The sequence below is a fragment of the Marmota monax genome, unplaced genomic scaffold (genome assembly GCF_021218885.2).
Source record: "Marmota monax isolate L192 unplaced genomic scaffold, Marmota_monax_Labrador192_F-V1.1 WCK01_AAM20220418_F8-fsc00192, whole genome shotgun sequence".
NCBI lineage: Eukaryota > Metazoa > Chordata > Mammalia > Rodentia > Sciuridae > Marmota > Marmota monax.
Window position 1 is genome coordinate 3,257,183 of NW_026693786.1, and position 71,261 is coordinate 3,328,443.

At 48.1% G+C, this 71,261-nt stretch overlaps 1 protein-coding gene and 1 long non-coding RNA gene across 2 annotated transcripts; both read right to left on the reverse strand.

The window, feature by feature from the left end:
- Window positions 1-2,039: 2,039 nt before the first annotated feature.
- On the reverse strand, window positions 2,040-8,481 carry LOC124105049 (bone morphogenetic protein 15-like). Its single transcript, XM_046462138.2, has 2 exons — window positions 8,157-8,481; window positions 2,040-2,979 (listed from the first exon to the last, which is right to left on the reverse strand). Exons 1-2 carry the CDS (start codon window positions 8,479-8,481, stop codon window positions 2,114-2,116), a joined length of 1,191 nt encoding a protein of 396 aa, XP_046318094.1. The 3' UTR covers window positions 2,040-2,113.
- A 35,977-nt stretch (window positions 8,482-44,458) lies between these two features.
- On the reverse strand, window positions 44,459-62,890 carry LOC131424855 (uncharacterized). The gene is made up of 2 exons (XR_009228431.1): window positions 62,505-62,890; window positions 44,459-46,164 (listed from the first exon to the last, which is right to left on the reverse strand). It is a non-coding gene; the product is annotated as an uncharacterized LOC131424855 (long non-coding RNA).
- Between the last annotated feature and the right edge of the window lie 8,371 nt (window positions 62,891-71,261).

Below are 71,261 nucleotides of genomic sequence, written 5' to 3' on the forward strand. Positions count from 1 at the left end.
TTTATGTACAAAGTATGTGCATAAGTTACACTTATTCCACTGAAAAAAATTACTGAACTATGCAAATATTGAATTATTGTATTAGGAAGGATGCATCCCCCACAAAAACATCACTGTTGGGTGGGGTATAAAGTTCAGGGGTAGGCTACTTGTCTAGCAGGTATGAGGCCCTGGGTTGAATTTTCCACTCTGTAACAAGTATTGTTAGTGTTCTGTGTTTGTGTTAATGACTTACTAGGTACTGGGGTTTAGCAATAGAGAACAGGGGTATGACACGGTGAAACCCCTCAAAATGAGCTCCACCCTTTTTGCAATAAACAGTTACACTAGTGTATACTGAGGGAGAGCATGTAATGCTATGTGAACACAAAGTGGACACCTACCTGAGTCTGGAGGGGCATGGGAGCTACCGAGATTAAAAAAACAAAAAACAAAAACAAAACACCTTAGCTGATTCCTAAAGCTGCAGTAGGTAGATGGACAAAGCAATATTAAGGAACAATTCCTTAAAGGGAAGAATAGCATTTATGTATGCATAGACTTGTGAGATATTCACTTGCAGCATATTTAGTCTAGTTAGAATTAACTGTTGAGAAGGGAGTGGTAAAAATGAGTTAATTTATGATGGATAAGAAAGATAGGGATTAACATTTGCAAACACATGTACCCACCCTTAATCAATCCCATCCCACTAACTTATGGAGGAAGAGTTGGGCAGAGGGAAAGACTTACCAGGCTTCCTCAATAGGGTATGTTGGTGAGTCCTGTTCACCAGCAGTATGCCTTTAAGAAAGCAGAATTCCGAAGAGCCTGCAGACCTGCCCCATAGGGACTAGAGATGAGATCCTAATCATAGCTAAAAGCCAACAAAGGAAACAAATTCCTTCTACCTGTTCTCCCAATTCCCCAAATATTCATGATCTTCTTGAACAAAAAAGATTTTTAAATTATTATTAATGTATTATAATTCTACACTGTTATATTTCTACACATGCACAATATATTTTAACAATTTCATCTTCTCATATTTTACTTTTCCTTCAAGGTATCTGTAACACATCCCCATCCCATCACTTAAATACAACATAGGAATATAGAACAGAGTCACAACACAAGCATCAGTTAGCCCACAACTGAGTTCCATTTATCCCCATCTCCCTAAGTCTAATGTCCAGAGCCCAAATGGATACATGAAACAGGCAAGCCCAGAATGAAGGCAGTTCCAGGCCTCTGTATGGCTCACTCTCCTCTCCACCAAAACAGTCTTCTCCTCCCCCAAACAGGCCTCCCGATCTCTGAGCCACCAAGGAACTTTCTTTGGGTGTGATTACAGGACTTTAAATGTTATGTAGCATAATGAAACATCCTGTGAAAGTTTGAAATATCTCCCTCATCATAATCAGCAATGGCAGCTCTTCCCCTCTTTACCACAAATGCTGGTGGTGTTGAAGCAAACTGCCATCTCAGACAACTCGATGGTGATGCTTCCCTGTGGGCCTTTTCCCAGAAGCAGAGGCCGAGAGGAAAAGCCCTACACGTTTACATGAAGATTTTTATAAAGATGGTTACCTACAAAGTTCTCCAGTCCAAGAATTAGAAGGTGGAAGGAGCATAGAAGCAGGCAGTCTGGATAGGAGACATTAATTTACAAGAGACAGGAGGGGAGGAAGAGGATACAAAAATCTTAAGCTACTAATACCACTCCAAATCTTCCAGAGCCTTAGAAGCTGAACACTAGCAAAAATCCACCTTTCCCAGGCTTTGGTGGGATACTTTATAAACTTCTATCAGCTTCCAGTGACTTGAAAAAGTCACAATAAAAATATCAAAATAGAACATCTCCAAAGGACCATCTTACCCAAGCAGTAAGGGCTCTAACTGGTGATCAAATTGTGCTGACCAATAGTAGTGGTCAGATTTGTTCTAGTGACTAAATTTGACTAGGTCAAATGGGTATCAGCACAGTTCTCATCAACTGAGTAGATTATAAATGGGGGAAGAGACTAAAGAAACAATACTTAGGGCAAGGGCTAGGACTTATAGATTTAAGATCACGTACATCTTTCACATTCTCCAATTACATGGGCAACCTGAGCTAGCTGTTCCTGTGTCATTATCTACATGTACAAGACTGAGCAATCATACCCTCAAACTCCTTATACTGAATATTCCCAGTTTCCTCAATCAGAAGGATGCTCATGGGAGCATACTGATAAGGGACACAGGAGGGTTGGGGGACATTCTTGTCCACCAGCTCATTGACAAGGTTTTGAATGATGGCATGATTGGGGGAATTGAGACCATGGTGTAGTACCCGAGGACAGGATCCCTTACAGTAGTTTGGGGTGTAGTGATGAGGAGCAATGATCCAATGATCCCAGCCCAGCTGCTGGAAGGTGACTTTAAAAGAATGAAGGGAACATTGATTATTTGCAGACTGATTATTTGCAGACCCATATTTTTTCTGGGAAGAGTCAGAAACCCTAGGCAGGATGCTGCCTGCTTGCCGGACCCTCCTTAAAAGAGAAGATCCCCCTTCTAATATTTCCTCTAGTCCACTGGGAAGTTTAGCCTTCTGGCCACTTTTATGAGTGTCATTAAAATAGAGTAGCACAAAGGCAGTGTCCAAAGGTGAAGTGCCATTCCATTGGATCCCAGGAACCATGCTACCTTTTTGCTGCCGACACATAAAGTGAAGTCTTAGGACCCTGTGACGCTTGTGATTCCAGAGTGTCTGCAGAATGTGTTGTGTGATGTCCATCTCTGTCCAGGCTTTAGACATCAGAGAAGGCTTTGAGGAATTTCTTCCTGAAGGAAAGTGGTTGGTTGGGCTTTGTGGGGCCCAGGGCTCCACATGGCAGGATAAATTAAAGTGAGCTAGGTGGAGTTGTTGATGATAAACCACAGTGGCTCTGACTAGTTGGTATACTTCCTGCTTTGGTCCGAGAGGAAAGTCCAGGGTTTGCATATGCCAGGAACCTGAACACATAAGACAGAACAGGGTCAGGGGATTAGTGTCTTGCCTGGATATTGAGCCTGAAAATCCTTTACAAAACTGTTCAAGAGAAACACAGCTGTAATCAGCCCTGAAATTAACTCAAGGTAATAATATCTATCATTTGTTGAACACTTATGAATGTATAAGATGCTTTATATTTATCAAACTCTTGAATCCTCAATGGTCTTATGAGATACTTATTATTCCCATTTTGCAGACAAGGAAATTGAGGCTCACAGAAGCTATGTCAAAGGACACACACCCAAGTGCTGGATGTATCTAGGTGGTGAGAGCACTTTTGCTTAGCATATGTAAGGCCCTGGGTTCAATCCCAGCACCACAGAAACCAAAACCATGAAGGACACATAGCCAGTATATGGTAAAGTTAAAAATGTGAACTCAAGCTGGTTGCCATTAAGAAAAGAAACTGTACCAGTGGCCAAGAAGTTGGTCAGGGGAGGGAGGAGGTAAGGGAAAAGGAAGTACTGTGAATGAAATTGATCAAATTATGTCATGTCCATGTAAAATGTGTCATGATGAATCTATTATGTATAACTATAGTGCACCAATACAAATTAAAACACTAAAGAAAGTAATTTTGTCTCACTTTTAGATCACTTTACAGTTCTAGACTCAGGGGAAAAACAAGCATAGAAGAGTCAATTATATTATTGACTACTAAAGGTGACTAAAAGACATGTTGAAACATACGTGGATTAAGGGTCCTTATTTCAGAGAGAACATGTGGTCTTTCGTTTCTTGGGATTGGCTCTGATTGCTAACCCACGGGGAGGTTGGGGAGGGGAACAATAGAAATCCATTGGATTCAACAAAGGGGAAGGAAGGGAGGGCAGGATAGGAAAGACAGTAGAAACTTGGCCCTAACTTTCCTAGCCTTGTATTTGTACACATGACCAGGAAACTCCACACAAGAGTGGGATCCTAAATAGAATAAGTTATACTTCATGTATGTATATTCTGCCAAAACATAGTCTACTGTCATGTGTAACTAAAGATAATAAAAAAGTTTAAAATATTTTAAAAGGAGTCTTTATTTCACATCACTATACAGATGCAGGTTTGGGGCAACAATTCAATATTGGGTGCTATTCTGTCATTGTTTTAAATCCAGGACCAAGGCACCATAGAATAATTGTATCACTAGTGGGGACAGGTATTGTTGCTGTTTCTGTCTTTCAACAACTTCAAGAATTGTTTCTTGGGCTGGGGCTGTAGCTCAATGGCAGAGTGTTTGCCTAGCACGTGAGAGGCACTGGGTTTGAACCTCAGCACCACATAAAAATAAATAAGATAAAGGCATTCTGTCCATTTACAACGACAAGTAGTTTTTTTTAAATTGCTTAAGTATCTTTTGGCCATTTCTCCTTTAACGCCCCATCTCTCCCTTTCCCATTCCTTTATAGAAATGGCTCTCCATTTTCCCCATTCTTTTTACCCTCACTTCTCTAAATACCATCTCAACAAGGCCTTGATCACCAATATTTTGTTTGCTGGCAAATCTATTAAAAACTACATGCCCCTTAGCAATTGAGAGATTTAATCCAAACTGTTGTGCTGACACCCAGTGGCCAAAGGGTAGGAAGGCTGGGCCTGCAGAGTTCCCAACTTGTGCTCCTCCCCCTCCTGGTAAAGGTCAAGAGCAAAGACTACAAAACCAGTCATCTCAGGAAAAGGTCTTCTCTCTCCTTACAAACATCTTAGTATTTCCACATTAATTTATATATTATTCATCTAACCTTGCTCCTCCACTGAATCCACAAGCCTGGGATTGTAACAGTGCTGGGGATTAAAGAGAACTCTTTAATATTTTGATGTTCCAGAATACTTCTAAAAGTTTGTATTCTAACTCATGCTTAACACACCCTCAGGATTGGGGCACTCACTAGCCATCATGCACACAGGCCCAAGCCAGGCCTGTGTTTGCTTTCTTATGTTATTCCACACTCCCATCTTACAATAATCTTTCCTAGAGGCCCACCCTGCCTGAAAAGGAACTCAACCCAAACCTCTAGCAGGCTGTCTAGTGAGGAACTGCCCTTTCCTTTCAGACCTTGACCTCACCCGTTTCCTGAAGCAGGGTGGGGTTACTGAGGATCAGAGCCAGGAAGGGTCTGCTCAGAACTTTTCAGGGAAAGGAAGGACTCATACAGCCCATGTGACTGAATCTGTCATCTGCTTCTGGATCCTTTCCAGAGTCTCTAAGATACCAGTATGCTTCATAGTCGGCTGGAATATATGCCTAATTGTAGGCATCCTCCTTTTCAGCCTCACAGCATTAGTACAAACTTGACTTGATCTGCTTTGTGCTGCAGTTAGGAAAGGAATTTGGGGCCCTCCTCAGGGCCACTGAGACCCCACCTCTCACCAGCCTCATATCCTGCCATTCTCTGCAGTGCTCTCTAGACTCTAGCCAGAACCTCCTAGAAATCAGGGAAGTAGTTATTTGCCCACATATACTCAACCCAGATATAGTGCCTAGTGCTCAATTAAATTCTTTTGGGAATTCTTCCCTCTAGGCCTTTGCACATGTTGTTCCTTAAACCTAAGTCAGGTGTCTCTCCACTCTTCTCATGTCTCTCTTCTTAACAGACCTCAGCTCAAACGTTACCTCTTCAAAGATACCTTCACATAACCCCACGGAAAGAGATGACTTCATTGCTTTTCTCAATCATAACTTACTTCATCATTTGATAGCATTTGCCAGCATTTGCCACAAATTGCAACTTAACTGTTTGCATGTTTATCTCCCCACCAGAACACGTGCTCCAAGCCAGTAGCTTTGCCTGTCTTAATCACATTTGCATGCTTAGCCCTCAGTAGGTGCTGAATACAATATTTGTTGAATGAATTTCCACCCACACAGAGTTATTTTCTCTTTCCTAAATCAGGATGAACTTCTCTGAAAATGTAATCTTCTCCTTACTCCTCCTTTCCTAAGTTCCAGCTTAAATATTACCTTCTCAATGAGGCCTTCCAACATTCTCTCTGCTTCCCTTTCTCTGCTCCAAATAGTGAGCCATTTTTTTTTTTGTGTGTGTGTGTGATGTTAGGGATTGAATCCAGAGCCTTGTGCATGTGAGGCAAGCACTCTACCAACTGTGCTATATCCCCAGGCCTGAAGCATTTCTTCTCTGGAGTCCTGGGATCCCAATTGCTCATCCTCTTCTAAGCACTTATAACATTATGTGATTATTTATCTACCCATTCTATTATTCCAGAACCTCCTAGAAATCAAGAAAGTAGTTATTTGCCTGCATATACTCAACCCAGATATAGTGCCTAGTGCTCAATTAAAATCTCTTGGGAATTCAGCATATCATGTTGATTAAAAGCACAGGCTCTGGGACCTGAGAGCCTAGATTTGACTCCTGACTAACAATTACTAGCTGCGTGACATTGGTGAAGTTACTGAGCCTCAGTTTCTTCATCTATAAAATATTATGTTTATTAACCAACCTCATCTGGTAATGGCAAGGATTAAGGGTGGTAGTTTTGTACAGTATCTTCTGCAATGCCCGACACACAAAAAGCCCATGGTAAGAGATAGCTAGGAGAATATTGGTTGTTTTACTTGGAAGATGAGTGTGAATTCTGTCCATTGTCATTGGAGACTAGTGAAAAAAAAAAAAACCCAGATTAATCTCATCAGGTTCTCAAGAGTTCCTTGAAGTTGATGGCTGCCTACATTCCCTGGAGAACCCTGCACACCTGCTGCTGTCCTGGAAGAGTGTCTAATGCAGATGTTCGAAGCAGAATTGAGCAAGATGGGGACAAAGAAAATCTGAAAGCATATTTGTTTCCAAAATCTCAAGGTTGCAGCATGGCCCAAATAGGAGAACTTCTTGGCCTGTTGGGATACTGCCCTTAAAGGTTTAAAAAGTTATAGACAGATTTTAGAATCAGACTTGAGCTCAAACTCCATCTCTGCCACCCATTGTTTGACATTTGCCAGTTGCTTTCTCTCTCCATGCCATAGTTTTCTTGTCTCTAAAGTTGTCAATTGCCCCACAACTACAAGTGGTACTGGCTTTTATTAATTAAATACTGTCACAGATGCTCGCATATCCTCAGGTGTTAGCTTTTCTCATCCTTTCTGAGGGCTTATAAGTCTCCCCAACACGGCATCCTGTACTACTTGCCTTCTAAGAGCAAACCACCACATAAACAGCCCTCCAAAAATGCAGCTCAATTACAGTTTTCACAGATAACAAGGTATAAGATTTTTATGAAAGAAAGTGGCTAACACATTACTCAGTCGTTGTGGGGAATGGAAAAGATTTTTCAGCAGGCCCCGAGCTAATCTGTTCTTAAGCTGGGTCCCTAAAGGAAAATAGGCTTGGAGCCAAGTTTCCTGAGCTTGCTGTCCTTTCAAAACCAGGGCATGATGGTACATATCTGTAATCCCAGTGACTCAAGAGGCACAGGCAGGAGAATCACAAGTTTGAGGCCAGCCCCAGCCATTTAGCAAGACCCTCAGCAAATTAGTAAAACCCTTTCTCAAAATTTAAAAATCAGCCAGGTGTGGTAGTGCATGTCTGTCATTGTACAGCTCCACAGCCTGGGGCTGGAGGACTGCAAGTTCAAAGCCAGCTTCAGCAACTTAGCAAGGCCCTAAGCAACTCAGCAAGACCCTGTCTCTAAATAAAGCATGAAAAAGGGCTGGGGATGTGGCTCAGTGGTTAAGCACCCCTGGGTTCAATCCTCAGTACTAATAAATAAACAAATTAATTAATTGAAAAGGACTGGGGCCGGGCATGGTGGTGCACACTTGTAAACCCAGCAGTTAGGGAAGCTGAGGCAGGAGGATTGCAAGTTCAATGCCAGCAATGGCAAGGTGCTGAGAAACTGTGAGACCTTGTCTCTGAATAAAATACAAAATAGGGCTGGGGATGTGGCTCAGTGGTTGAGTGCCCCCGAGTTCATTTCCTAGTACCACCCCCCCCCCCAAATGGCTGGAGACTGATTTGGTTGTAGAGCACCCTGGGTTCAATCTCTAGCACCAAAAAGAAAAAGAAATGAAGCCATGCCTACATGCACCAGGCAGTGAGGCCTGACAGTAAACCCACAGATTCCTTGTTCTTTACACTCTTCTGCCCTTCTCCCAACTCTAGGGTAGAATGGGGACACCAGAACTCACCTCTTTTAGGCCTTGCTACATGGGCCAAAGGCCTCACCAGTCTCACCATGGTGGCTCTGATGGTGCGATTCTTCCTAGGACGTCCGTCGGGATCAACTGAACGCTGGTACAACTCCAGCATGTACTGTAGAGGATATACTCCAAGCTGTGGCTCCCTCTTCTGATTTTGTGGTTCTTCTACCAGCTCGTGATACTGTGGCAAGGTAGGGAATTCCATGGGCAGGGGGATGATAGAGGGATGGTCTAGCTTTTCCATTTGGACCCCATGTTTCAGGGAGAGCACCAGTCCCCAAAGAAGTATTCTAAGAGTGTTGGGAAAGACCATCTTGACAGGCTTAGTGTTCAGACCAAGAGTTCCAGACCAAGCCCCAAAAGTGTCACTCTTATCCCTTTGTTTCACTCAAGTAACCACATCCAGTCTCTAGGACCAAGGATGGGACAAGGAATGAAAGAAAGGCAGGCCCTATATTGCTTCCCAAGACGACCTCCTAGGCCAAAGTAGGTCTCCTATAACTTGAGCTCTCAGCATCAAAGGATCAGAAAGAGGAGGTGAGTAAGGCAGAATGCCCTTCCCACTCTCTTTTTAAGAGGCTGAAGTCAACGAGCAGGACCGCCTCTCTCACCTCATCCAGAAGGAGAAAGAAAAGAGTAGGGACCTGCTCTGCCTCACAGCTGTTGTAAATGCCATCCCTCAATCAGACCTTAAAGGGCCAGAGTCCTCTTGCTTCCATCTCACTCCCATGCCTCTAAAGACAGCATTTCCCAAATGTGGCCTACTGCTGACTCAAAGTGAAAATATCTGAGATGACTGTTAAGAATGCAGACTCCCAGGTCCAGACTCAAATATGGACTCTCTAGGGGTAGTAGGTTGAGTGAGTTTTTCTGAGGATTTTCTATGGCTACTCAAATGTGCAAATCACTGTGAGCATGGCTGCTGGAGCTTAAAGAAGATGATTTCCCAGGGTTTCTCAATCCTGACTGTAAAATGGAATCACCAGGGGAGCTTTAACTATTCTGGGTGTTTGGTATCATCCCCAGCCATCCTGACATAATGGGTCCAAGGTGTTACCAGTGATTTTGGATTGTTTTCTAAATTTGCAGGTGATTTGAGAACTCCAACTTTGAATTTTCTGGTTACCATGAGAAGTGTTGAATGGACTTCATCAGAGAAACCTGAGGGAGTGGATGATGAATCTGTGGGAGTTCTTCTACTCTAACCAATTTAATAGGATCCTCCAGGGCTGGGACTGTGGTTAAGGCTGCCCCAGGCCAAGATTCTGCAGATAGATGGTAGGAGTAGACTTGACATTGCCCAAGTTTGTTGGTGCTCTGGAGAAATGGTAGAATGGGAGGTCAAGACTGGGCATTAAGAGTTGATCAGTCTGGCCTGGATTTTGGGAGGCCTTTACCTCCAAACAAGAATATCTATGGACAGGCAACATGATTATAGAACAGCATAGACTTTGGTTTGGAGATTTTAAAATATTTTTTGATGGTGGAGGCTGGGTGGTCATTTGTTGTTGTTGTTTTGATACTGGGGATGAACCTGGGCCGCTTAACCACTGAGCCACATCCCCAGTCCTTTTTGACATTTTATTTTGAGACAGGGCCTCACTAGTTACTGAGGCTGGATCTAAACTTGAGATCCTCCTGCCTCAGCCTACTGAGCCACTGGAATTACAGGCATGTGCCACCAGGCATGGAGGTTTTGTTTTCTTTTTAAAGACCAGAGGTCTTATTTTTTTAAAACCTATTATGCCATGCTTCATAGGGATTAGGTTCCAGAAGTTCAGCCTCTTCCCATTATTTCTCCCAAAGTGTGCTACTGTGGGTGGAGCATGCTGGCATTTCAGTTAAACTCGGGTACTCTTTGGCTTCCTTCTTTTCCTCCTCATTTTCTTTGATGCCTTTCAGGAAGGTATCTCGGCTTTTAGGCGTGCTCAATACACACATTAATTCTCTGGCAAAAATCTTGCCCTTGTTTGTTTGTAACAATGCTAACAGCATTCTGGGTAACATTATAGACTTCCAGTTCTGCCTTGGTAACATTTGTGGGGCATCCCTTTTCAAATAGCACCAAATCTATTGATGTTTCCATATCACCTTTATTTTAAAGTCACATAAAGTATGTCGCTAAAGGAACAAGACTGTATTGGTTGGGGGTTGGTACCAGGGATTGAACTCAGGGGCACTCGACCACTGAGCCACATCGCCAGCCCTATTTTGTATTTTATTTAGAGACATGGTCTCACTGAGTTGCTTAGGGCCTGGCTGTTGCTGAGGCTGGCTTTGAACTCAGGATCCTCCTGCCTCAGCCTCCTGAGCAGCTGGCATTACAGGCATGTGCCACTGCACCTGGCAAGTCTGCATTTTCTAAAAGGTCTAGAGAACACCATCCCTTAGGTGCCTCTCCTCTTCCTCTTTGCATTTGTCATTTTGGCATATTATTGCAAGATGGCAGTTCTGGCATCTTTGACTTGTTCCAGTTTTTAGAGGGAATGCTTTCAATCATTCTCCCTTTAGAATGATGTTGGCCTGGGGCTTAGGATAGATAGCTTTTACAATGTTGAGATATTTTCCTGTTATCTCTAGTTTTTCTAGTGTTTTGAACATGAAGGGCTGCTGTATTTTGTCAAATGCTTTTTCTGCATCTATTGAGATGATCATATGGTTCTTATCTTTAAGTCTATTGATGTGATGAATTACATCTATTGACTTCCATATGTGGAACCAACCTTGCATCCCTGGGATGAACCCCACTTCAATTGTGGTGCATTATCTTTTTGATACATTTTTGTATTCGATTTGCCAGAATTTTATTGAGAACTTTTGCACCTATGTTCATCTGAAATTTTCTCTCTTTGATGTATCTTTGCCTGGTTTTGGAATCAGGCTGATATTGGCCTCAGAGAATGAATTTGAAAGTGCTCCCTCTTTTTCTATTCCCTGAAATAAATTGAAGAGTACTGGTATTAGTTCTTCTTTAAAGGTCTTGGAGAACTCATCTGTGTATCCATCCCATCCTGGGCTTTTCTTGGTAGGATCAGATGGCGTCTCCTATTTCATTTCTTGAAATAGATTTGTTTAAATTGTGTATATCATGATGTTTCAATTTGGGCAAATCATATAACTCTAGAAATTTGTCAATGCCTTTGATATTTTCTATTTTATTGGAGTACAAGTTTTCAAATTAATTGCTAATTATCTCCTGTATTTTTGTAGTGTCCATTGTGATATTTCCTTTTTCATCACGTATGTTAGTAATTTGAGATTTCTCTCTCCTTTTCTTCATTAGCGTGGCTAAAGGTTTGTCAATTTTATTTACTTTTTCCACTGCCTTCATAGTGTCCCAAAGACTTCAACACGTTGTATCTGTGTTCTCATTCACCTCTAATAATTTTTTGATCACCTTCTTGATGTCTTTTGCAACCCATTGTTCATTAAGTAGCATATTATTTAGTCTCCAGGTGTTGGAATAGGTTTTATTTTAATTTTATCATTGATTTCTAACTTCATTCCATATCATCTAATAGAATGCAGGGTAGTATCTGTACTCTTTTATATTTGCTAAGAGTTGCTTTGTGGCATATTATATGATATATTTTAGAGAAGGATTCATGTGGTGCTAAGAAGAAATTGTATTTGCTCATTGAAGAAAGAAATATTTTTATATATGTCAGTTAAGTCTAAGTTATTGATTGAACTATTGAGCTCTATAGTTTCTTTTTTTAGATTTTGTTTGGAAGACCTATCCAGTGGTGAAAGAAGTGTGTTAAAGTCACCCAGAATTATTGTGTGGTCATCTATTTGACTCTTTTTTTTCCTTGTTTCAGAAAGAGACCATCTAGATCTCATCTGTTTTTTTTTAATTTTTTATTGTTGGTTGTTCAAAACATTACATAGTTCTTGATATATCATATTTCACACTTTGATTCAAGTGGGTTATGAGCTCCCATTTTTACCCCATATACAGATTGCAGCATCACATCAGTTACACATCCATTGATTTACATATTGCCATACTAGTGTCTGTTGTGTTCTGCTGCCTTTCCTATCCTCTACTATCCCCCCTCCCCTCCCCTCACCTCCCCTCTTCTCTCTCTGCCCCCTCTACTGACATTCATTTGTCCCCCTTGTATTATTTTTCCCTTTCCCCTCACTTCCTCTTGTATGTACTTTTGTATAACTCTGAGGGTCTCCTTCCATTTCCATGCAATTTCCCTTCTCTCTCCCTTTCCCACCCACCTCTCATCCCTGTTTAATGTTAATCTTCTTCTCATGCTCTTCGACCCTACTCTGTTCTTAGTTACTCTCCTTATATCAAAGAAGACATTTGGCATTTGTTTTTTAGGGATTGGCTAGCTTCACTTAGCATAATCTGCTCTAATGCCATCCATTTCCCTGTAAATTCTATGATTTTGTCATTTTTTAATGCAGAATAGTACTCCATTGTGTATAAATGCCACATTTTTTTTTATCCATTCATCTATTGAAGGGCATCTAGGTTGGTTCCACAGTCTTGCTATTGTGAATTGTGCTACTATGAACATCGATGTAGCAGTGTCCCTGTAGCATGCTCTTTTTAGGTCTTTAGGGAATAGACCGAGAAGGGGAATAGCTGGGTCAAATGGTGGCTCCATTCCCAGCTTTCCAAGAAATCTCCATGCTGCTTTCCAAATTGGCTGCACCAATTTGCAGTCCCACCAGCAATGTACAAGTGTACCCTTTTCCCCACATCCTCGCCAGCACTTATTGTTGTTTGACTTCCTAATGGCTGCCAATCTTACTGGAGTGAGATGGTATCTTAGGGTGGTTTTGATTTGCATTTCTCTGACTGCTAGAGATGGTGAGCATTTTTTCATGTACTTGTTGATTGGTTGTATGTCCTCCTCTGAGAAGTGTCTGTTCAGGTCCTTGGCCCATTTGTTGATCGGGTTGTTTGTTCTCTTATTGTCTAATTTTTTGAGTTCTTTGTATACTCTGGATATTAGGGCTCTATCTGAAGTGTGAGGAGTAAAGATTTGTTCCCAGGATGTAAGCTCTCTATTTACCTCTCTTATTGTTTCTTTTGCTGAGAAAAAACTTTTTAGTTTCAGTAAGTCCCATTTGTTGATTCTAGTTATTAACTTTTGTGCTATGGGTGTCCTATTGAGGAATTTGGAGCCCGACCCCACCGACTGTAGATCGTAGCCAACTTTTTCTTCTATCAGACGGCGTGTCTCTGATTTGATATCAAGCTCCTTGATCCATTTTGAATTAACTTTTGTGCATGGCGAGAGAAAGGGATTCAGTTTCATTTTGTTGCATATGGATTTCCAGTTTTCCCAGCACCATTTGTTGAAGATGCTATCCTTAGTCCCTTGCAAATATATCAAATATAAGATAGTTGTAGTTTTGTGGATTGGTTTCTGTGTCCTCTATTCTGTACCATTGGTCCACCCGCCTGTTTTGGTACCAGTACCATGCTGTTTTTGTTACTATTGCTCTGTAGTATAGTTTGAAGTCTGGTATCGCTATACCGCCTGATTCACACTTCCTGCTTAGCATTGTTTTTGCTATTCTGGGTTGTTTATTTTTCCATATGAATTTCATGATTGTTTTCTCTATTTCTACAAGAAATGCCGTTGGGATTTTGATTGGCATTGCATTAAACCTATAGAGAACTTTTGGTAATATCGCCATTTTGATGATGTTAGTTCTGCCTATCCATGAACAGGGTATATTTTTCCATCTTCTAAGATCTTCTTCTATTTCTCTCTTTAGGGTTCTGTAGTTTTCATTGTATAAGACTTTCACCTCTTTTGTTAGGTTGATTCCCAAGTATTTTATTTTTTTTTGAAGATATTGTGAATGGAGTGGTTGTCCTCATTTCCATTTCAGAGGATTTATCGCTGATATACAGGAATGCCTTTGATTTATGCGTGTTGATTTTATATCCTGCCAGTTTGCTGAATTCATTTATTAGCTCTAATAGTTTCTTTGTAGACCCTTTTGGGTCTGCTAGGTATAGAATCATGTCACTGCAAATAGTGATAATTTAAGTTCTTCTTTTCCTATTTTGATGCCTTTAATTTCTTTCATCTGTCTAATTGCTCTGGCCAGTGTTTCGAGAACTATGTTGAACAGAAGTGGTGAGAGAGGGCATCCCTGTCTTGTTCCAGATTTTAGAGGGAATGCCTTCAATTTTTCTCCATTCAGAATGATGCTAGCCTGAGGCTTAGCATAGATTGCTTTTACAATATTGAGGTATGTTCCTGTTATCCTTAGTTTTTCTAGAGTTTTGAACATAAAGGGATGCTGTACTTTGTCGAATGCTTTTTTCGCATCTATCGAGATGATCATATGGTTCTTATTTTTAAGTCTATTGATGTGGTGAATAACATTTATTGATTTCCGTATATTGAACCAGCCTTGCATCCCAGGGATGAATCCTACTTGATCATGGTGCACAATTTTTTTGATTTGTTTTTGTATCCGATTCGCCAGAATTTTATTGAGGATTTTTGCATCTAGGTTCATTAGAGATATTGGTCTGTAGTTTTCTTTCTTTGAAGTGTCTTTGTCTGGTTTAGGTATCAGGGTGATGTTGGCCTCATAGAATGAATTTGGAAGTTCTCCCTCTTTTTCTATTTCCTGAAATAGCTTGAAAAGTATTGGTATTAGTTCGTCTTTAAAGGTTTTGTAAAACTCTGCTGTATACCCATCCGGTCCTGGGCTTTTCTTAGTTGGTAGTCTTTTGATGGTTTCTTCTATTTCCTCAATTGATATTGGTCTGTTTAGGTTGTCTATATCCTCCTGACTCAATCTGGGCAGATCATATGACTTAAGAAATCTATCGACGCCTTCACTATCTTCTAATTTATTGGCGTATAAGGATTCAAAATAATTTTTGATTATCTTCTGTATTTCTGAAGTGTCTGTTGTGATATTGCCTTTTTCATCCCGTATGCTAGTAATTTGAGTTCTCTCTCTTCGTCTCTTCGCTAGCATGGCTAAGGGTCTGTCGATTTTGTTTATTTTTTCAAAGAACCAACTTTTAGTTTTGTCAATTTTTTCAATTGTTTCTTTTGTTTCGATTTCATTAATTTCAGCTCTGATTTTAATTATTTCTTGCCTTCTACTTCTTTTGCTGTTGTTTTGCTCTTCTTTTTCTAGGATTTTGAGATGAAGTATGAGATCATTTATTTGTTGGTTTTTTCTTTTTTTAAGGAATGAACTCCAAGCAATGAATTTTCCTCTTAGAACTGCTTCCAATGTGTCCCATAGATTCCGATATGTTGTGTCTGTGTTTTCATTAATCTCTAAGAATTTTTTAATTTCTTCCTTGATGTCTTCTATAACCCATTGATCATTCAGTAACCTATTGTTCATTCTCCAAGTGATGTATTCTTTTTCCTTCCTTCTTTTATCGTTGATTTTCAGTTCCATTCCATTATGATCAGATAGGATGCATGGTATTATCTCTACTCCTTTATATTGTCTAAGAGTTTCCCTGTGACATAATACATGATCTATTTTTGAGAAGGATCCACGTGCTGCTGAGAAAAAAGTGTAACTGCTTGATGTTGGGTAGTATATTCTTTATATGTCAATTAAGTCTAGGTTATTAATTGTGTTATTGAGTTCTATAGTTTCCTTATTCAACTTTTGTTTGGAAGATCTGTCCAGTGGCAAGAGAGGTGTGTTGAAGTCTCCCATGATTATTGTATGGTGGTCTATTAGACTCTTGAACTTGAGAAGAGTTTGTTTGATGAACATAGCTGCACCATTGTTTGGGGCATATATATTTATGATTGTTATGTCTTGTTGGTGTATGGTTCCCTTGAGCAGTATGTAGTGTCCCTCTTTATCCCTTTTGATTAACTTTGGCTTGAAAACTATTTTATTTGATATGAGTATGGACACTCCTGCTTGTTTCCAAAGTCCATATGAGTGATATGAATTTTCCCAACCTTTCACCTTCAGCCTATGTATGTCTTTTCCTATCAAATGTGTCTCCTGTAGGCAGCATATTGTTGGGTCTTGTTTTGTGATCCATTCTACTAGCCTGTGTCTCTTGATTGGTGAGTTTAAGCGATTAACATTTAGGGTTATTATTAAGTTATGGGTTGTTCTTCCAGCCATATTTGTTTATTTCTGTTACTAAACATGGTTTGCTTTCCTCTTTGATTATTTTTCCCCCCTTTACTGTCCTACCTTCCACTGTTGGTTTTCATTGTTATTTTCCATTTCCTCTTCCTGTAATGTTTTGCCAAGGATGTTTTGAAGAGATGGTTTTCTAGCTGCAAATTCTTTTAACTTTTGTTTATCGTGGAAGGTTTTAATTTCATCTTCCATCCTGAAGCTTAATTTCGCTGGATACACAATTCTTGGTTGGAACCCATTTTCTTTCAGTGTTTGAAATATGTTATTCCAGGATCTTCTAGGTTTCAGAGTCTGTGTTGAAAGATCAGCTGTTATCCTGATTGGCTTACCCCTAAATGTAATCTGCTTCCTTTCTCTTGTAGCTTTTAAAATTCTCTCCTTATTCTGTATGTTGGGCATCTTCATTATAATGTGTCTAGGTGTGGGTCTCTTATGATTTTGCACATTCAGCGTCCTGTAGGCTTCTAGGATTTGGGATTCTGTCTCATTCTTCAAGTCTGGGAAGTTTTCTCGTATTATTTCATTGAACAGATTGCTCATTCCTTTGGTTTGGAGTTCTGTACCTTCCTGTATCCCAATGACTCTTAAATTTGGTCTCTTGATGTTATTCCATATTTCTTGGATGTTCTGCTCATGGTTTCTTAACAGTCTTGCTGAGCTGTCTATGTTCTTTTCCAGTTGAAATACTTTATCTTCATTGTCTGATGTTCTATCTTCTAAGTGTTCTACTCTGCTGGTAGTATTCTCTATTGAGTTTTTAAGTTGTTTTATTGCTTTCTGCATTTCTAGGATTTCTGTTTGTTTGTTTTTTATAACCTCTATCTCCCTGTATAGTTGATCTTTTGCTTCTTGGATTTGTTTATGTAATTCATTGTTGAAGTGATCTTTCATTGTCTGATTTTGCTGTCTGATATCTTCCTTGAGACTCCAGATCATCTGAAGCATGTATATCCTGAATTCTTTATCTGACATTACATCTGCTGCAGCTATTACCTCTTCTAACGTTGAGTTGACCTGCATTGCTTGTGGTCCTTTCTTTCCTTGTCTCTTCATACTGTTCGCGTTCCTTTCTACTTGGTGAAACTGTTGTGCTATTGAATTTTCCCCCTATATATTTATATTGGTCTTGTATAGTTGCAAAGTCTCCCTCGCAGGCGCGGGCGGCGGCTCTGCCCCTCCTCCAATTGGGGCAATGTGCCTACCACGCCGGCAGGCCGCTGGGCCTGCTCTGCCTGTTGGTAGCAGGTCCGCCTACCTTGCAGGCGCGGGCGGCTGTTTTGTCCCTCTGCGGGCCGCTAGGCTTGTTCTGTCGGTGGTTGCAGTTCTGCCTACTTTGCAGGCGCAGGCAGCGGCACTGCCCCTCTGCAGGCCTCTGGGGCTGTTCTGCCAGTGGGTCGCAGGTCCGCCTACCTTGCAGCCACGGGGGGGGGTGTGGCTCTACCCTTCCTCAGGCCACTGGGCCAGTTCTGTCTGTCGGTTGCAGGTCTGGCCTTTTCTGATGGTGGTCACAGTTCCGTCTACCTTGCAGGCGCGGGGGAGGGGGCGGCTCTGCCTCTCAGCAGGCCGCTGCTCCTCTTCTGCCGGTGGGTCGCAGGCCCGCCTACCTTGCAGGAGTGATTGGAAGCTCTGCCCCTCCGCGGGCCACTGGGCCTTTTCTGTTGGTGGTCACAGTTCCGCCTACCTCCATTATTGTTTTTCAATTCCTCTTCATGGGATACTTTGCCGAGGATTTTCTGTAGTGCCGGCTTTCAAGTTGAAAATCTTTTAACTTCTGTTTATCATAGAAGGTTTCTATTTCATCATTAAGTCTAAAGCTTAATTTTGATGGATATAAGATTGTTGGTTGGCATTCATTTTCTTTAAGTGCTTGATATATGTGGTTGCAGGATTTGTAGGTTTCAGAGTCTGGGTTGAAAAATCTGCACATAATCTAAATGGTTTCCCTCTATATGTAATCTGATTCTTTTCTCTCATGGCTTTTAATATTCTCTCCTAATTCTATATATTAGGCATTTTCATTATAATGTGACTTGGTGTGTATTGGTTATAATTTTGTATATTTGTTGTCCTGTAAGCCTCTTGAATTTGGTTTTCCAATTCATTCTTCATGTTCGGAAAATTTTCTAATATTATTTCATTGAATAGGTTGCTCATTCCTTTGGTTTTGGACTCTATGCTTTCCTCTATCCAAATAACTCTTAATTTGGTCTTTTTATGCTATCCCATATTTCTTGAATGTTTGCTCATAGTTCCTTACCATTTTCACTGTGTGGTCTATGTTCTTTTCAAGATTAAATATTTTATCTTCATTGTCTGAGGTCTTGTCTTCTAAGTGGTCTAATCTGTTGGTGATGCTTTCAACTGAGATTTTAATTTGGTTTATTGTTTATTTCATTCCAAGGATTTCTGTTTTTTTAGAACCTCTATCTTCCTATTTTGCTCCCTGTTTTTATTTATGTAGCTCTTTGCCAAAATGATCTTTCACTGCCTGTATTTCTTTTCTTATATCATCCTCAATTTGCAGAACATTTTAATTATATACATCCTGAACGCCTCCTCTGTCATTTCTTCTGCTGTGCTGTCCATGGACTCTAATAATGTGACATCTTGATTTGTTTGTGCACTTTCTTCCCTTGTCTTTTCATATTGCTTGTATGTCTTCCCTTCTAGCACTGTGGATCTGAGGTGTTACCATTTTTAACCTATAGGCTTATAGTGCCCCTGTAGGGTTTCTTTTTTTTTATAATTTTTATTGTTGGTTGTTCAAAACATTACATAGTTCTTGATATATCATATTTCACATTTTGATTCAAGTGGGTTATGAACTCCCATTTTTACCCCGTATACAGATTGCAGAATCACATCGGTTACACATCCACTGATTTACATATTGCCATACTAGTGTCTGTTGTATTCTGCTGCCTTTCCTATCCTCTACTATCCCCCCTCCCCCCTCCCCTCTTCTCTCTCTACCCCATCTACTGTAATTCATTTCGCCCCCTTGTTTTTTTCCCTTTCCCCTCACTTCCTCTTGTATGTAATTTTGTATAACCCTGAAGGTCTCCTTCCATTTCCATGCAATTTCCCTTCTCTCTCCCTTTCCCTCCCACTTCTCATCCCTGTTTAATGTTAATCTTCTTCTCATGCTCTTCTTCCCTACTCTGTTCTTAGTTACACTCCTTATATCAAAGAAGACATTTGGAATTTGTTTTTTAGGGATTGGCTAGCTTCACTTAGCATAATCTGCTCTAATGCCATCCATTTCCCTGCAAATTCTATGATTTTGTCATTTTTAATGCAGAGTAATACTCCATTGTGTATAAATGCCACATTTTCTTTATCCATTCGTCTATTGAAGGACATCTAGATTGGTTCCACAGTCTTGCTATTGTGAATTGTGCTGCTATGAACACTGATGTAGTAGTGTCCCTGTAGTATGCTCTTTTTAGGTCTTTAGGGAATAGCTGGGTCAAATGGTGGTTCCATTCCCAGCTTTCCAAGAAATCTCCATACTGCTTTCCAAATTGGCCGCACCAATTTGCAGTCCCACCAGCAATGTACAAGAGTACCCTTTTCCCCACATCCTCGCCAGCACTTGTTGTTGTTTGACTTCCTAATGGCTGCCAATCTTACTGGAGTGAGACGGTATCTTAGGGTGATTTTGATTTGCATTTCTCTGACTGCTAGAGATGGTGAGCATTTTTTCATGTACTTGTTGATTGATTGTATGTCCTCCTCTGAGAAGTGTCTGTTCAGGTCTTTGGCCCATTTGTTGATTGGGTTATTTGTTTTCTTATTGTTTAATTTTTTGGGTTCTTTGTATACTCTGGATATTAGGGCTCTATCTAAAGTGTGAGGAGTAAAGATTTGTTCCCCAGGATGTAGGCTCCCTATTTACCTCTCTTATTGTTTCTTTTGCTGAGAAAAAACTTTTTAGTTTCAGTAAGTCCCATTTGTTGATTCTAGTTATTAACTTTTGTGCTATGGGTGTCCTATTGAGGAATTTGGAGCCCGACCCCACCGACTGTAGATCGTAGCCAACTTTTTCTTCTATCAGACGGCGTGTCTCTGATTTGATATCAAGCTCCTTGATCCATTTTGAATTAACTTTTGTGCATGGCGAGAGAAAGGGATTCAGTTTCATTTTGTTGCATATGGATTTCCAGTTTTCCCAGCACCATTTGTTGAAGATGCTATCTTTCCTCCCTTGCAAATATATCAAATATAAGATAGTTGTAGTTTTGTGGATTGGTTTCTGTGTCCTCTATTCTGTACCATTGGTCCACCCGCCTGTTTTGGTACCAGTACCATGCTGTTTTTGTTACTATTGCTCTGTAGTGTAGTTTGAAGTCTGGTATCTCTATACCGCCTGACTCACACTTCCCGCTTAGAGTTGTTTTTGCTATTCTGGGTTGTTTATTTTTCCATATGAATTTCATGATTGTTTTCTCTATTTCTACAAGAAATGCCATTGGGATTTTGATTGGCATTGCATTAAACCTATAGAGAACTTTGGGTAATATCGCCATTTTGATGATGTTAGTTCTGCCTATCCATGAACAGGGTATATTTTTCCATCTTCTAAGATCTTCTTCTATTTCTCTCTTTAGGGTTCTGTAGTTTTCATTGTATAAGTCTTTCACCTCTTTTGTTAGGTTGATTCCCAAGTATTTTATTTTTTTTTGAGGATATTGTGAATGGAGTGGTTGTCCTCATTTCCATTTCAGAGGATTTATCACTGATATACAGGAATGCCTTTGATTTATCCGTGTTGATTTTATATCCTGCCAGTTTGCTGAATTCATTTATTAGCTCTAATAGTTTCTTTGTAGACCCTTTTGGGTCTGCTAGGTATAGAATCATGTCACTGCAAATAGTGATAATTTAAGTTCTTCTTTTCCTATTTTGATGCCTTTAATTTCTTTCATCTGTCTAATTGCTCTGGCCAGTGTTTCGAGAACTATGTTGAACAGAAGTGGTGAGAGAGGGCATCCCTGTCTTGTTCCAGATTTTAGAGGGAATGCCTTCAATTTTTCTCCATTCAGAATGATGCTAGCCTGAGGCTTAGCATAGATAGCTTTTACAATATTGAGGTATGTTCCTGTTATCCTTAGTTTTTCTAGAGTTTTGAACATAAAGGGATGCTGTACTTTGCGAATGGTTTTTCTGAATCTATTGAGATGATCATACGGTTCTTATCTTTAAGTCTATTGATGTGGTGAATAACATTTATTGATTTCCGTATATTGAACCAGCCTTGCATCCCAGGGATGAATCCTACTTGATCATGGTGCACAATTTTTTTGATATGTTTTTGTATCCAATTCGCCAGAATTTTATTGAGGATTTTTGCATCTAGGTTCATTAGAGATATTGGTCTGTAGTTTTCTTTCTTTGAAGTGTCTTTGTCTGGTTTAGGAATCAGGGTGATGTTGGCCTCATAGAATGAATTTGGAAGTTCTCCCTCTTTTTCTATTTCCTGAAATAGCTTGAAAAGTATTGATATTAGTTCTTCTTTAAAGGTTTTGTAAAACTCTGCTGTATACCCATCTGGTCCTGGGCTTTTCTTAGTTGGTAGTCTTTTGATGGCTTCTTCTATTTCCTCAATTGATATTGGTCTGTTTAGGTTGTCTATACCCTCCTGACTCAATCTGGGTAGATCATATGACTTAAGAAATTTATTGATGCCTTCACTATCTTCTATTTTATTGGAGTATAAGGATTCAAAATAATTTCTGATTATCTTCTGTATTTCTGAAGTGTCTGTTGTGATATTGCCTTTTTCATCCCGTATGCTAGTAATTTGAGTTCTCTCTCTTCTTCTCTTCTTTAGCATGGCTAAGGGTCTGTCGATCTTATTTATTTTTTCAAAGAACCAACTTTTAGTTTTGTCAATTTTTTCAATTGTTTCTTTTGTTTCGATTTCATTAATTTCAGCTCTGATTTTAATTATTTCTTGCCTTCTACTTCTTTTGCTGTTGTTTTGCTCTTTTTTTTCTAGGATTTTGAGATGAAGTGTGAGATTATTTATTTGTTGGTTTTTCCTTTTTTGAGGGAATGAACTCCAAGCAATGAATTTTCCTCTTAGAACTGCTTTCATTGTGTCCCATAGATTCCGATATGTTGTGTCTGTGTTTTCATTTATCTCTAAGAATTTTTAAATTTCCTCCTTGATGTCTTCTATAACCCATTGATCATTCAGTAACCTATTGTTCATTCTCCAATTGATGCATGATTTTTCCTTCCTTCTTTTATTGTTGATTTCCAGTTTCATTCCATTGTGATCAGATAAGATGCATGGTATTATCTCTACTCTTTTATAATGTCTAAGAGTTGCCCTGTGACATAATATATGATCTATTTTTGAGAAGGATCCATGTGCTGCTGAGAAAAAAGTGTAACTGCTTGATGTTGGGTGGTATATTCTATATATGTCAATTAAGTCTAGGTTATTAATTGTATTATTGAGTTTTATAGTTTCTTTATTCAACTTTTGTTTGGAAGATCTGTCCAGTGGTGAGAGAGGTGTGTTGAAGTCTCCCATGATTATTGTATGGTGGTGTATTAGACTCTGGAACTTGAGAAGAGTTTGTTTGATGAACAAAGCTGCACCATTGTTTGGGGCATATATATTTATGATTGTTATGTCTTGTTGGTGTATGGTTCCCTTGAGCAGTATGTAGTGTCCCTCTTTATCCCTTTTGATTAACTTTGGCTTGAAATCTATTTTATTTGATATGAGTATTGACACTCCTGCTTGTTTCCGAAGTCCATATGAGTGATATGATTTTTCCTAACCTTTCACCTTCAGCCTATGTATGTCTTTTCCTATCAAATGCGTCTCCTGTAGGCAGCATATTGTTGGGTCTTGTTTTGTGATCCATTCTACTAGCCTGTGTCTCTTGATTGGTGAGTTTAAGCGATTAACATTTAGGGTTATTATTGAGATATGGGTTGTTCTTCCAGCCATATTTGTTTATTTATGTTACTAAACATGGTTTGTTTTCCTCTTTGATTATTTTTCCCCCCTTTACTGTCCTACCTCCCACTGTTGGTTTTCATTGTTATTTTCCATTTCCTCTTCCTGTAATGTTTTGCCAAGGATGTTTTGAAGAGATGGTTTTCTAGCTGCAAATTCTTTTAACTTTTGTTTATCGTGGAAGGTTTTAATTTCATCTTCCATCCTGAAGCTTAATTTCACTGGATACACAATTCTTGGTTGGAACCCATTTTCTTTCAGTGTTTGAAATATGTTATTCCAGGATCTTCTAGGTTTCAGAGTCTGTGTTGAAAGATCAGCTGTTATCCTGATTGGCTTACCCCTAAATGTAATCTGCTTCCTTTCTCTTGTAGCTTTTAAAATTCTCTCCTTATTCTGTATGTTGGGCATCTTCATTATAATGTGTCTAGGTGTGGATCTCTTATGATTTTGCACATTCGGCATCCTGTAGGCTTCTAGGATTTGGGATTCTGTCTCATTCTTCAAGTCTGGGAAGTTTTCTCGTATTATTTCATTGAATAGATTGCTCATTCCTTTGGTTTGGAGTTCTGTACCTTCCTGTATCCCAATGACTCTTAAGTTTGGTCTCTTAATGTTATCCCACATTTCTTGGATGTTCTGCTCATGGTTTCTTAACAGTCTTGCTGAGCTGTCTATGTTCTTTTCAAGTTGAAATACTTTGTCTTCATTGTCTGATGTTCTATCTTCTAAGTGTTCTACTCTGCTGGTAGTATTCTCAATTGAGTTTTTAAGTTGTTTTATTGCTTCCTGCATTTCTAGGATTTCTGTTTGTTTGTTTTTTATAACCTCTATCTCCCTGTATAGTTGATCCTTTGCTTCCTGGATTTGTTTGTGTAATTCATTGTCGAAGTGGTCTTTCATTGTCTGATTTTGCTGTCTAATGTCTTCCTTGATACTCCAGATCATCTGAAGCATGTAAATCCTAAATTCTTTATCTGACATTCCATCTGCTGCAGCTATTACCTCTTCTAAAGTTGAGTTGACCTGCGTTGCTTGTGGTCCTTTCTTTCCTTGTGTTTTCATACTGCTTGCGTTTCTTTCTGCTTGGTGAAACTGTTGTGTTATTGAATTTTCCCCCTATATATTTATATTGCTCTTGTATAGTTGCAAAGTCTCCCTTGCAGGGGTGGGCGGTGGCTGTGCTCCTCCTCCAATTGGGGTGATCTGTCTATCATGCCGGCAGGCCGCTGGGCCCCTTCTCCAGGTCACGTGGTCTACCTACCTTGCGGGCAATGGCTGGGCCCCTCCTCCAATAGTGGTGATCTGTCTACCACGCTGGCATGGTTCTGGGCCTGTTCTCCAGGTTGCAGGTCTGCCTACCTTGCAGGTGCGGGCAGCGGGCGGCAGCTCTGCTCTGCCCCTCCTCCAATTGGGGTGACGTGTCTACCACACAGGCAGGCCGCTTGGCCTGTTCTGCCGGTCAGTCGCAGGTCTGCCTACCTTGTAGGCACGGGCGGCAGGGCAGCGGCTCTGCTCTGCCCCTCCTCCAATTCCCCTGTAGGGATTAAATACCTCTCCTTTGAGGTGAAGGACAATGTTAACAGATTACAGTATAAACAATACACACCCTAAAAACAAATGTTTGCTATTAAGACTTTCACAATTTGGTCACAACCTACAGAAATGGTGAATTCAATTATTATCTACAATATACTCAGTAGGCTTGTAAAAGGGTTTACAGTTTCTGATGGTGGACAAAGAACCAGGGGGTGAGGAGTAGGATGATGTGCTGAGCAAAGAGGAGATGAGAATATAGAATTATTATATGTTAGGAAGTGTGGAAGAGAAATATGAAGAGGAAGATTAGTAGCAGGAGAAGAGAGAGGAAGTAATTTGGGGTGGATAAGTAAGTGGGAAGACAGTAGAGTACTGAAAACAAACACACATATGTATTAAGAAAAATAAAAAAGTCTAAAATAGTAGAAATTGGTGGGAAAAAAGAAAGAAGGGACAACAAACAAACAAACAATAACATACAACACAATTGTAATATACTATTCAGATGTCCCAGTCCTCATAATCCTAATTCATGCAAAGTACTTGGTTTCACATATGTTGGGGATGTGAGGGTGGGAGAATAGAGGGAGAAAAAAAAATTAGGGCAGAAACATGGATTGATTTGGTTGGAGATCAGTAACTTTCCTCCTTCCCTTCTCATATAATAGGTGGGGTCATCTGTTGTTAGCTGGCATCTCTGCCCTCAGGATGGTGAAGGTATCCGGGGCATCACTGTGCTGGGCTAGTGGCTGCTGGGGAGAAGGGGCAGTTAGAAACTGGGTACCTATCCAGCTGGAGTTTCAAACTTGGAGTTGCCCCCGCTGAAGATGGTGATGAAGGTGGCCCAAGATGGAGGTGCCTGCTTTCAGCGGTGGGGTATCTGGTCAGGGTGGGGGGAGCCTGGCGATGGTGTTGGACAAGTTCATAGGAGTCCTGTGGCATGCAGTGTGTGGCTGCTGGCTGGCTTCAGAGCCTGTGTGATGTTCTCAGGTGCAGGCAGGCGACTGCTTATAGGGTCCTATCTGCGCTACTGTAAAGTCCCAAGATGTTGGTGACCAGAGGAGCCCCACGTTGGTAGATGGGGGTCTACTTGGGAATGGCAGCTGGAGATCCTGCATGTGAGAAGCTGCCATGACTCTTGTGTGGGAGCAGTGTCTGTGATTCCTCCTCAGGTGGGTGGCTGAAGGTTCTGCGCAGGTGCTGCTTCCAGTGGTTCCAATCGGGCACCTGAGCACCCGGTAGTCCTGCTTGGGTGAGTAGTTGGGAGACCTACTCTGATGCTGAAGCCTGGAGCTTTACTCAGGCACAGTGACGTGATTCCTGCACAGGAGCAGGAATATTGCTTGTAGAGAAGCAGGATTCTCACTACTTGAGTCCCAGGTCACAGAGCGACACAGAATGCTGCCTACCTCTGGCCTTCCATCTTGGATCCTGCAAGCATAGGCTTTTGAAATTCGATAGAACTGTGCTTGGCTGTAAGCCTATCTCTAATCAGCAGTAATTTCACCTTTCCAAGGCAATTTTCTTGGCTTCTTTGGGGAGTGAGTCTTCTCACCTATAAAATGGAGAAAATCCATTTTACCTCACAGATGGTTGTGAGGACATAAGGAAATATTCTATGCTAATTGTATAAAATCTAATTAGACACATGACTTATGGTTACATGTTTGAAACTATTTTTTCCTTTCTCTTTTTTAAATTGATCTTAGGCCCTGACATATACTGTAAAACAATAGCCAGGGGTTTAGGGTGCCTCTAGATCTGGACTCAAATACTAGCTCAACAAACCATTAGCTGGGTGACTTTCAGCAAGGTTTCTCCCAGCCTTCTTCACCTATATAGCTGACTTCTTCAGAGAGTTGTTGTGAAGTTTGTATTGTACACATTGTTATTATAAAAAATTGTATAACACACACACACAAGTAAGGAATAATATCAGATGATTCACAGTGGGCAAACCCTGAATAGCAAAAATTGTATAAATATATATAATAAAAATCAGAAAAAAATGCAATTGAAAATCATACGATATGATTCCACATCTACTGGATTGGCAGTACAATAAAAGTCTGACTATTAAATTTAGAGTGAGAAAGAACATCTGTAATTATCTTATACTGCTGGCAGGAATGTAATTTGGAACAGTTGTGTTAAAGAGCACTTTTTGCATTGTCTCTAGTAAGGTTGAAAGTGTTCCATTCAGCAAAGCTATGTGTAGAGTAACACTTTTTAGATGTTTTTGTCAGTGACTCACCCAAATGAATACATTTTACATTGCATCTCAGAACAAACAGAAGCACGTGCACACACATATATACCTAAAGTAAATGTTTTCTGAAAAAATACTGATAACATATTAGGAGAGACAGTATATCATGATGTGTGAGAATATAGTTCTGCAGCTAGAATCCTAAGTTTAAATTCCAGCTCCACTATTTGTTATCTTGACCTTGGGCAATTCACTCAATTTCTTTGTGCCCCAGTTTCTTCATCAGTAAAGCAGAAATCATAGCCTAAATCTGCTTCAATTTTCTAATAGGTAAAATGAGATTTTTGTGGGGATTAACTGAGTTAATTCATAGAAAGCACTCAAAAGTGTGCCTGGCATAATGTAAGTATTAGATGTAGGTTAGTTTTGATTACATTGGATCCAAGCTGCATGCCCCACAAAGCTAAGTCTCAGCCTGATGCGATAGTTCCAGCCTTGTGTGCTGTGGAGGGGCAGCCAAGAAGCTCTTCTGTCCTCAGTATCCACACCATTCCTCCTTTCCATCTGAACCCTTCTCTGACTCACTGACATTTCTTTGTCATTTGACCTCTGCCTTTTACCCACTTAAGCATCTTATCGTTCTATTCAACATAAATGATAAAAGAATAGGTTGTCAGGACAACTAATGAGGAGTATGTAGGGTTTTGAGCATGGTTTTTGTCCATTTCAGTGATTTGAATAGGGGTTGCATCTGTCAGGAATATTTCCCTTTAAATAGCCATGTCTTTAAGTAGCAGGCATCTAATATATGATAAAAGAAAGTACAAAGATAAAACATATCACAAAGTAAAGAGCAGGATTTGGGGTTTAATTCCTGGTTCTACTGAGACCAGAGATGATACTGGTGTTGAAAGTCACGTCCAAGTGCTGTTCCTGGTGTGGAAAATTGAACACCTAAGAGGGAAGATGGCGGCGAATGGAGTGCATCACCCCCATGTACCGCATCACTGCGCAGGTGAATGACGAGTTAGAACGGCCAAAATCTAAAATTGGGGTGCACCGAAACCTAGAGGAAGTATTTCCATCACCAGAGGATCGGTTACTGGGGCTCAACCGCTAGTGATTTGTCCACCCGGAGATTCAATCTGTTTATTCAGCGGCCCACCCCGCTGCTAGAGAATGCAGTGTGCCGGGAAATGGAGTCCCTAGAAACAGTGACCTAGCAACACAGAGAAAGGGCGCTGCAGATTCTGTGGGCTCCTGATGGCTGTGCCTTCACTGTGCTCCGGGCTGATTTCTGGGTTTGAGACGGGGAAGGAAGCGGTCCAGTTTTGTCCTCCACACCGGTCAGCCCACCGAGGAAGCCAGCGGCCACCATCTTGGAGAGCTGAAGTCACCATCGCCAGTTTCCACAGATCCCAGCTCATTCAGCGATAGAACAGGTCTGTGGCATCTAGACCATCCTCCATACAGTGGGGAAATCACATAAAATCTTTCCCTGGCTTTCTGGGGGTGTGATTAACAGAGTGAGAGTGAATAGAGGCATGTGGGAAGGGTAAAGGCATCTGACCTCCAACTCCCCCCTCCCACCAGCGGCGAAAACGAAACTGTCTTGCCACTGCTTGGAGGAGGGGCTAGCGGAGGGAATCAAAACAATAGGGGCTGGTTCCCAATAGCCATGCTCCACTTCCAGGAAACTGCAGGCCCAGAGTGTAGTTTGAACTGCTGAGAGGTATCACACTGGGAAAGGCCTGGCTGACAGGAGAAGCCAGGGGACTAGAAACCAGGAATAATCCTAAGCTAACAGGTTTTGAGAGACACGGGGGGGGGGGGAGCGGCCTCACACGGATTGTTTCCTACAGCCTGAGGGCAAAATCTTGGCCTGGAAGGCACAGCACCACATACTGGAAGCGAAGAAAATAGAAGCCTAACAGTGTCCCTTTTTTCTTTTAATTTTTTAAATAATTTTTTAATCTTAATTTTTTTCTTTTCTATAATTATACTATTTTTTAAATGTAATTTTTATTTTACTGCATTTTATTATTATTTTTTTATTATCGTTTCCTCTTCTTTTCTATTCTTTTCTCTTTCTTTCCTCTCTTCCTCTCTCTTTCTTGGTTTGCTTCCTTACCTTTTCCCCATCTTTCCTCTTAAGCATGACCACCCAGATTACATATAACTTACTAAATGCAAATAGATGAATACTACGAATCAGTCCATAGTCTGCCTAAGCCCTTAAGTACCCCCAAGTACTCCTGTCTACTCTCTTGTTAATATCCGCCTGCATTTGAGCAACCCCCCAAAGAAGCTAACGTATACTAACCTCCATACCATCAAAGCGCCCGACCTCAACATAAAATCCTAAGTTCAAACATCAATTCTATACATGCCATCAAATTCTGTAGACCTTTAATGAAACTAATGAATTTACCTTAAATCACAATTAAATCCAACATCTTTAAACATTGTCTCCCAACACAAAGGAGAGATATTGGAACTATAAAAACCAAAACAAATTTAAAGAAGAAAACAGAAACACAGCAGTCAAACAGAGTTGGAAAGTAATGTGAGCACCATGAAAAAACAAGGGAAAAAAGGATTACAAACAATGCAGGACAACTTAAATTCACAGGAGAACCTAGAGGCATCAGAAAAATGGACAGAGAAAGATCTCAAGGCATACCTAACTCAGATGGAACGGAATCTTAGCGAAGACATTAGACAGCAAGTCCAATCAATGAAAGTATACTTTGAAAACGAATTAAATAGGCAAATTCAAATGGCAAAGAACGAGCTCTACCAGAAGATAGAGATTAAAAAAAAAATCAAACAGTAATCCTAGAAATGCAGGAAACCATAAACCAAATTATAAACTCAAATGAGAATATTACAAATAGACTAGATCAAATAGAAGTCAGAACATCAGATAATGAAGACAAAGTGTATCAACTTGAAAAGAATATAGTCAATGCAGAAAGGATGCTAGGAAATCACCAGCAATCTATTCAAGAGATATGGGATGTTATAAAAAAACCAAACTTGAGAGTCATCGGGATAGAAGAAGGTATAGAGGTTCAAACCAAAGGAATGAACAATCTATTGAATGAAATAATACTAGAAAACTTCCCAGATATGAAAGATGGAATGGATTGCCAAATCCTGGAATCCTACAGGACCCCAAACATACAAAACCATAATAGACCAACTCCAAGACACATAATTATGAAGATATCCATCATACAGAACAAGGAGAGAATATTAAAAGCTACGAGAGAAAGAAGGCAGATTACATTCAGGGGTAAACCAATTAGGTTAACGGCTGATTTTTCATCACAGACGTTGAAAGCAAGAAGATCTTGGAACAACGTATTTCAAACACTGAAAAATAATGGATTCCAACCAAGAATACTGTATCCAGCAAAATTAAGCTTCAGATTTGACAATGAAATTAAAATATTTCATGATAAACAAAAGTTAAAAGAACTTGCAGCCAGAAAACCAGCACTGTCAGGCATTTTGAGCAAAACACTACAAGAAGAGGAATTGAAAAACAGCACCCAAAACTAACATTGGGAGGTAACTCAGTGAAGGGAAGAAAAAAAATAACCCAAAAGGAAAAACGAGCCATATTAAAATAAATAAATAAATAAGCATGACTGGAAGTACAAACAATATATCAATAGTTACCTTAAATGTTAATGTCTTAAATTCACCAATCAAGAGACAAAGGCTAGTAACCCGGATTAAGAAAACAAATCCAACAATATGCTGCCTTCAGGAGACTCATATGATAGGAAAAGACATACACAGGTTGAAAGTGAAAGGTTGGGAAAAATCATACCCCTCACATGGTCCTTGGAAGCAAGCAGGAGTGGCCATACTCATATCGAATAAAATCAACTTCAAACCTAAGTTAATCAAAAGGCATAAAGAAGGACACTATATACTGTTAAAAGGAACCATCCACCAACAAGACATAACAATTATAAATATGTATGCACCAAACAATGGTGCTGCAACGTTCATAAAACAAACTCTTCTCAAGTTCAAGAGTCAAATAGACCACAGCACAATAATTATCAGTGACTTCAACACACCGCTCTCTCCATTGGACAGATCCACCAGACAAAAGCTGAATAAAGAAATTATAGAACTCAATAACACAATCAATAACCTAGACTTAACCGACATATATAGAATATATCAACCATCATCAAGTGGATACAGGTTCTTCTCAGCAGCACATGGATCCTTCTAAAAGATAGACCATATATTATGCCATAGGGCAACTCTCAGTAAATATAAAGGTGTGGAGATAATACCATGCATCTTATCCGATCATAATGGAATAAAACTGGAAATCAATGATAAAAGAAGGAAGGAAAAATACTGCATCACCTGGAAAATGAACAATATGTTACTGAATGATCAATGGGTTACAGAGGACATAAAGGAGGAAATCAAAAAATTCTTAGAGATAAATGAAAATACAGACACAACATATCAGAATCTATGGGACACAATGAAAGCATTTTTAAGAGGGAAATTCATTGCCTGGAGTTCATTCCTCAATAAAAGAAAAAACCAACAAATAAATGAACTCACACTTCATCTCAAAACCCTAGAAAAGGAAGAGCAAAACAACAGCAAATGTAGTAGAAGGCAAGAAATAATTAAAATCAGAACGGAAATCAACGAAATTGAAACAAAAAAAACTATTTAAAAATTGATAAAACTAAAAGTTGGTTCTTTGAAAAAATAAATAAGATTGACAGACCCTTAGCCATGCTAACAAAGAGAAGAAGAGAGAGAACTCATATTACCAACATACGGGATGAAAAAGGCAATATCACAATGGACACTACAGAAATACAGAAGATAATTAGAAATTATTTTGAAACCCTATATTCCAATAAAATAGAAGATATTGAAGATATCAATAAATTTCTTAAGTCATATGATTTGCCCAGATTGAGTCAGGAAGATACACACAATTTAAACAAACCAATAACAAAGGAGGAAATAGAAGAAGCCATCAAAAGACTACCAACCAAGAAAAGCCCTGGACCGGATGGATATATAGCGGAGTTTTACAAAACCTTCAAAGAAGAATTAATACCAATACTTTTCAAGTTATTTCAAGAAATAGAAAAAGAAGGAGATCTTCCAAATTCATTCTATGAGGCCAACATCACCCTGATCCCGAAACCAGACAAAGACACTTCAAAGAAAGAAAACTACAGACCAATATCTCTAATGAACATAGATGCCAAAATCCTCAATAAAATCCTGGTGAATCAAATACAAAAGCATATCAAAAAAACTGTGCACCATGATCAAGTAGGATTCATCCCTAGGATGCAAGGCTGGTTCAATATACAGAAATCAATAAATGTTATTCTCTACATCAATAGACTTAAAGATAAGAACCACATGATCATCTCAATAGATGCAGAAAAAGCATTCAACAAAGTACAACATCCCTTTATGTTCAAAACACTAGAAAAACTAGGGATAACAGGATCTTACCTCAACATCGTAAAAGCTATATATGCTAAGCCTCAGGCTAGCATTATTCTGAATGGAGAAAAACTGAAGGCATTCCCTCTAAAATCTGGAACAAGACATGGATGCCCTCTCTCACCACTTCTATTGAATTTAATTCTTGAAATACTAGACAGAGCAATTAGAGAAACAAAAGAAATTAAATGCATAAAAATAGGAAAAGAAGAACATAAATTATCGCTATTTGTGGATGATATGATACTATATCTAACAGACCCAAAAGGGTCTACAAAGAAACTACTAGAGTTAATAAATGAATTCAGCAAAGTGGCAGGATATAAAATCAACACACATAAATCAAAGGCATTCCTGTATATCAGAGACAAATCTTTTGAAATGGAAATGAGGACAACCACCCCATTCACAATATCCTCAAAAAAATAAAATACTTGGGAATCAACCTAACAAAAGAGGTGAAAGATTTATACAATGAAAACTACAGAACCCTAAAGAGAGAAATAGAAGAAGACCTTAGAAGATGGAAAAATATACCCTGTTCATGGATAGGAAGAACTAACATCATCAAAATGGTGATATTACCCAAAGTTCTCTATAGGTTTAATGCAATGCCAATCAAAATCCCAAGGGCATTTCTTGTAGAAATAGAGAAAGCAATTATGAAATTCATATGGAAAAACAAAAGACCCAGAATAGCAAAAGCAATTCTAAGCAGGAAGTGTGAGTCAGGCGGTATAGCGATACCAGATTTCGAACTATACTACAGAGCAATAGTAACAAAAACAGGATGGTACTGGTACCAAAACAGGCAGGTGGACCAATGGTACAGAATAGAGGACACAGAGACCAATCCACAAAATTACAACTTTCTTATATTTGATAAAGGGGCTAAAAGCATGCAATGGAGGAAGGATAGCATCTTCAACAAATGGTGCTGGGAAAACTGGAAATCCATATGCAACAAAATGAAACTGAATCCCTTTCTCTCGCCATGCACAAAAGTTAACTCAAAACGGATGAAAGAGCTTGATATCAAATCAGATACTCTGTGCCTGATAGAAGAAAAAGTTGGCTCTGATCTACATATTGTGGGGTTGGGCTCCAAATTCCTTAATAGGACACCCATAGCACAAGAGTTAATAACAAGAATCAACAAATGGGACTTACTGAAACTAAAAAGTTTTTTCTCAGCAAAAGAAACAATAAGAGAGGTAAATAGGGAGCCTACATCCTGGGAACAAATCTTTACTCCTCACACTTCAGATAGAGCCCTAATATCCAGAGTATACAAAGAACTAAAAAAAATAAACAATACGAAAACAAATAACCCAATCAACAAATGGGCCAAAGACCTGAACAGACACTTCTCAGAGGAGGACATACAATCAATCAACAAGTACATGAAAAAATGCTCACCATCTCTAGCAGTCAGAGAAATGCAAATCAAAATCACCCTAAGATACCATCTCACTCCAGTAAGATTGGCAGCCATTAGGAAGTCAAACAACAACAAGTGCTGGCGAGGATGTGGGGAAAAGGGTACTCTTGTACATTGCTGGTGGGACTGCAAATTGGTGTGGCCAATTTGGAAAGCAGTATGGAGATTCCTGGGAAAGCTAGGAACGGGACCACCATTTGACCCAGCTATTGCCCTTCTCGGACTATTCCCTGAAGACTTTAAAAGAGCGTACTACAGGGATACTGCCGCATCGATGTTCATAGCAGCACAATTCACAATAGCTAGACTGTGGAAGCAACCCAGATGCCCTTCAATATATGAATGGATAAAAAAATGTGGCATTTATACACAATGGAGTATTATGCAGCACTAAAAAAATGACAAAATCATGGAATTTGCAGGGAAATGGATGGCATTAGAGCAGATTATGCTAAGTGAAGCTAGCCAATCCCTAAAAAACAAATGCCAAATGTCCTCTTTGATATAATGAGAGCAACTAAGAACAGAGCAGGGAGGAAGAGCAGGAGGAAAAGAATAACATTAAACAGAGACATGAGGTGGGAGGGAAAGGGAGAGTAAAGGGAAATTGCATAGAAATGGAAGGAGACCCTCATTGTTATACAAAATTACATATAAGAGGTTGTGAGGGAAATGGGGAAAAAACAAGGAGACAAATGAATTACAGTAGAATGGGTAGAGAGAGAAGATGGGAGGGGAGGGGATGGGGATAATAGAGGATAGGAAAGGTAGCAGAATACAACAGTCACGAATATGGCATCATGTAAAAATGTGGATGTGTAACCAATGTGGTTCTGCAATCTGTATTTGGGGTAAAAATGGGAGTTCATAACCCACTTGAATCTAATGTATGGAATATGATATGTGAAGAGCTTTGTGGTGTTTTGAACAACCAATAAAAAAAAAAAAAGAAAATTGAACACCTGAGAAATGCTGACGCAAGAGCAAAAAGTTTTATTTAAAGGATAGAACATCCTCTGCAGAGGAGGTGGTCCAAATTGGTTCCTGAGGGAATGGAGGTGTCCTGGCTCTTTTATAGATTTTAGATTTTCTTTATTCTCATCCTCCTCTGCATCCTGCCATGTGACCCAAAAGGTGGAGTGATCCAAGGTCCAAAGGCAGCCACCTAGGGGCTACTCATTAACAACCCCTTGCTGGGAGGAACAAGTCCCTGGAGGCGGGTAACTTTGGCTACAGACTGGAGGACGGGGAAGTGCTCTGGAAATATTAGCATTTTATTTCCTTTGAATCAGTCCCCATCTTCCTGACCCAATCATTTGTTATCTACATTGTCTGTTCTTTGGCCCAGCCTCATTACTATTTTGGGACTGTTGATCTGGGTTTTAATTCCTGGTTCTACCATTTTGAGACTGTTGCTTTTTATATCTCTATTTTCTTAAGTGTAAATTGGGTATATTACTTTTCAGGATTATGATGATATCCAAATGAGGTAATGTATATAATGTGTCTGGTATCTAGATAATCTTCAATGAATGGTGTTAGCTTTTCATCACTGTAACCAAAATACCTGTCAAAAACAATTTGAAGAAGACATTTATTTTGACTCACAGATTCAGAAATTTTAGCCAATTCCATAGCTGTGGGCCTAAGGTGAGATGGAACATCTAGGCAGAAGGGAATGGCAGAGGAAGGCTGTTCAGCTCCTGGCAGCCAGGAAGAAAAGACAGAGAGAGGAAGGGGAAAGAGACAAGCTGTAGTCCCCAAGGGCAAGTCCCCAGTGACCTCCTTTCCCAACTAAGCCCCTCACAGTAGTCCATTCAGCTATGAATAGATATATCCACTGATAAGATCAGAGCTCTCACAGTGCAAGCACTTCCCAGAAATATTAGCATTTTATTTCCTTTGAATCAGCCCTCATCTTCCTGACCCAATCATTTGTTATTTACATTGACTGTTCTTTGGCCCAGCCTCATTACTATTTGGACTGTTGATTTGCGGAGGTAGAGGAGGTCCCCCCACACCCAAGTGGGAAGGGTCTCCCGCTTAGAGGGGCAAGTCCCCTTTACCCTGGCTGCAGCAGTATACAAGCTCCCCACCCACCCACACACACCCAGGACATTGCTGTATTGGTGACCAAGCCTTCTTTTAGAGGACATTTCAGCTTAAGCATAGTCCTACATTTACTAAATATTTTTTAAATGTAACTTAAGATATACACTTGTGTCAGCCCTACCAAAAGTAAGTAAACGTGGAGGCTATAAAGGAAGGTCCTTGTGTGAGAGTGCCTCATAATGATCATAAAGAACTCTAGAGTCGCAATCATGAGGCGAGAGTCCCCTCTACCCTGCCTGCAACAGTAAAGGAGCTCCTCAGGACACCCAGGTGGAACGGGTCACCTTCTGGAGGGTAGAGTTCCCTCTACCCCTCCTGCGGCGGTATAGGAGGTTCCCCTACACCTAGATGGGAGGGGTCTCTCGCATAGAGGGGCAGTTCCCCTCTACCCTGGCTGCAGCAATATAAGAGCTCCCCCCCACACACCCAGTTGGGAGGGGTCTCCCTCCTGGAATGGCGAGTCTCCTCTACCCTGGCTAGGGCAGTATAGGATTCACCCCACCTGACAACCAGGTTGGAGGGATCCCCCGCCTGGAAGGGCGAGTCCCCTCTACTGTGGCTGCTGTGGTATATGTGCTCCCGCTGACACCCAGGTGAAAGGGGTATCCCGCCTGGGGGGGCGAGTCCGCTCTACCCTGGCTGCAGCGATATGAGCCCCTCCCCATACCCAAGTGGGAGGGTTCTCACACAAGGAGGAGCGAGTCCCCTCTACCCTGGCTGCTGCGGTATATGAGTTCCCCCTGACACCCTGATGGGAGGGATCTCCTGCCTGAAGTGAAAAGTACCCTCTAAGCTGGTTGCAGCTGTAGGAGATTTCCCCCTGACACCCAGGTGGGAGGAGTCTCCTGCCTGGAGGGGCGAGTCCCCACTACTCTGGCTGCAGCGGTATAGGAGCTTCCCCACCCACACCCAGGTGGGAGGGTCATCCGCCTGAAGGGGCAAATCCCCTCAACCCTGGGTATGGGGGTATAAGAGCCCCCTCCTACCCCCAGGAAGGAGGGGTCTCCTGCCCGGCGGGGCGAGTTGCTGCTATCCCAGCTGCAGCTGTATAGAAACCCCACCTCGCCAGACACCCATGTGGGAGGGGTCTTCCGCCTGGAGGTGCCAGTCGCCTCTACCCTGGCTGCTGTGGTATATGAGCTCCACCTGACACCCAGGTGGGAGTGGTATTCCGCCTGGAGGGGTGAGTCCCCTCTACCCTGCCTGTGGCAGTATATGAGCTCCCCTGACAACCAGGTGGGAGGGGGCTCCCGCCTGGAGGGGCGAGTCCACTCTCCACGGGCTGAGCCGGTATAGGAGTTCCCCGACACCCAGATTAGAGGGTCTTCCGACTGGTGGGGTGATTTCCTCTACCCTGGCTTCGGGGGAATATGAGCTCCCCCCACACCCAGGTGGGAGGGTTCTTCAGCCTGGAGAGGGGAGTCCCCTCTAGCCTGGATGCAGCAGTATAGGAGCTCCCCCACTACACCCAGGTGGGAGGAATCTCCTGCCTGGAGGGTCGAGTCCCCTGTACCCTGGCTGCGGGGGTATAAGAGCCCCCTCTGACACCCAGGAGGGAGGGGGTCTTTCGCCTGGAGGGGCAAGTTCACTCTACACTGTTTGCAGCAGTACAGGCGCTCCTCTGACACCCAGATGAGAGGAGTCTGCCGCCTGGAGGGTAGAGTCTCCTCTACCCTGCTTGCGGTGCTATAGGAGCTCCCCCCTCCAATGCCCAGGTGGAAAGGGTCTTTCACCTAGAGGGGTGAGTCCTCTCTAGCCTGTCTGTGCCTGTTTCGAGCACACCCCGACACACAGGTTTGAGGGTTCTCCCTCCTGGAGGGGAGAGTCCTCTCTCCCCTGGCTGTGGCGATAAAGGATCTCCCCCCTACACCCAGGTGGAGTGGCAAGTTCCCTCTACCCTGCCTGTGGTGGTATATGAGCTCCCCTGAGAACCAGGTGGGAGGGGTCTTTTGCCTGGAAGTGCCAGTACCCTCTACCCTGGCTGCGGCGGTATAGGAGCTCCCCCTGACACCCAGGTGAAAGGGGTCTCCTGCCTGGAAGGAGGAGTCCCCTCTACCATGGCTAGGGCGTTATAGGAGCCCCCCCACCTGACACCTAGGTGGGCGGGGTCTCCCGCCATTAGGGGCGAGTCCCCTCTACTCTGGCTGTGGTGGTATAGGAGCTCCCCTCCAACACCCAGGTGGGAGGGGTTGTCTGCCTCGAGTCCCCTCTATTCTCTCTAAGGCGGTATACAAGTTTCCATGACACACAGGTGCGAGGGGTCTCCCGCCTTCAGGGGGCGAGTCCCCTCTACCCTGGCTGCAGCATTATACAACTTCCCCATGACACCCAGGTGGAAGGTGTCTCCCGTCTGGAGGGGCGAGTCCCTTCTACTTTTGCTGGTATCATATAAGAGCCCCCTCCTACACCCAGGAGGGAGGGGTCTCCCGCCTGGAGGGGCGAGTCGCTGCTACCCCTGCTGCAGCTGTATAGGAGCCTCCCCTCCCCGACACCCATGTGGAAGGGGTCTTCTGCCTGGAGGGGTGAGTCCCATCTACCCTGGCTAAGGCAGAATACAAGCTTCCCCCAGCACCCAGGTGGGAGGGGTCTCCTGTCTGGAGGTGCAAGTCCCCACTACCCTGGCTGCTGCTGTATAGGAGCTCCCACGATAACCAGGTGTGGAGTCAGCCGCCTGCAGGGTAGTGTCCCCTCTACCCTGCCTGCAGTGGTATAGGAGCTCCCCAGGAAACCCAGGTGGAAGGGGGGTCTCTTGCCAGGAGGGGCGTCTGTGGCTGTTTCAAGCTCCCCCGACACCCAGGTGGGAGGGGTCTCCCCCCTGGAGGGGCAAATCCCCACTACCCTAGCTGTGGTGGTATATTAGCTCCCCCTAACACCCAGGTGGGAAGGTTCTCCCGCCTGGAGCAGGGAGTCCCTGCTACCCTGGCTGCGGAGGTATACAAGCTACCTCAGACACCCAGGTGGGAGGGCTCTCCCGAATGGAGGAGCGAGTCTCCTCTACTTTGGCTATTGCCATATAAGAGCTCCCAGGACACCCTGGTGGGTGGGGTCTCCTGCTTGCAGGGGCAAGTCCACTCTACCCTGGCTGTGGCAGTATGAGAGCTCCCCCTGACACCCAGGTGGGAGGGGTCTGCCGCCTGTAGGGGCGAGTCCCCTCTACTTTGGCTGCGGTGGTATATGAGCCCCCCATGACACTCAGATGGGCGGGGTCTCTCGCCTGGAAGGGCGAGTCCCCTCTACCATGGCTGCGGTGGTATATGAGCTCCCCCAGACACCCAGGTGGGAGGGGTCTTCGGACTGGAGAGGCGAGACCCCTCTAGCCTGGCTGTAGCAGTATACAAGCTCCCCTCCCACACCCAGGTAGGAGGGGTCTCCCGCCTGGAGGGGCGAGTCCCCTCTATCCTGGCGGTGGGGGTATAAGAGCCCCCTCTGACACGCAAGAGGTAGGGGGTCTCCCGCCTGGAGGGGCAAATTCCCTCTACCCTGGCTGCAGTGGTATAGGAGCTCCCCTGACACCCAGGAGGGAGGAGGCCCCCTCCTGGAGGGTAGAGTCCCCTCTACCCTGGCTAGAGTGGTATAGGAGCCTGCCCACCCGACACTTGGGGGGGAAGGGGTCTCCCGCCTGGAGGGGTGAATCCTCTCTACACTGGTTGCTGCAGTATAGGAGCTCCCCTGACACCCAGGTGAGGAGTCTCGCGCCTGGAGAGGTGAGTCCCCCCTACCCTGGCTGCTTGGTAAAAGCACTCTCCCATACCCTCAGGTGGAAGAGGTCACCGGCCTGGAAGGGAGAGTCCCTTCTACTCTGGCTAGAGCAGGGTATGAGCCCCCCCCCACCTGACACCTAGGTGGGAGTGATCTTCCACCTGGAGGGGCGAGTCCCTTCTACCCTGGCTGTGGCGGTAAAGGAGCTCCCCCGGACACAAAGGTGGAAGGGGTCTCCTGCCTAGAGGAACTAGTCCCCACTACCCTGGCTGCAGCGGTATAGGAGCTCCCCCCCACCCAGGGGGGAGGGTTCTCCCGCACGGAGAGGCGAGTCCCCTCTACCCTGGCTTCAGTGGGATAAGAGCTTCCCCTGACACCCAGGTGAAAGTGGTCTCCGTCTTGAGGGGAGAGTCCCCTCTACCCTTGCTGCGGAGGTATAAGAGCTCCCCCTGACACCCAGGTGGGATGGATCTCCCGCCTAGAAGGGTGAGTCCCCTATACCCTGGCTGCTGCAGTATAGGAGCTCCTCCCACCAACACCCAGGTGGGAGGGGTCTACCGCCTTGAGGGCAGAGTCCCCTCTCTCCTGGCTGCTGTGGTATAGGAGCTCCCCTTACACCAGGTGGGGGGATTCTTTCGCCTGGAGAGGCGAGTCCCCTCTATCCTGGCTGCAGTGGTAGACAAGCTCTCTCATACATGCAGGTGGGAGGGGTCTCCCACATGGAGGGGCGAGTCCCCTCTACCTTTTCTGCTGGGGTATACAAGCTCCCCTTGACACCCTGCTGGGAGGAGTCTCCTGCCTGGAGGAGCAGGTACCCTCTACCCTAGCTGCAGTGGTATATGAACTCCCCCTGGACAACCTGGTGGGAGGGGTCTCCCACCTAGAGGGTCCAGCCCTCTCTACCCTGGCTAAGGTGGTATACAAGCTCCCCATGACACCCAGGACTGAGGGGTCTCCTGCCTGGAGGGGCGAGTCCCCACTACCCTGGCTGCAGCAGTATAAGAGCTCACCGCCCCCTCCCCACACACCCAGGGGGGAGAGGTCTCCTGCCTAGAGGGGCGAGTCCCCTCTACCCTGGCTGCGACAGTGTAGGAGCTTCCCCAGACACCCAGGTGGGAGGGGTCTCCCACATGGAGGGGCGAGTCCCCTCTCTCCTGGCTAAGGTGGTATACAAGCTCCCCACAAAACCCAGGTGGGAGGGTTCTCCTGCCTGGAAAGACGAATCCCCACTTCCCTGGGTGCAGAGGTATAGGAGCTCCACCCCCACACTCAGGAGGAAGGGGTCTCCTGCCTTGAGGGGCGAGTCCCCTCCACCCTGGCTGCGGGGGTATAAGAGCCCCCTCCAACAACCAGGAGGGAGGGGTCTCCCGCCTGGAGGGACGAGTCCCTGTTACCCTGGCTGCAGCTGTATAGGAGCCCCCCCAACGCACACCCAGGTGGGAGGGGTTTCTTGCCTGGAGGGGTGAGTCCCAGCTACTCTGGCTGCAGGTGTACAGGAGCTCCCCCACAGCCCCCCCCACACAGGGCACCCAGGTGGGAGGGATCTCATGCCTGGAGGGGCGAGTTTCCTCTACAGGGGCTGAGGCAGAATACCAGCTAGCCAGGACACCAAGGTGGGAGGGGTCTCTCCCCTGGAGGAGCCAGTCTGCTCTACCCTGACTGCAGCAATATAAGAGCTCCCCCAGACAACCACATCCCTTTTCATTCACCCAGGCCCAGGTGATAGCACTTGGCTCTCCATTACTGGACCTGGCTCCTTGCTTGAGCCCCTGGCTGCCCTTTTCGAGGACCCTGTCCCTGTCCCTTGGTTTCAGGCCCTTTTACCAGCCCCTTCCTGTGACTCCCCTCTGTTCCCCTTAGCTGTGGTATGCTGGCACTGCCCAGACCCTCTGCTCCCCCTGCTTCATTCTAGCCTGGGCTCCTCAAATGGGTCCTGACTGCCCACCAATCCCACCCCAAACTCTGCACCACAGGCATCCCCTCACAGTGCCTGCTTTTGCCCCTCCTTTAGTCCAGGACCCTCTCTGAGGATCTACACACCTAGGGAAGAGGAGCTGAATTAGCTGGCCTGTGCACCCTGATTGCTCCCAGTGGGAAACAGCCCTGCCACTCGCCTGTGTCCCCTTTGCCGCCTGAACCTTGATGCCTGGCAGTTAACATGTGACTTGCTCCAACCCAGCCCTGAGATATCCCCTCCCTTCCCTCCAGTGCCCTCTCACCTTGCATGCTGCCCCTACCCCAACCCAGCCTTCCCTAACCCTGGTCCTTTGCGCTCCAGTCCCAGGGACTGACTGCTCACTTGAGCCCCTGACACTGTTTCTCGTGTCCTTTAGTGTAGCATGGAGTCTCTTTGTGTTGGGTCTGTCCTGGGAGCCTCTTGCTTGTGCCCACCAGCAGCTCCCCTATGTGCCCCTTGCACTTTACTCTGTCTTCTGGTCCTCATGCAACCCTTCCTCACCTTCCCCTCTCAAATTCCACTGGAGTTTGTGGGTCTCCTTCTCCTTGGGTCTCTCATCCATGGTTGTTTCCTGGGCTCCTGGCTTGGGACCTGGGTCTTTCCCCTCTGAGCACCCACTGTGACCCCCCGCCGTGCCTCCCGTAGCCCCCCCTCTTTTCCCCCTTCCTTTGCCAGGCCTCCTTTGCCAGGTCCCTGGCCCTGGATTCTAATCTGGGCCAGAGCACCTTATGAGAAACAGAGTTCCGCCCCTCACCTGGGCTCCTTGCTCTCCCTGGGTGCTTGGTCCTGCATCTGGAACCCTGACACCTGTCAGTGGCCTTGGGCCTGTACCTGCCTGCCCCAGTTGGATCCCCTGCCTTCCCAACCAAGTCTTGTCCACTGTCCTGAGCCTCCTTCCCCAGCCCCAGCCATTGTCTCTCTATTCCCTGTCCTGGCTCCTTGCTTGAGCCTCTGGTGGCTCTTGTTGCTGAGAGCATGCCTGGGCATTGACTGTGGGCCCTTCTTGGGCTGCTTCCCAACTCCCCTTGGTGTTCCTGCACTGCAGTCCACTAGTACCACCTGCCTTCCCATCCCTGCCCTTCCCTGTTCTCCCCTGGTGTGGGCCCTCCACTAGGTCCCTAACCTGGGCTCCTTGCTGGGGTCCAGGCCCTACCCCACCAATACCTGTCCTCCGACCCTTCTCATTGTGCCCTATTTGGCCTTCCTTTTGTTCCTGTCCCCATGAAACCCCCTTTACTGATACCTTTCCCAGGATTCACCCCAGGCCAGGGGAGTGGACCTGGCCTCTTGGTCCTCCTGGCTCCTTAGGGGAAAAAGTAGCCCTGCCCCTTGCCTGGGCCCTTTGGCCTCCTTCAGCACGGGTCCTGCTCCCCAACCCCGACACCTAGTCGTAGACCTGGGCCTTGAGCCTTCCTCCCTATGTGCACCAGCTCCTCTCTCTCCTCTCCCTAACTTCCCAGCCCTGCTCTGGTCCAGGTGCCTCCCTGACAATCTACTTACCTGGGGCCTAGGAGTGGATTGGCTGGCCTCTGTGCCCTAAAGGCTTCTATGGGAAACAGAGCCCTGCCCCTCGCCTGGGCCCCTTGCTCTCCCTGGGTGCTTGGTTCTGCACCAGGTGACCCTGGGCCTGGAGCCTGCCTGCACACTGCTGGATCCCCAGCCTTTCCTCCCAAGTCTTGTCCACTGTCCTGAGCCCCCTGCCCAAGCCCTGGCCCTTGGCTCTCTGTTCCCTGACCTGGCTCCTCACTTGAGATTCTGGTGGTCCTTCTTGATCCTTGTTTTCTGGGCATTGTCTGAGGGCCCCTCACCGGGGCCGCTTCCCTGCTCCCATTGACTTCCCTGTACTGCAGTACCCTAGTGCAGCCCCGCCTTACCAGCCCTGCCCTACCCTGCTCTCCCCTGGCCTATGACCTCCTCTAGGTCTCTTGCCTGGGCCCCTTACTGTGGTCCTGGCCCCACCCCACCCACACCTGTCCTGCGGCCCTTCAGGCTCTACCCTCCTTTGGACCTCCTGTAGTTTCTGTGTCTGCTAGGCCTGCTTTCCTGATCCCCTTCCCAGGATGCTCACCCTGGCCAGAGTACCTGACCTGGCCTCTTGGCCCTGCAGGCCCCCAATTTGGGAAAACGTAGCCCAGCCTCTGGCCTCTGACCTTTGGCTTCCCTCAGCCCGGGCCCTGTTCCTGAACCATGACACCCTGCAGTGGACCTGGGCCTTGGGCGTTCCTCCCACTGCGCCACCTGCTCCACTTTCTCTCCTCCCTCCCCTCCCCATCCATGTCCCTTTACATTTACCCAGGACCAGGTACTAGCACTGGGCTCTCCATTACTGGCCCAGGCTCCTTTCTTGAGCCCCTTGCTGCTCTTCTTGAGGACCTTTTCTCTTCCGTTGGTTTCAGGCCTTTGTAAAAGGCCCCATCCTGTGCCTACCCTCTGTTCCACTGGCACTGTGGTATCCTGGCACTGCTGGGACCCTTCACTTTCCCTGCTTCTCCCTAGCCTGGGCTCCTCAAATGAGAGTGACATGAGGAACACTGTCAGGGGCTCAGGTGAGTGCCCAGGTCCCCTTGCTTAGGACTGCCAGTGGGCTGCCCTAGTTGCCCCTTGTGCTTTTCTCTGTCTCCTGGTCCTCACACAGCCCTTCGTCCCCTTCCCCTTGTGCTATAGTCTGGCTGGGCAAAATAACCGAGAGGTAACAAGCAACTTAAAGGTTGAAATGGGAACTACTTTATTGAGAGTGAACTCAGCGGGAACTGAGCGAGAACTCAAAGTAGCGGGCACCCAAGGTAGCAGGAGCCGCTTCCCTGCTGGACAGCAGAGGTATATATGCTTAATTAATTACACACAGTTTAACTTAATTAACATCATCTAGATACAGCAGTCAGCCAATAAGGAATCCTCATCATCTTAATGGCTCGCAGGCATTGCTTCACAAATCACTCCTCCTGGCAAAGTGCCAGGCACCATCTTGACTTGATTTGCATCCCCAACATCTCCTCCCTTTTGTTTTATTAAACAACAAGTGTGTGGCTTAGGGACTGTGCCTGTTTTAGGTTGTCCAATACTACATATGGTTCTTACCCGTCATTGGATGGTCTGACTTCAAATCGTCAGCCTTCTGTCTTAGGTTGGTACCATTGTAATTGGATCTTACCCATCTTTGACTACCGGCCCAACACACTTAGCCATACTTGTGGATAACGACCATAGTGGTTTTTACACAAACACCATAAACAACCTGCTACAAGCAGAAGGAGGAGGATATAAAATGCCACGATATCAAGCATTTGACAGCTCCAAGTAAGAAGCCCTTGGAAAAATTGTACCACCGATGACACTGTCAGCAAAGATACCCTGACACTTCTATAATTTGTTGTATCAGTTCATAATGCATATAAGTGATACACAGTCCAGGTAAGTTCCACAAGCCACTTAAAGCAAAGGAATCCATTAATATGTCTATTTCTTCTTGAAGTAAATATTGATGCAACAGTTTGTACAGTTTGTGTGATAGCTGTCGCAGAAGCTGTAGGAGTAGCAGCAGAAACAGCAACAGCTGTGATGATGGTAGCTGTAATTCCGAACTCTCATTTGGTTTTTCAGTAATACTGGAAATTCTTCTATTTTTGTCTTAAGGTAGGAATTCTGGCAATAATGGCTAAAGAAAATTGTGTAGCATTCCAGCAGGCACTAAGAAAACAATTTTCTGAACAATTTAGTACATTGTTCTGAACAGAATTATTAGATATAATGAAAAGGAAAGGTAAAAGTAAACAAACAGATCTGTTAACCTCATTTTTTTGTTCACATATTAAAACAATACCCAATTTAAATTAAACTGTTTAAATCACGTGAATAAAAGATATTTGGATCCAATTTTTTCATGAGTGCTCCTGATATATGGACATATGCACATATAGACATACAACACATAACACAAGTGTGCACACATAACACAATAGTAATAAAGGCCTTGTAGCTTTTCACAGGTGAAATGTCCATTGCAATGTTTAAAAACTCCACAGTTGATTAAAAAAAATAAAACTGATCAGAAAAACATTAACCTAGGTCTGTATGAGCTCAAAAAATAAAATAGAAAAAAAACATCCTGGCTACCACCTGGTTTTGACTCTTCTTTTGACATCCATCCTTGTTCCTGTAACTTGCATATGGGTTTGAAGGTATTCCCACAAGTAAGCCTCAAGGTTTTTTACATTTGAAATAGGCCTTAATGGTGTTCATTGTTCATTAGCCTCCAGGTGTAGGAGAACCATTATCACAGATGTAAGGATGGCTAAACTGGAGTTCTGGATATCAGCTGTTATGGATTTGAGCCAAATCATCTTCTTTTTGGTCTGTAGAAATCACTTTAGTTAGTCTCTCTGGAATCCAAATCAGCTGCTGTTCTCCCTGTGGAAACACACAAACAGACCTCCGACTCCAGACAATCACTGGGTCAGGACCTTTCCATTGTCCAGTTAGAATATCCTTCCAAAGTACCTTTGGCTTATGTACATGTTTTGGACACATGTGCCTTTCCGCAGCACTAAGTCCTGTTGAATCCAAATTTAAAAAGTTTAGCATAAAAAGGGTTATTTTAAGTTTATCTTTGGGGGATTTATATCCCTTCCCAGTTCCCTCTTTTTGTTTTAGTAAGTACATTTTAATAGTTTGATGAGCTCTTTCAACTATTCCTTTTCCCTGTGGATTATACGGGATTCCTATTATGTGAGTAGTGCCAAACGATGAGCAAAATTGCTTGAAAGAAGCAGAAGTATAGCCAGGGCCATTATCTGTTTTTAACTGTTTTGGAATGCCCGCAGTGGCAAAATTTTGTAAACAATGAGATATAATATCTTTAGTTTTTTTTCTCTGGTATGAAGGGAGCCCATTAAATATTCAGAAGAAGTATCAACTGTAACATGTAGATATTTTAATTTTCCAAATTCTGGCATGTGTGTGATGTCCATTTGCCCTATATGATTAGGTATCAGTCCTCTAGGATCGAGTCCAAGATTAACTTGTGGTAAAAAGGTCACACAATTTTGACATTGTTTTATTATATGTCTAGCTTGTTCCTTAGTTATTTTAAAATGCTTTTGCAAGGTATTAGCATTGACATGGAAGGATTTGTGAAAATTTGTAGCTTCTTCTAATATAGAAAAAATATGTATGTCATGTGTGGTTTTATCTGCTAAATTGTTGCCCAAACTAAGGGCTCCAGGCAATCCTGTATGTGCCCTGATATGAATGGATCTTTTCTGTCCCAGATTAAACTTTTTATAGCAGAAAACAAAGAGAAAACTGTAGAGGAAGGGGAAATCCTACCAGCATCTTCAAGGGAATTTATAGCATTAACTATATACAAACTATCAGAAAATAAATTAAATACGGAATCTTTAAACATCACAAAAACTTGTAATACTGCATTAAGCTCTACCTTTTGAGCTGATTGTTCAGGTACTAAAAATGTAAAAGCTTGATCAGGGGTAATTACTGCTGCTGTACCATTATTTGACCCATCAGTGAATATATTTGGAGCATTCATGATAGGTGTTTTTCTTGTCATTTTTGGAAAAACTACAGGATGCGAGGACCAAAAAGACAACAAAGGATTAGATGGTAAGTGGTTATCAAATGAACAAATAGATTTGCACATAATTATTGCCCAAGTATTTAACTCATTAGCTAACTCGTTAATTTGATCCATAGTATATGGAGTGATAATTTTGTTAGAAGAAATTCCAAATACTCCCTTTGTTGCTTTTATTCCTTTGAGTATTAATTGTCCTACAGCCTCAGGATAGCTAGTAAGAATAGTGTTAGGTGAATAAGATAAATCCATCCATAATAATGGACCTTCTTGCCAAAATACTCCTGTAGGAATATTTTTTGTTGGTAGTACAATAAATAATAAAGGCAAACTTATATCAATTCTATCCAAATGCATATTCTCCATATATGTTTCAATGAGTTTTAATGTCTTTCTTGCTTCAGGCATTAACATGTGGGGTGAATTTGGATCCAATGGACCTTTTAGGATATCAAATAAAGGTCCCAACTCTCCTGTTGGTATGCCTAGATAAGGCCTTATCCAATTTATGTCTCCTAACAACTTTTGAAAGTCGTTAAGTGATTTAAGTTGATCTACTCGTATTTGAATTTTTGGTGGATGGATCATGGTCGAGGATAATAGAAGTCCTAAATAATTAATCGGAAAATTTAATTGTACTTTATCTATTGCTATCTCTAGATTATAAGGTTTTAATAAGTTTGTAAGTGTGGCATAACATTCTAGCAGCATGTTTTTAATCTTTGTGTGCTAATAATACATCGTCCATATAGTGAAATATTTGTAGTTCAGGATTTTGATTTCTAAGTGGCTGGATTGCTTTGTTAACATAAATTTGACACATAGTTGGGCTGTTAGCCATCCCTTGAGGGAGTACTTTCCATTCATATCTCTGATCAGGACCTTCATGATTCAGTGCAGGGACAGTAGATGCAAAACGTGGACTATCCTCAGGATGAGTTGGAATTGAAAAAAAAACAATCTTTAATATCTATAACTAAAACATACCAGGTTTTTGTCAAAGCAGACAATTGAGGAATCCCCAATTGAGCAGGTCCCATGATAACCATCTCATTATTAATAGCTCTTAAATCTTGCAATAATCTCCATTTACCAGATTTCTTTTTGATGACAAAAATGGGAGTATTATGGGGAGATACAGAAGGTTGTATATGTCCCTCCACTAATTGTTGTTTGACCAGGTCATGGGCTGCTTGTATCTTTTCTTTAGTCAGGGGCCACTGAGGAACCCATACTGGCCTTTCTGATTTCCAAGTAATTTTTATTGTCTCAGTGACCCCCTCCTGAAAACCCAATCCATGTCTATCTGTTTTTTGATCTATTTGTATTAGTGCCACTATACCTTGTCCTTGTTCTCCTAATCCTTTTTCTTTCCTAAAGCCTTATCTAGCCATAATAGTGGGTGCATTTGAATTGATGTTATTTGTTAATGTCAATCCTAATTGATCTAGAACATCTCATCCCCATAAATTTATAGGAAGATGATCCAATACATATGGCTGTATAGTTCCTTCACATCCTTCAGGATCCTTCCAATCTAATACCATCGCACTTCTATGGGGATTAGTCACCACTCCTAGGCCTTGAAGCGTTTGAGTGGCTTGTTGTAATGGCCAATTTTTTGGCCATTCTTGACGAGAGATGATGCTAAGGTCTGCACCTGTATCCAGTAGCCCATTAAATTCATGCCCTTGAATATTTAATTTTAGCATGGGCCAAGAACCTAAATTTAAAGAAAGCATAGCCCAATCTATACCTGTGGAGCCTAATCCCCTGGAACCTCTTTCTACAGTACGACTGGAAAATTTATCATGTAGGCTGGGTATTATTAATAACTGTGCTATTCTATCTCCTGGTGAAATTACTGATATACCCCTTGGAGAACTGGCTATAATTTTTATTTCACCTTCAAAATCAGGATCAATTACCCCAGGACTTATCATAAGTCCTTTTAGAGTAGAAGAACTGCGTCATAATAATAAGCCTACTGTTCCTTGGGGAAGAGATTCTTTTACCCCTGTGGGAATGATTTGAACTCCCATCTCTGGAGTTAGTACTGCTCTGGCAGAGGTGCAGATGTCCAACCCTGCGCTCCCTCTGGTTTGTCTAATGAGGGATCTAATGTATAATGTGTCCTGGGCACTACCCTGATGGTGTTGCTGGGTTCCTCCAATGCCACGTATATTTGTGGTCGTGGGCCCTGGAGCATTGGGCCCCCCTGTCCGTTTTTTGGCGATGGAGTCCAATGTTTTCCTCCATGATATTGTGGGTAAACACCTGGTCCTTGTCCGTTTCTTGACAATGGAGCACCCTCTACAGTAGTCTGAAACAGCACTCATAAGCCCAATGTCTCCCTCTATGGCATCATGGGCAAATACCTAGTATTCTACCCATTTGATACCCAGTTTTGTTAAACCCTCCTCCTATGGGGCAACTCCTTTTAAAATGTCCTGTTTGTCCACAATTGTAGCATGCTTTTGGCCTGGCACCTAAAGCCTGTTGTACTGCATCTGCCAAGACTTGCCCCTGTTCATTAATGTCTCTGCATAATTTAATATATGTGTTTAAATCTCTATGTTTCCATGGTCTAATGGCCTCCCTACACCATTTATTGGCTTGTTTGTAGGCTAGCTGTTTCACCAATGGCATCACTTGTTCTGCATCCCTAAAGACTCTGGTAGCTGTTTGTATAAGCCTATCTACAAATTCAGTGTAAGGTTCATTAGTTCCTTGTATTACCTTAGTAATTGACCTTGTAAATCTCCATGTCCTTGTAAAGTTTTCCATGCCTTAACTGCAGCTGAAGCGATTTGTGAATATATGGCCAGATCATATTGAATTTGTTGCTGCTGACCCTCATAAGGTCCCTCTCCTAGCAACATCTCTAGATTTCTCTGAGAATAACCAGCTGCTGCATTTCGCTTAGCCGTCTCCATACAAAATTCCTGATTGGCAACCTTCCACAACAAAAATTGTCCTCCATTTAGCACAGCTTTGCACATGCTAGCCCAATCTGCTGGTGTCATGTTCAAGTTGGTAATGGATTCGACCATACTTACAGTGAAAGGGGCTTGAGGACCATAGGTTGTTACAGCCTCTTTCAGCTGCTTCACTGTTTTGAAATCTAAAGTATGGTGAATTCGCTGCCCTCCTGCCTCCTCAAATACAGGGCATGCTAATCTTTGAGGTCCTGTCTCAGGATCCCATCTATCAACTATGGGGGTTGGGGGCCACCCAGCATATGTTGTCTCCATATGTGGAGCTGTTGGGTGAATACTTATGCCCTATGGTGATAGAAAGGGGTTAGTAGCAACCTCCCGTTGTAACTTTTCCCCTGATAGCCCTTTCTCCTCTAAACTTTCTTCCCTTTTTTGACTAACTTGAGAGATTTCCTCTTTTACTTGAGCGAGAACTCAAAGTAGCGGGCACCCAAGGTAGTAGGAGCCGCTTCTCTGCCAGACAGCAGAGGTATATATGCTTAACTAATTACACACAGCTTAACTTAATTAACATCATCTAGATACAGCAGTTAGCCAATAAGGAATCCTCATCATCTTAATGGCTCGCTGGCATTGCTTCACAAATCACTCCTCCTGGCAAAGTGCCAGGCGCTATCTTGACTTGATTTGCATCCCCAACACCCTTCTTGTGCTTTCACCTGGCACTTGCAGGTCTTCTGCTCCTTGGATCCCTCATCACAGTTGGTCAGGTAGGTTCTTTGCCTGGGCATCTGGCTTGGGTCCTGGATCTTGGGTCCTGGTTCATGCTCCCCACGCACCCAATGAGACCCACCCCACCATTCCCTCCCATCGCCCTCCTCCTGGCCCCCTTCACTTTCCAGGCCTCCTTTTCCAGGTCCCTGTCCCTGGATTCTCATCTGGGCCAGGGCGCCTTATAGGAAACCGAGCCCTGCCCCTCACCTGGGTTCCTTGCTCTCTCTGGGCCTTTGGTCCTGCACCTGCAACCCTTACACCTGGCAGTGGCTGTGGGCCAGGTGTCTGCTTGTCCTCTGCCAGATCCCCTACTATCCCTCCAAAGTCCATTGTCCTGAGCTCCCTGCCCAAGCCCTGGCCCTTGGCTTTCTGTTCCTTGCCCTGCCTCCTCACTTGAGCCTCTGGGGTCCCTTCTTGCTCCTTGCTTCCCTGGGCTTGGACTGTGGGCCTTGCTGGGGCCAGTGCCCTGCTCCACTTGGCTTCCCTGAACCTCAGAACCCTACTGCTGCCCTCCTGCCTGGCCACACCCTTCCTTGCCCTCCCCTGGCCTGGGCCCTCCTGTAGGTCCGTAGCCTGGGCTCCTTTTTGGAGTGCTGGCCTGCATTCCATCAACACCCTTCCTCTGGCCCTTCACGCTGTACCCTCCTTCATCCCTCCTGTTGTCCCTGTCCCTTCTGGGTACCTTTTCCAGATCCCTTTCCCAGGATGTTCTACAGGGCTAGGAGACTAGAACTGGGTGTTTGGCTCTGAGATCTCCCTTTGGAAAAACGTACCTGTGCCCCTTGCCAGGGAATGGGATAGGGATGGGCTGGAGGGGAGAAAGGGGAGCGGGTGGAACATAGGGAGGGAGGCTCAAGTCCATGTTTCTTTTCATTCACCCAGGCCCAGGTGCTAGCACTTGGCTCTCCATTACTGGGCCTGGCTCCTTGCTTGAGCCCATGGCCACCCTTCTCGAGGACCCTGTCCCTGTCCCTTGGTTTCAGGCCTCTGCTGCTACACCCTCCTGTGCCTCCCCTCTGTTCCCCTCATGCTGTGCTATCCTGGCACTGCCTGGACCCTTTGCTCCCCCTGCTTCACCCTAGCCTAGGCCCCTCAAATGTGTCATGCAGCCCAGTGACCCCCACAACCTCCGCATGCCAGGTATCCCCTCATAGTACCTTATTTTGCCCCTCTTTGGTCCAGGTCCCTCTCTGAGGATCTACTCACCTGGGGCAGAGAAGCAGAACTGGCTGGTCTCAGCGCCCTTAATGCTCCCTATGGGAAACACAGCCCTGCCACTCGCCTGAGTCCCCTTCACTGCCTGAAGCTTGAGGCCTGGCAGTTAACATGGGACTTGCTCCAACCCAGCCCTGAGCAATCCCCTCCCTTCCCTCCCCTGCCCTCTCACTTTGCATGCTGCCCCTACCCCAAACCAGCCCTCCCTAACCCTGACCCTTTGTGCTCCAGTCTCTGGGCCTGGGTGATCGTCTGAGCCCCTGACCACATTCTCATGTCCCTTGGCATAGCATGGAGTCTCTTCCTGTTGGGTCTGACCTGGGGGCCTCTTGCTTGGGCCCCCCAGCTGGTTCCCCTAGGTGCCCCTTCTTCCTAGGAAGCCCTGCTTCCCTCTGTCTCCTGGTCCTCATAGAGCCCCTAACTCCCTTCCCCTCGTGATTTTTCCTGGCACCCGCGGGTCTCCTGCTCCTTGGGTCCCTCATCCCCATCAGTAGGGTGGGTCCCTTGCTGGGTGCCTGTCTTGGGTCTTGGCTCTTGCCCCTCAATGCACCCACTCCCAACCCCACCTAGTCCTCCTGTAGTCCTCCTTCTGGCCTCCATCTTTTGTTCAGCCTCGTTTGCCAGGTCCTTGGTTCTGGATTCAAATTGGAGCCAAGGTGACTTATGGGAACGAGAGCTCTGCCACTCACCTGGGCTCCTTTCCTTCCCTGGGTGCTTGGTCCTGCACCAGAACACTGCATCCTGGAGGTGGCCCTGGGTCTGGAGCCTGACTGCCCCCTGCTGGATCCCCTGCCTTCCCTCCCAAATCTTGTCCACTCTCCTGAGCCCCCTGCCCAAGCCCTGGCCCTTGCCTCTCCTCTCCATTCCCTGGCCTGGCTTCTCGCTTGAGCCTCTGGTGGCCCTTCTTGCTCTGTGATTTTCTGGGCTTTGTCTGAGGGCTCCACACGGGAGCCCCTTCCCTGCTCCCCTTGGCTTCCCTGTACTGCAGTACCCTAGTGCAGCCCCGCCTTCCAGGCCCAGTGTTCCCTGCTCTCCCCTGGCCTGGGCCATCCTCTAGGTCGCTTACCTGGGCTTCTTGTTGGGGTCCTGGCCCCCACACCACTCACACCAGTCCTGTGGCCCTTCTGGCTGTGCCCTCCTTTGGCCCTCCTGTCATTTCTGTCTCTTCCAGGCCTGCTTTCCTGATCCCCTTCCCAGGATGCTCACCAGGGCCAGGGGACTTGGTCTGGCCTCTTGGCCCTGCGGGCTCCCTTTGGGAAAACATAGCCCTGCCCCTTGCCTGGGCCCTTTGGCCTCCCTCAGCCTGGGCCCTGCTCCCAATCCCTGACACCCTGCAGTGGACCTGAGACTTGAGCCCCCCTCTCCATGTGCCATAGGCTCCCCTTTCTCCCCTCCTGCCCATCTCTATCCATTTTTCTTTTCATTCACCCAGGCCCAGGTGCTAGCACTTGGCTCTCCATTACTGAGCCCTGCTCCTTGCGTGAGCCCCTGGCCACACTTCTTGAGGATCCTGTCCCTGTCCCTTGGTTTCAGGTCTCTACTGCTAGCCCCCTCCTGTGCCTCCCCTCTGTTCCCCTCATGCTGTGGTATCCTGGCACATCCAGGACCCTCTGCTCCCCCTGCTTCGCCCTAGCCTAGGCCCCTCAAATGTGTCATGCAGCCCAAAGACTCCCTCCCAACCTCCGCATGCCAGGTATCCCCTCACAGTACCCTCTTTTGCCCCTCCTTTGGTCCAGTTCCCTCTCTGAGGATCTACTCACCTGCAGCAGAGGATGGGAATTGGCTGGTCTCTGCACCCTGAATGCTCCCTATGGGAAACACAGCCCTGCCACTCTCCTGAGTCCCCTTCACCGCCTGAACATTGAGGCCCGGCATTTAACATGGGACTTGCTCCAACCCATCCCTGAGCACTCCTCTCCCTTCCCTCCCCTGCCCTCTCATCTTGCATTCTGCCCCTACCCCACCCCAGCCCTCCCTAACCCTGACCCTTTGTGCTCCTGTCTCTGGGCCTGGGTGCTCGCCTGAGCCCCTGAACACGTTCCTCATGTCCCTTGGCATAGCATGGAGTCTCTTCGTGTTGGGTATGACCTGGGGGCCCCTTGTTTGGGCCCCCCAGCGGGTTCCTCTAGGTGCCTCTTGAGCTTCTGTCTGTCTCCTGGTCCTCATAGAGCCCCTACTTCCCTTCCCTTTGCGGTTTTTCCTGGCCCCGGTGTGTCTCCTGCTTCTTGTGTCCTTCATCACCATCGGTAATGTGGGTCCCTTGCTGGATGCCTGTCTTGGGTCCTGGCTCTCGCCCCTTAATGCACCCACCAGGACCCACACTGTACCCTCCCATCGCCCTCCTCCTGGCCCCCTTCCCTTGTCTGGCCTCATTTGTCAGGTCCCTTGCCCTGGATTCATATCAGAGCCAGGGTGACTTATGGGAAAGAGAGCCCTGCCACTCGCCTGGGCCCCTTGCTCTCCCTGGGTGCTTGGTCCTGCACCAGGAACACTGGATCCTGGAGGTGGCCCTGGGCCTGGAGCCTGACTGCCCCCTGCTGGATCCCCTGCCTTCCCTCCCAAATCTTGTCCACTCTCCTGAGCCCCCTGCCCAAGCCCTGGCCCTTGCCTCTCTTCTCCGTTCCCTGGCCTGGCTCCTCACTTGAGCCTCTGGTGGCCCTTCTTGCTCCATGATTTTCTGGGCTTTGTCTGAGGGCCACACACGGGAGCCCCTTCCCTGCTCCACTGGGCTTCCCTGTACTGTAGTACCCTTGTGCAGCCCTGCCTTCCAGGCCCAGTATTCCCTGCTCTCCCCTGGCCTGGGCCATCCTCTAGGTCGCTTACCTGGGCTTCTTGTTGGGGTCCTGGCCCCCACACCACTCACACCGGTCCTGTGGCCCTTCTGGCTGTGCTCTCCTTCGGCCCTCCTGTCGTTTCTGTCTCTTCCAGGCCTGCTTTCCTGATCCCCTTCCCAGGATGCTCACCAGGGCCAGGAGACTTGATCTGGCCTCTTGGCCCTGTGGGCTCCCTTTGGGAAAACAGCCCTGCCCCTTGCCTGGGCCCTTTGTCCCCCCTCAGCCTGGGCCCTGCTCCCAAATCCTGACACCCAGCAGTGGACCTGGGCATTGAGCCTTCTTCTCCCTGGGTCATCCACTCCCCTTGCTCCCCTTTCTCCCCTCCCATCCCTGGTCTGATTTCATGGGACCAATGACCGGGTCCTGGCACTTGGCTCTCCATTCTTGGGCTTGTCTCCTTGCTAGAGCCCCTGGTTTCCCTTCTGATGACCCTGTCCCTGTTCCTTGATTTCAGGCCCCTTGCTTGGCCCCCTTCCTGTGTCTCCCCTCTGTTCCCCTTGTACTGGGGTATTTTGTCATTGACAGGACCATCCCCTCCCCCTGCTTCTCCCTAGCCTCATCTCCTCCAATAGTTGCTGGCTCCCCACTGACACTCCCCCAAATCGAGACCAAAGGTAACCCTCACATTGCCTTCCTTTGGTCCTGGATTCTCTCTGAGGATCTACTTATCTGGGGCAGAGGAGTGGAATTGGCTGGCCTCTGGGCCCTGAAGGCTCCCTATGGGAAACAGCCCTGCCACTCGCCTGGGCCCCCATTGCCACCCAAACTTGACACCTGGCAGTGGACTTGGGCCTAGCGATGACCTTGCTTATGGCGATCCCCTCCCTTTCCTCTCCTGCCTTCTACCTTGCAAGTTGCCCCTAAGCCAACCCAGCCCTCTCTCACCCTGACCCTTCGCCCTACAGTTCCAGGTCCTCGCTGCAAGTCTGAGCCCATTACCGCTTCCCTCGTGTCATGTTGATTTGCCTGATGTCTCTTTGTGTCTTACCTTGCTTTGGCCCCCTAGGGTACTCCCCTCTGTGCCCTATGCACTGCCCTCTGTCTCCTCATCATAACGCCACCCCTTTCTCTCTTTTCCCTAGCACTTTTTCCTGGAGCATGGGCCTCCTGCTCATTGGGCCACTAATAACTTTTGGTGGGGTCGGTCCCTTGCCTGGGCTCCTTGATTGGGTCCTTGCTCTTGCCTCTCTCTGTTCCCACCGTGACTCCCCACTGTGCCCTCCCATCGCACTCCTCCTGGCCCCCATCCCTTGCCAGGCTCCCTTGGCCTGGGCCCTGGCCCTTGATTCTCATCTGCCCCAGGGTGTCTTATGGGAAAAAAAAAAAAACCTGAACCTTGACTAAACTTGCTTTCCCTGGGCCCTTGGGGCAGCACCCAGAACCCTGACACCTGGCAGTGGTGCTGGGCCTCGAGCCTGCCTCACCCCTGCTGGATCCCCTGCCTTCCCACCTCAGCCCTGTCCACTGTCCTAAGCCCCCTGCCCAAGCCCTGGCCCTTGGCTTTCCATTCCCCAGCCTGTCTTCTCTCTTGAGCCTCTTGGGGCGCTTCTTGCTCCATGCTTCCTTGGGCTAGGACTGCGGGCCTCGCTGTGGCTGCAACCTGCTCCCCTTGGTGTCCCTGCACCTCAGAATGCTAGTGCTGCCCACCTGCCCAGCACCACGCTTCCCTGCTTTCCCCTAGCCTAGGCCCTCCTCTAGGTCCCTAGTCTGGGCTCCTGGCCCCCACCCCACCCACACCCATCCTATGGCCCTTCAGTGTGTGTCCTCCTTCAGCCCTCCTGTTGTTTCTGTCTCTGCCAGGCCTGTTTTCCTGATCCCCTTCCCAGGATGGTCACCCGGGGCCAAGGGACTTGACCTGGCCTCTTGGCCCTGCAGACTCTGTTTGGGCCCTTTGGCCTCCCTCAGTGGGGTCCTACTCCTGAACCCTGACACCCTGCAGTAGACCTGAGACTTGAGCCCTCCTCCCACTGTCCCACCCACTCCCCTTTATCTCCTCCCTCCCTCCCCATCCATGTTTCTTTTCATTCACCCAGGCCTAGGTGCTTGCACTTGGCTCTCCATTACTGGGCCCGGCTCCTTGCTTGAACCCCTGGCTGCCCTTCTCGAGGACCCTGTCCCAATACCTTGGTTTCAGGCCCCTTTTACCGGCCCCCTCCTGTGACTCCCCTCTGTTCCCCTTATGCTGTGGTATCCTGGCACTGTCCAGACCATCTGCTCCCCCTGCTTCTTTCTAGCCTATGCTCCTCCAGTGGGTCATGGCAGCCCACTGACCCCACCCTGCAAACTCTGCATGCCATGAATCTCCTCACAGTACCCTCTTTTGCCCCTCCTTTGGTCTAGGTCCTCTCTGAGGATCTACTCACCTGGGGAAGAGGAGTGCAATTGGCTGGACTCTGGGCCCAGAAGACTCCCTATGGGCAACACAGCGCTGCCCCTCGCCTGGACCGCCATCGTAGCCCAAACTTGACACCTGGCAGTGGATGTGGGCCGAGTGATGACCTTTCCCTGGGCAATCTCCTGCCTTCCCTCCCCTGCCCTCTAGCCTTGCAAGATGCCCCAATGCCAACCCAGCCCTCCCACACCCTGACCCTTCACCCCACATTCCCCAGGCCTGGCTGCCAGCCTGAGCCCTTTACTGCATTCCTTGTGTCTTCTTACTTTGAGTGGTGTCTCTTTGTGTCGGGTCTGACCTGGGGTCCCTTTGCTTTGGCCCCCTAGTCTGCCTCCCCTCTGTGCCCTTTGCACCACCCTCCCTCTCCTCATCCTAGTGCCTCCTCTTCCTCTTCTTCCCCTAGTGCTTTTTCCTGGAGCATGGGCTCCTGCTCATTGGGTCCCTAATACTTTTTATTGGGGTTAGTACCTTGCCTGGGTACATTGGTGAGTTCTGGCTCTTGCCCCTCTCTGCATCCACTGCGACCCCCACTGTGCCCTCCCATCACAGTCCTCCTGGCCCTTGTCCCTTGAAAGGACCCCTTGGCATGGTCCCTGGCCCTTGATTCTTATCTGGGCCAGAGCTTCTTATGGAAAACAGAGCCCTGCTTCTGGCCTGGGCCCTTTGCTCTCCCTGGGCCTATGGTCCTGCCCCCAGAACCCTGACACCTGGCAGTGGCCCTGGGCTTGGAGCTTGCCTACCCCTGCTGGATCCCTTGCCTTACCTCCCCATCCCTGTCCACTTCCCTGAGACCCCTGCCCCAGCCCTGGCTCTTGGCTCTCTGGTCCCTGGCCTGGCTCCTTGCTTGAGCCTCTTGTTGGCCTTTCTTGCTCATTGCATCCCTGGGTTTTGTCTGTGGGCCCCTCACTGGAGCCACTTGCCTGCTCCCCTTGACTTCCCTGTACTGCAGTACCCTAGTGCAGCCCCATCTTCGTGGCCCTGCCCTTCCCTGGTCTTCCCTGGCATGGATCCTTCTCTAGGTCCCTAACCTGGTTTCCTTCCTTGGGTCCTGGGACAGACCCCACACTCCCCATTCCTCTGGCCCTTCATGCTGTGCCATTTTGGGCCCTCCTGTCATCCTTGTGCCTTCTGTGCCCCTTTTCCTAATCCCTTTCCCAGGATGCTCACCAGGGCCAGGGGACTGAACCTGGCCTCTTGGCCCATGGACTTTCTTTAGGAAAACGTAGCCCTGCCCCTTGCCTGGGCCCTTTGGCCTCCCTCAGCCCGGGCCCTGCTCCCTGACTCTGACACCCTCCAGTGGGCCTGGGCCTTGAGCCTCCCTCTTTGCTCTACCAGCTCCCTCCCTTTCTTCCTTCCCATCAGCAGTCCTGTACGTTTTCATGTACCCCTGGCCCCAGCCCTTGCACTTGGCTCTCCGTTCCTGGGCCTGGCTCCTTGCTTAAGCCCCTGGCTGCCCTGCTCGAGGACCCTGCTCATGTTCCTTGATTTCAGGCCCCTTACTGGGGGCGCTGATATGCCTCCCCTCTGTTTTCCTTGTGCTGTGGTAACCTGGCACTGGCTGGACCCTCCCCTCCCACACCTTCTCCAGAGACTGGGCTCCTTAATTGTGTCCTTGTGCCCCACCAATGCCCCCCACATCCAGATGAAAGGTATTTTCTCACAGTCCCCTCCTTTGTCCCTCCTTTGGTTCTGGTTCCTCTGTAAGAATCTACTCACTTGGGGCAGACTACTGGAATTGACTGGCCTCTATGTCCTGAAATCTCCCTATGGAAACAGAGCCCTTCCCCTCGCCGGGGTCATCCTCGCCGCCAGAACCCTGACACCTGGCAGTGGAAGTGTGCTTTGTGCTCGCCATGCCCTGCGTCATTTCCTCCTTTTCCTCCCCTGCCCTCTGGCCTTCCATGCTGCCGCAAACCCATCCCAGCGCTCCCTGACCCTGACCCTTCGCCTGAGCCCCTGACCATGTTCCCGAGTCGTGTGGCATCATTTGGCTTTGCCTGGTGTCATTCTGTTTTGGGCACTCTAGCGTGCTCCGATTGGTTTGCCCTGTGCTTCCAGCTGACTCCTCCTTCTCATGCTGCCCCTTTCTCCCCATCCACTTGTGCTATACCTGGGCGCACCCAGGAGCAGCCTGCTCATTGAGTCTCTCATTTTTGGTCACTCTGGTGGGATCCTTACCTGGAATCCTTGCTTGGTTCCTGGCTCTTGCCCCTCTCCACACCCACCAGGGCCCCGCACCACACCCTCCCATTGCCCTCCTCCTGGGCTCCATCCCTTACCAGGCCCCCTTTGCCCATTCCCTGACCCTGGTTTCTCATCTGGGCCAGAACACCTTATGGGAAACAGAGCACTTCCTCTCACTTGAGCCACTTGCTCTTCTTTGGCCCTTGGTCCTGCACACGGAACCCTGACACCTGGCAGTGGCCCTGGGCCTCACGCCTGCCTGTCACCTCTCGGATCCCCTGCCTTCCCTCCCTGGCCTTGTGTACTGTCCTGAGACCCCTGCCCCAGCCTTGGCCCTTGGCTCTCCATTCCCTGGCCTGGCTCCTCCTTGGAGCTTCCAGTGACCCTTCTTGTTGCCTGCATTTCTGGGCTTTGACTTTGTGCCCCTCGCTTGAGCCGATTCCCTGCTTCCCTTCCCTGCAGAACCCTAGTGCTGCCCACCTGCCCACCATCCCTTCTCTGCCCTTGCATGGGACCTCATCTAGGTTCCTACCCTGGTCTCCATGCTGGGGTCCTGGCCCCCACCCCAACAACACTCATCCTCTGGTCCTTTCCACTGTGCCCTCCTTTGGATCTCCTGTTGTCCCTATCCCTGCTGTGCCCCTTTTCCGGATCCCTTTACTAGGATGCACACAATGGTCAGGGAACTTGACCTGGCATTTTGGCTCTGGGGGTTCCCTTTGGGAAAATGTTGCTGTGCCCCTTGCCTGGGCCCTTTGGCCTCCCTCAGCCCAGCCCTGCTCCCCAACCCTGACACACAGCAGTGGACCTGGTCTTTGAGCCCTCCTCTCGCTGCACCACCCATTCCATTTTCTATTCTCCCTCCCCTCCCAGTCCAATTAGTTTTCATGAGGCACTGGCCAAGGCCCTGCCCATTGGCTCTCCATTCCTTGGCCTTGTCCCTTGCTTGACCCCTGGCCGCCCTTCTTGAGGACTCTATCCCTGTCCTGTGATTTCAGGCCCATTTTTCCGGCCTCCTCCTGGGCCTCCTCTCTGTTCCCCTTTGAACTGTGGTTCCCTGGCACTGCCAGGACCCTCCCCTCCCCCTGTTTCTCCCTAACCTAGGCTCCTTGAAAGGGTCCTGGCTCCCCACCGACCCTCGCCCCCAATTCCGGATGCAAGGTAGCCCCTCATAGTGCCCTCCTTTGGCCCTTTTTTGGTCCTGGTCCCTCTGTGAAATTCTATTCACTTGGGGCAGAGGAGTGGAATTGGCTGACCTCTGCTCCCTGAAGACTCCCTATGGGAAACATAGCCCTGCCCCTCACCTGGGCCCTGTTCGCCTTCCAAACATTGATACCTGGCAGTGAACTTGGGTCGTTCACTGTCCTTGCCCTGCACAATCTTCTCCCTTCTCTCCCCTACCATCTAGCCTTGCATGTTGCCCCTACCCCAACCTAGCCCTCCCTAACCCTGAAATTTCGCGCTCCAGGTTCAGGGCCTGGCTGCTTGCCTGAGCTCCGGACCACATTCCTTGTGTTGCATCGTGTTGTGAGGTGTCACTTCACATACATATGACCAGGGGGCCCCCTTGCCTGGGCCCCTTAGTGCGCTCTACTGGGTGCTCTTGGTGCTCCCCTCTGTCTCCACATCCTAGCACCAATCCTTCCTCTCCTTCCACTAGCACCTTCCCCTGGAGTGCTGGCCTCCTGCTTCTTGGATTTCTAATGCTCTGTGGGTGGGATCAGTCAATTGCCTGGGATCCTGTCTTGAGTCCTGGCTCTTGCCCCACTCTGCACCCACCGAGACCCCGCTCAATGACCTCCTGTCGCCTTCCTCTGGGCCCCCGTCACTTGCCAGGACCTTGACCTAGTCCCTGGCCCTTGATTCTCATTTGGGCCAGGGCACCTCATGGGAAAGAGAGCCCTGCCCCTCACCTGGGCCCCTTGCTCTCTCTGGGTGCTTGGTCCTGCACCCAGAACACTGAGACCTGGCAGTGGCCCTGGGCCTGAAGCCTGACTCCCCACTGCCAGATCCCTGCCTTCCCCCCTCAGCCATTTCCATGGTCCTAAGCCCCTGCTGCAGCCCTGGCCCTTGTCACTCCATTCCCTGGCCTGTCTCCTCTCTTGAGCCTATGGTGGTCCTTCTTGCTCCATGTGTCCCTGGGCTTGGACTGCAGGCCCCTTGATTGGGCTGCTTCCCTGCTCCCCTTGGCTTCCCTGCATCGCAGAACCCTAGTGCTGCTCACCTGCCTAGCCCCTCCCTTCCCTACTCTTTCAGGATGGGGCCCACCTCTAGGTCCCTAGCCTGGTATCCTTGCTGGGGTCCTGTCCCCCAACCCACCAACAGGTGTTCTCTGGCACTACCTACTGTGCCCTCCTTGGGATCTCTGTCTCTGTCCCTGCTGTGCCCCTTTTCCTGATCCCTTTATGAGGATGCTCACCTGGGCCAGGGGACTGGACCTTGACTTTTGGCCCTGTGGGCTCTTTTTGGGAAAATGTAGCCCTTCCCCTTTTTCTGGACCTTTGCCACCCTCAGCCCAGGCCCTAATCCCCAAACCTGACACCAATAAGTGGACCTGGGCCTTGAGCCATCCTCTCCTTGTGCCACCTGCTCCCCATTCTCTGTCCACTCCCCTCCAAAGCCCTGTTTTCATGGGACCCCTTCCAGGGACACCACTCTTCACTCTCCATTCCTGGGCCTGGCTCCTTGCTTGAGGCTGCCCTTCTCCAGGACCCTGTCCCTTTCCCTTGATTTCAATCCCCTTTATCAGGTCCCCTCCTGTGCCTCCTCTCTGTTCTTGTATTGAAGTGGCACCCCTTTCTCCACAAAAAAAGTCTTACCTGGGCTTCTCCAGAAATCTTCACCATGGCTGATTTTAGGACTGTCAGCAAGAGTTCAATGTAGATAAACTTCCTCTTTTCCTGTTGCCCTGTTTTACTTGGCCACTGGCTGAGAAGATAAAAGCACTCCAGGTGCTGGCCACCCCCTTACAAGTTTTTCACAAATATATCCAGTATAGTAGTTTGTAGAAATGTGAAAACAAGACCTCTGACCTTGAGATGGGCTTCACAGAGATGTCTACATTTTTAAGATAAGTTACCAACTGGGCTCCATGGTAACAACTGGCAGGGAGAGGAATAAAGGGGAAAAGAAGCTCTCCCCTTCTCAGGAGTTGTCCTTGAAGAGCTAACTTGCCCAAAACAGTGAAAGAAACAGCTGCTTTTATGTGAACTTCTGCAGACTGTGAACTTCTCAGCCCCTCCCCTTACATGCTGGGTATAAAATTCTGACTGCCTGAAATTGGGATTCAGGGGATTAATTGATTACAGCAAAAGCTGTGCTCTCTGAACCTGGCTGCAGCCAAATAAAACTGTTTCCTGCTGTGTTCAGTGCCTTGCCTCATTTGACCCGAAAAACAGTACTGTTTGTATCCTGGCACTGGCCGGACTCTCCCCACTCCCACTGCTTCTCCCTAGCCTGGGCTAGGAAGAATGGGTCATGGCTAGAATGGGTCATGGATCACCACCGACCCTGCCAATTCCGGAAAAAAGTTATCCCCTCACAGTGCCCTCCTTTGGTCCTGGGTCCAGGCCCAGGTGCGAGGACTTGGCTCTCCATTACTGGGCACGGCTCTTGCTTGAGCCCCTGGCCACACTTCTCGAGGACCCTGTCACTGTCCCTTGGTTTCACACCCCTGTTGCCAGCCCCCTCCAGTGCCTCCCCTGTGTCACCTCATGCTGTGATATCCTGGCACTGCTGGGACCCTCTGCTCCCCCTGCTTCTCCCTAGCCAAGGCTCCTCGAATGGGGAATGGCAGCCCACTGACCCCCCACCTCTGCACGCCAAGTATACCCTCACAGTACCTGTGAGCTCAAGCACACAAACAGTTAAGTTTTGCTGTGCTTAGCAAAACAAGGAGTTCTGTGAGAAAGCATGAACTCTTTGAACTGTGTCCTTGTTTCTGTCTTAAGAAGATAGGAGAAAAGAATGTTCTGCCAAGTGTAAAATTTATATATATATATATATATATATATATATATATATGTATATGTGTGTGTGTGTGTGTGTGTGTGTGTGTGTGTGTGTGTGTGTTTGCCTGGGAATAACTAACCACAAGTTAATTGATAAGAAATATGGAGCACTGTGACCATAAACAAAGTTTTCCTGAGAATGTTTATCCATGCTTGTAAGGATTAAGCTGGCGAAAGGATGTTTTTTCTTTCCCCTTGTTTTAATTAACAATGTTGTATAAAAGGAGAGAAAAAAGTAAAGATGGTGCTCATTTTCTACTGAATGCATGTGTGTGCGCATGTGTCTTTCTTAAGCATCTCTGCTGTACCAGGAATTACAGATCGTCAGCGGGTCTGACAAGTACCCTCTTTTGCCCCTCCTTTGGTCCAGTTCCCTCTCTGAGGATCTACTCACCTGCAGCAGAGGATGGGAATTGGCTGGTCTCTGCACCCTGAATGCTCCCTATGGGAAACACAGCCCTGCCACTCACCTGAGTCCCCTTCACTGCCTGAACCTTGAGGCCTGGCAGTTAATATGGGACTTGCTCCAACCAAGCCCTGAGTGATCCCCTCCCTTTCCTCCCCTGCCTTCTGGCCTTGTATGCTGCCCCTTCTCCAATCCAGCCCTCCCTAACCCTGACCTTTTACGCTCCAGTCCCTGGGCCTGGGCACTTGCCTGAGCCCCTGACTGCTTTCTTTTGGTGGCTTACTATGGGGTATCTTGGTGTGGGGTCTGACCTGGGAGCCCCTTGATTGGGCCACCTAGTGTGCTCCCTTCCTTGCCCTTTTCACTGCCCTCTGTCTCCTCATCCTAGCACCGCCCCTTCCTCTACTTCCCCTAGCACTTTTCCCTGGTGGACAGGCCTCCTGCTCCTTGGGTTCCTAATCCTCTTTGGGTCGGGTTGGTTCCTTGCCTGGAATCCTTGCTTGGGTCCTGGCTCTTGCCCCTCTTCACACCCACTGCGCTCCTGTGCCATGCCCTCTCATGACCGTCTTCTGGGAACTTGTCCATTGCCAGGACCCCTTGGACCAGTCCCTGGCCCTTGATTCTCATCTGGGTCAAGGCACCTTGTGGAAAACAGAGCCCTGCCCCTCACCTGGGATCTTTGCTCTCCCTGGGTGCTTGGTCCTGCACCAAGAACCGTGACACCTCCAGGGGGGAGCTCCCTCTAACCTGGGTGTCAGTCGGAGTCCCATATACCACTGCACACAGGGGAGAGATGAATCCCCCCTCCAGGGGGGAGCTCCCTCTAACCTGGGTGTCAGGGGGAGCTCCAGACTCCATAGCACACAGGGGAGAGGGGACTCTGCCCTGGGCGGGGAGCTCCTTCTAACCTGGGGTTGGGGGGGGGGGGGAAATCTGAACACCACCCCACCCAGGGGAAAGGGGCTCCGGCCTGGGAGGTGGAGCTCCCTCTAACCTAGGGGTTGGGGGGAGCTCTGTACACCACCACAAACAGGGGAGATGAGGCTCTGCCCTCCAGGGGGAGAGCTCCCTCTAACCTGGGGGTCGGGGGGAGTATGTAAACCACCGCACCCAGGTGAGAGGGGCTCCGCCCTTGGGAGGGGAGCTCCCTCTAACCTGAGGGTCCTGGGAAGCTCTGTACATCACCACACCCAGGGGAGAGGGTGCTAACCACTCTGGGAGGGAGGCCCCTCTAACCTGAGTGTCAGGGGGAGCTCCAATACCACCACTGCACCCAGGCTACAGGGCACTCCTGTCCCTCTGGGGGAGGCCCTTCTAACCTGGGTGTCGTGGGGAGCTCTGATACCACCACGGCACCCAGGCTAGAGAGCACACCCCCCTCTCGGGGGGAAGCCCCTCTAATCTGGGTGGGGGGGGGAGCTCCGATACCACCACGGCACCCAGGCTAGAGGGGCACGCCCCCCTCTCTGGGTGAGGCCTCTCTAACCTTGGTTTGGGGGGGAGCTCCGATACTACCACGGCACCCAGGCTAGAGGGGGAAGCCACCCTCTTGGGGGGAGGCCCCTCTAACCTGGGTGTCAGGGGAGCTCCGATACCACCAAGGCACCCAGGATAGAGGGGCACGCCCACCGCTCGGGGGGGAGGCCAATCTAACCTGGGTGTCGGGTGGAGCTCTGATACCACCAAGGCATCCAGGCTAGAGGGGCACGCCCCGCTCTCGGGGGGAGGCCCCTGTATCCTGGGTGTCACGGGGAGATCCCATACCACCACTGCAACTGGGCTTGAGGGGCATGATCCCCTCTTGGGGGGAGTCCTCTCTAACCTGAGTGTCAGAGGGAGCTTCGATACCACCAGGGCACCCAGGCTACTAGGGCACGCCCACCTCTCGGGGTTGGGGGGAGGCCCCTTTAACCTGGGTGTCAGGGGGAGCTCCGAAATCACCACTGCACCCAGGCTAGAGGGGGAAGTCCACCTCTAGAGGGGAGGCCCCTCTAATCTGTGTGTCAGAGGGAGCTCCGATACCACAAGGGCACCCAGGCTAGAGGGCACTCCTACCCCTCTGGTGTAGGCCCCTCGAACCTGGGTGTCGGGCAGAGCTCCCAGGGCACCCAGGCCAGAGGGCACGCCACCCTGTGGAGGGGCGGAGGTCCCTCAAACCCGGGTATAGGGGGGAGTTCCCAGGGCACTCCCTGCTCTCGGTTGGGGGGAGTCCCCTCTAACCTGGGTGTAGGGGAGAGGTCCCACAGCACCCAGGCTAGAGGGCACTCCCCCCTCTCATGGGGAGGCTTCTCTAACCTGGGTGTCAGGGGGATCTCCGATATCAAAACGGCACCCAGGGTAGAGGGGTATGCCACCATCTGTGGGGTGAGGCCCCTCTAACCTGGGTGTCTGAGGGAGCTCCCAGGGCACCCAGGTACAGGACATGCTCCCCTCTCGGGGCGGGGGTGGCCCCTCTATCCTGGGTGTCTGGGGGAGCTCCCACGGCACCCAGGCTACAGGGCATGAACCCTCTCGGGGTTGGGGGAAGCCCCTCTAACCTGGGTGTCGGGGGGAGCTCCCATGGCACCCAGGCTAGAGGGCACGTGCCCCTCTCGGGGTGGGGGGGAGGCCACACTAACCTGGGTGTTAGGGGGAGCTCCCAGGGCACCCAAGCTAGAGGGCACGCCTCGCTCTCGGGGGTGGGGGAGGCCCCTCTATCCTGGGTGTCGGGAGGAACTCCCATGGCACCCAGGCTAGAGGGCACGCGCCCCTCTTTGGTGTGGGGGCGTCCCCTCTAACCTGGGTGTCTAGGGATCTCCCAAGGCACCTAGGCTAGACGGCACATGCCCCTTTCGGGGGTGGGGGAGGCCCCTCTAACCTGGGTGTCGGGGGGAGCTCTCACAGCACCTAGGCTAGAGGGCACGCCCCCATCTCATGGGTGGGGGAGGGCCCTCAAACATGGTTGTCGGGGGGAAATTCAATGGCACCCAGGCTAGAGGGCACGCTCCCCTCTGGGGGGGGCGGAGGCCCCTCTAACCTGGGTGTAGAAGGGAGCTCCCATGGCACTTAGGCTAGAATCACGCCCCCCCCCTCTCAAGGGTGGGGGAGGCCCTTCTAACCTGGGTGTAGGGGGGAGCTCCCACAGCACCCAGGCTAGAGGGCATGCCCCCCTTTTGGGGGGCGGGAGGCCCCTCTAACCTGGGTGTAGGGGGAGCTCCCATGGCACCCAGGCTAGAGGGCAAGCCCTTCTCTGGGTGGGGGAGGCCCCTCTAACCTGGGTATGGGGCGAGCTACCATGGCACCCAGGCTAGAGGGCATGCGCCCCTCTCGGGAGTAGGGGGGGCCCTCTAACCTGGGTGTCAGGGGGAACTCCCACAAAACCCAGGCTAGAGGGCACGCCCCTCTTTCGGGGTGGGTGGAGACCCTTCTAATCTGGGTGTAGGGGGGAGCTCCCAAGGCACCCAGGCTAGAAGGCACGCCCCCCTCTCGGGTGTGGCGGAGGCCCCTCTAACCTGGGTGTCTGGGGGACCTCCCACGGCACCCAGGCTAGAGGGCACGCCCCCCCTCGGGGGGAGGCCCCTGTAAGTTGGGTGTCAGGGGGAGCACCCATGGCACCCAGGCTAGAGGACACGCCCTTCTCTCCGGGAGCGGGAGGCCCCTGTAAACTGGGTGTCGCGGGGAGCTCCCAGGGCACCCAGGCTAGAGGGCATGCCCCTCTCTCGGGGCTGGGCAATTCCCCTCTAACCTGGGTATCTCGGTGAGCAACCAGGGTGCCCAGGTAGAGGGCACGTCCGCCTCTGGGGGGGGCGGGGGAGGCCCCTGTGGGTGTCGGGGAGAGCTTGGATACCACCCAGGCATGCAGGCTAGAGGGCACTCCACCCTCTCGGGGGAAGCCCCTCTAACCATGGTGTCAGGGGGAGCTCCGATACCACCATGGCACCCTCTCGCGGGGAGTCCTCTCTAACCTGGTTGTCTGGGGGAGCTCCAATACCACCACGGCACCCAGGCTATGGGGCATGCCACCCTCTCGGGGGGAGGCCCCTTTAACCTGGGTGTCCAGGGGAGCTCCCAGGGCACCAAGGCTAGAGGGCATGTCGCCCTCTCGGGGGGGGAGGCCCCACTAACCTGCGTGAAGGGGTTGCTCCCACGGCACCCAGGCTAGAGGGCACGCCGCCCTCTCGGGGGTGGGGGAGGCCCCTCTAACCTGGGTGTCGCAGGGAGCTCCCAATGCACCCAGGGTAGACGGCACACTCTCGGGGGTGGGGAAGGCACCTCTAACGTGTCACGGGGAGAACCCAGGGCACCCTGGCTAGAGGGCACGCCCCCCGCTCAGGGTGGGGGAGGCTCCCAAAACCTGGGTGTCGCGGGGAGCTCCCAGGGCACCCAGGCTAGAGGGCACGCTCCCCTCACGGGGGTGGGGGAGGCCCCTCTAACTTGGGTGTCAAGGGAGCTCCAATACCACCAGGGCACCCAGGCTAGTGGGCCACTCCCCCCTCTCGGAGGGAGGCCCCACTAACTTGGGTGTCAGCAGGAGCTCGGATACCACCCTGGCAAGCAGAATAGAGGGCATTCCCACCTCTCTGGGGGAAGGCCCTCTAACCTGGGCGTTGGGGGGAGCTCCGATACCACCAAGGCACCCAGAGTAGAGGGGCACACCCCCCTTTCATTGGGGGGGAGGCCCTTCTAACTTGTGTGTCGGGGTGAGCTCCCTGGCACCCATGCTAGAGGACACGCCCCCTTCTTGGGGGGGAACGCCCCTCTAACCTGGGTCTCCCGGGGAGCTCCCAGGGCACCCAGTCTAGAGGGCACACCCCTTCTCAGGGGTGGGGGAGGCCCCTTTTACCTGGGTGTCCTGGGGAGCTCCCAGGGCACCCAGGCTAGAGGGCATGCCCCCCTCTCGGGGGTGGGGGAGGCCCCTCTAATGTGGGTGTTGCCTGGAGATCCCAGGGCATCCAGGCTAGAGGGCACGCCCCCCACTTGCAGGTGTGGAAGGCCCCTCTAACCTGGATGTCTGGGGGAGCTGCTCCTCCCTGGGCACCCAGGCTAGAAGGCACGCCCCCCTCTCGGGGGTGGGAGAGGCCCCTGTAACCTGAGTGTCCGGGAGAGGTCCCACAGCACCCAGGCTATTGGGCACGCCCCCCTCTTGGGGTGGGCGGAGGCCCCACTATCCTGGGTGTCGGGGGGAACTCCCAAGGCACCCAGGCTAGATTGCACGCCCCTCTCTCCATCTTGGGGGAGGCGCCTCTAACCTGGGTGTCGTGGGGAGCTCCTGTGGCACCAACGCTAGAGGGCATCGACCCCTCTCGTGGGTGGGGGAGGCCCCTCTAACCTGGGTGTCACAGGGAGCTCCCAGGGCACCAAGGCTAGGGAGGACAACCCCCTATGGAAGGGGGGAGGCCCCTCTAACCTGGATGTCGTGGGGAGTTCCCGTGGCACCCAGGCTAGAGGGGACGCCCCCCTCTGGTGGGTGGGGGAGGCCCCTCTAACCTGGGTGTCAGTGGGAGCGTCCACGACACCCAGGCTAGAGGGTACGGCCCCCTCTAACCTGGGTGTCGGGGGGAGCTCCCACGGGCCCCAGGCTAGAGGGCACGCCCCCCCTTTCAGGGGTGGGGGAGGCCCCTCTAACCTGGGTGTCGGGGGAGCTCCCAGGGCACCCAGGCTAAATGGCACGCTGCACTCTCGGGGGTGGGGGAGGCCCCTCTCACTTGGGTGTCGCGGGGAGCTACCAGGGCACCCAGGCTAGAGGGCATGCCCCACTCTTGGGGGGGTGGGCGGGGGAGGCCCCTCTAACATTGGTGTCGGGGAGAGCTTGGATACCACCCAGGCACCCAGGCTAGAGGGCACGTCCCCCTCTCGGGAGTGGGCGAGGTTGAGGTCCCTCTAACCTGGGTGTCCGAGGGAGTTCCCAAGGCACCCAGGCTAGAGGGCACGCCCCCCTCTCAGTGGTGGGGGAGGCCCCTCAAACCTAGGTGTCGGGGGGGAGGGGAGCTCCCAGGGCACCCAGGCTAAAGGGCACAGCCCCGTCTGGGGGGGGGGGTTGGAGGCCTCTTTAACCTGGGTGTCCTGGGGATCTCCCAGGGCACCCAGGCTAGAGGGCACGCTCCACTCTCAGGGGAGGGGAGGCCCCTGTAACCTGGGTGTTGGGGGTAGCTCCGACGGCACCCAGGCTAGAGGGCAGCCCCCCTGTCGGGGGAGGGGAGGCCCCTGTAACAGGAGGGGAGGCCCCTGTAACTTGGGTGTAAAGGGAGCTCCAATACCACCAGGGCACCCAGGCTAGTGGGCCACTCCCCCTTCTCGGAGGGAGGCCACTCTAACTTGGGTTTCGGGGGGAGATCGGATACCACCCCGGCAAGCAGGCTAGAGGGCACTGCCCCCTCTCGGGGGGAAGCCCCTCTAACCTGGGTGACAGGGGGAGCTCCGATACCACCATTGCACCCAGGCTAGAGGGCACGTCCCCCTCTCATGGGGAGGCTTCTCTAACCTGGGTGTCGGGGGGAGCTCCGATACCACCATGGCACCCAGGCTATGGGGCATGTCACCCTCTCAGGGGGAGGCCCCTCTAACCTGGGTTTCAGGGGGAGCTCCAATACCATCACGGCACCCAGGCTAGAGGGCACGGCCCCCTCTCAGGGGTGGGGGAGCCCCCTCTAACCTGGGTGTCACGGGGAGCTCCCAGGGCACCCAGGCTAGAGGGCACGTCCCTGTATCGTAGGTGGGGGAGGCCCATCTAACCTGGGTGTAACGGGGAGCTCCCAGGGCCCCCAGGCTAGAGGGCACAACCCCCTCTCGGGGCTGGGGGAGGCCCCTCTAACCTGGGTGTCTGGGGGAGCTCCTAGGGCACCCAGGCTAGAGGGCATGCCCCCATCTGGCGGGGGAGGCCCCTTTAACCTGGGTGTCTGGGGGAGCTCCCAGAGCACCCAGGCTAGGGGGCATGCCCCCCTCTCAGTGTGGGGGAGGCCCCTCTATCCTGGGTGTAGCAGGGAGCTCCCAGGGCTCCCAGGCTAGAGGGCATGCCCCCTCTAAGGGGTGGAGGAGGCCCCACTAACCTGGGTGTCAGGGGAGCTCCCATGGCACCCAGGCTAGAGGGCACGTGCCCCTCTCGGGGATGGGGGAGGCCCCTCTAACCTGGGTGTCACGGGGAGTTCCCCGGGCACCCAGGCTAGAGGGCACGCCCCCCTCTC

Excerpts from the sequence above, each read along its gene's own strand:
- LOC124105049 (XM_046462138.2), bottom strand. The coding sequence starts at position 8,481 with ATGGTCTTTCCCAACACTCTTAGAATACTTCTTTGGGGACTGGTGCTC. Across the intron at positions 2,980-8,156 it reads TGTAGCAAGGCCTAAAAGAG|GTTCCTGGCATATGCAAACC; the intron begins GTGAGTTCTGGT and ends TTATGTGTTCAG.